The sequence below is a fragment of the Odocoileus virginianus genome, chromosome 11 (assembly GCF_023699985.2).
Source record: "Odocoileus virginianus isolate 20LAN1187 ecotype Illinois chromosome 11, Ovbor_1.2, whole genome shotgun sequence".
In the NCBI taxonomy this organism is placed as follows: Eukaryota; Metazoa; Chordata; class Mammalia; order Artiodactyla; family Cervidae; genus Odocoileus; species Odocoileus virginianus.
Window position 1 is genome coordinate 12,704,034 of NC_069684.1, and position 72,089 is coordinate 12,776,122.

The 72,089-nt window shown below is 36.2% G+C and overlaps 1 protein-coding gene across 1 annotated transcript; it reads left to right on the top strand.

Moving 5' to 3' along the window:
- The first annotated feature begins 40,933 nt into the window (after positions 1–40,933).
- On the top strand, positions 40,934–58,743 carry PDC (phosducin). Its single transcript, XM_020892716.2, has 4 exons — positions 40,934–41,057; positions 54,063–54,148; positions 54,996–55,147; positions 57,780–58,743. The coding sequence occupies exons 2-4, from the start codon at positions 54,088–54,090 to the stop codon at positions 58,302–58,304; spliced, it is 738 nt and encodes a 245-aa protein (XP_020748375.1). The 5' UTR covers positions 40,934–41,057; positions 54,063–54,087; the 3' UTR covers positions 58,305–58,743.
- Positions 58,744–72,089: the final 13,346 nt, after the last annotated feature.

Genomic DNA, 72,089 nt, shown 5'->3' on the forward strand with positions numbered 1-72,089 from the left:
CTAGGCAGTGGGAGAGGAATGGTCTGACCTTTCAAAGTTTCATTGTTAGAGGCAGGGGTTTGAAATTCCCTTCCACATGATTAAATACAGTGGAGGAGAGGTAAATCCTCAAAGAAATCACATTCTACCAGGGAGAAGAATGGATGCTAGTCAACACCACCACCAAAATAAGGAATTGAGAAAAGGATAGAAGAACGTGATTTGCTTTGTTTTGGCCATGCCACACAGCTTGTGGGATCTTAGTTCCCAAACCAGGGATCAAACCCATGGCCCCCGAAATGGAAGCATGGAGTCCTAATCACCAGACCACCAGGGAATTCCCTATAAATTTTAATACCAACAATTCACCATTATAAAATCAAGGCCTTGAGAACAGTAGAACGTTATTAAAGATGATGCTGGTGCAAAGAATAATATGTATCATGCATAATTACACAACAGAAAAATCTTTTCTCTCTTGCAAATAGGACAAAAGGTTTGGCTAACAAAGACAAGATTCTTTGAGGGCAAGGGTTGGGGATTGGGAGAGAAAAATATTTATGCATATATATGTAGCTGTACAGATGTTTGTGTGTGAGTCAATACCGGAGTGTGTGTTTTTATGTGTGTAAGCATATTATGTATATGAGTACTTATGTATATGGGTAGCTATATATATGTGTGTAACTGTAGGTGTAGGTATAGGTATACGTGAAGTAAAACTTTTTGGTCATGATATTAGCAATATTACAAAGAAGAGAAAACCTAGGCCTAATCTTCTTATAAGTCTAGGTGCTGTACTAGGCTTCCCTGGTGGCTCAGTGGTAAAGAATCTGCCTGCATTTGATCTCTGAGTTGGGAAGATTCCCTGGAGAAGGAAACGGCAACCCACTCCAGTATTCTTGCTTGGGAATTCCCGTGGGCAGAGGAGACTGGCAGGCTATCGTCCATGGGGTCACAAAAGAGTTGGACATGACTGAGTGACTAAACAACAAACAGCAACAGGTACCGTACTGACTAGGTATATGTGAGATAAGCATTTCCAGTCAGGATATAAACGAGATTCCAAAGACAAAGGTTACGGCTCATCACCTCATTTCTGTAGATCTAGGTGCCATCCTAAGGTCTCCTCTGGACGTTCAAGACAGTTGCAGAAATGAGAAACATGGAAAGTAGACTGACATCTGAAATAAGTCCATCTCCAATCTTTCACCTTCCCCTTGCCATTTCCTCACTCTCTTTTCTTCCTCTCCTTTCCAGAAGTATGAGAGAAGGGAAAACCTTTCATAGGGCAAATGCTGGTTGCCCAAGAGGAGAAGCTGCTCCTGTTCCAGTTAATTTGCAAGTTTTGCATCTGCTTCCTTGGCCAATGACATCTGGAAACAGATGCCATGGTTCCTCCTGATTATGAAACCTGATGAGATTTACTAGTTTACTTGCTTTATCAGACTTGTGTGTGTGTGTTTGCCACACAGCTTTCAATTTTCCTCAGTTGGGTATATGTCTTTTAAATAAAATGTAATATGTAAATTATTAGATGAATCAACTGGAAAAGAATAATTAATTCTATAAAGCCTAAAGGTTTGAATCTAAGGAATTCTTAAGAATTGTATTACATGTTTCCTCAAAGCACTTATTATCCATGCTTATTACTTTACAAAGATCTTTGCAGCTTTGCCAATATCATTCAGCAACTGAAAGATTAGGTTCTAGGAAGTAAAGGATGGCCCAAGTCCAATTAACTATCCTTGATCTGGATAACTCTATAATGTTTTGGAAACAGTACAAAGAAAAATGCATAATACTAGTATTGAACTACAATGTCCACATTATAAGCCTGATTACTGCCTTAATCACCCCAAGTTCAATCATACTATTAGGAGATATTTGACAAAAATGAATTGGAATTAATACAAGGTATAAAAAACTCAAAAGAGGAAACTTCCCTCTTAATTAACAAGTATTTAGCATCTAATACACACCAACTGGGACTTCCCCAGTGGCTCAGCCAGTAAAGAATCTGCCTGCAATGCAGGAGACACAGGAGATACCTGGGTGGGGAAGGTCCCCTGGGTGGGGAAGGTCCCCTGGAGGAGGAAAATGGCAGCCCACTCCAGTATCCTTGCCTGAAAAATCCCATGAACAGAGGAGCCCAGCAGGCTACAGTCCCAAAGGTCACAAAGAGTCAGACAGAACTGAGCATGCACACACATATGCCAACTAATGCTGGAGAAATGAAATTAATATAAGAGAGAAAAGCTTTAAGGAGTTCAGAATGTTCTCTGGGAAGTGAAAATTCCACATTTAGTAGCATCCCTATGAAGGCTTGGTTCAAGAAGTTCCAACAAAGCTAGACATTCCACCATACTTAACTCATGGCTTTTGAGACTACTTTAAAGACACCTGTGCCAGGAACATGAACACACCTATGAAAGAAACAAGGGAAGCAGCCATCAAAGAAACCTTGTGGACCCCTGCTTGGGGACTGCAAATATTGAGAAAACAACCACCTTGAGTTCAGGGGGGGAGAAAATGAGTGTTCTCGGAACCACTCTGTCCCAACATGTAGGTGTTCCAACCCCAACCTGCTCCTGCAACTTTCCTTCCTGCGGTCATCATAATCCTGGATCCTAGATCACTCAGCTAACACTGCCTCCCCGGAAATCAGTCCTCTTCAGCATAATAGGCTAACAGGACTTGATTGTGTTACTACAGGTTTCCTCTCCCTTTTGATTTCACAAATTCGCATCACAGCATCTGATTCTACTTGAATGAGCATGCATTGTTAGAAATTTGACACTGGAGGCAAAGAAACAGAGATGGCCTGATGCCTTGTCAACAAAACTATACTGCTGTCCCTGAATAAAAAGAACAAAAGAAACTAAAGATTTAATTTTCATCCTTGAGTCTACCTGTAGAGGGTAAAAATACATATACAGACATTCCTTTATATTATATGTAAATATAAGAGAACTCAAGGATAATTAGAGGAATAAGAAATAACACTGTGCAGAATAAAAAGTGTCATGGAAAAGGGGGTAAAAGAATGATGACAATGATGTGAAGTAAATATGAGAAGGCTTCCTGAAGGAAGAGAAGTGCATTCAAGATAAAGGAAATGGGAAGGGCAAGAAAGCATGGGAAAATATTTCATTAAGGTTTAGGCAATCATAATTTCTATAGTTTTAAAAAGCATATAGCAGTTCTAGAATAAAACAAATTCTGGAGAAGGATGTTTATTTATTCTCTTTGATTTAATGGAGAAGGAAAACAGGAATAATACAGCTATAGAAGAGATATTTTTATTTTGAGTAGTAGGTTATGAATTCTAGATTTTAAATGAAATCATCAGTATTGGCACTTACTAAGTCTAAACTCATAAATGTCACTAACCTTATAGCATAGGCACAACCTTAATTTGGAAAAAATTCTTGGATTCTTTTACTCTTCTCCCTTCATTTTTAATAGTACTTTAAAACTGTAAAAAATACTTGTGTTATATGTTTTAGGAAAAAATAGGCGGTTATGTGAGGAGCACAAATTTTGTCTCATTATATGGATGAACACTGTAATGCTTGGAACAGCCCAAAGTAAGGTTGCAAGTCACAGGACTGAATGCATTTCCATGACTGGAAATGCTCCAAAATGAACTAGCCAGACATTTAGAAGAGTCAGACAAATTTTTAAGAGCCTTTCTAACTTTGATTCCATGATTTCCTGGCTCTAGCTGGGAGATTTCCATATGAGCAATCAAATTTATCCATGCAGCGTCTTCAGTAGAGGTAAAAATTTCACTTAATTCTAGCAATGAGCTACATAACTATGCCCTTCCCAAGACCATCACCAGGGATCCATGGCGTTTCCTAGCATTTCACAAAATCTGGCTCTAGAAGCATCTATGTCACCATTGCTGGAATGATTACTAAACTTTTAGATTTCTAGGCTGCACCTCAGACCTACAAAAGAAGAACCTTTATGGGTGAATCCCAGAAATCTACATAATTAACAAGCTTTCCAAGTGACTATACAACACTATAATTTGTGAACCACTGCTCTAATCCTTGACATTCCTGCTGGAAGGGGAGACCAGAGAAGACTATTTGCAGTTATGACTGCAGTTATATAGTCATCTGTTCCTTAAGGAGTGAGTTAAGCTTTCAAACATCTCAAATACTATTTAAGCATTCAACCACCTTTGGAGACTAAACTTACAGCATATAAAATCTTCCATGACCTTTTCCTTACAAGAGACAATTTTCTATTTTTGTGGACATTACAATTACTAACAGTAATCTTTCTCCAAATTCTTTGTCTCACCAAAGAACACTGAGTGAATAAGGCCTCAGTTATCAGCAGTGCCTGGTCAAGATTCGAATCTATTTTAGCCTTTTTCTTTTCTATTTGATATCGGAAAAGAACACAGTATTCAGATTACATTTGCAACTGAAACCACAGAACATGAGTTAAAGGAATCCAAGGGAATTATCTCACTTGTCTCCATTTTACTGTAAACATAATTTGCTATTTGGTTATATTACCAAACCATAAGTGCTTTATCATCTGTTCTATAGATTATAATGGCATTAGCAGAATTGAAGATCCTAGAATCTTACCTACTATTTTTCCATTACTATTTTTAAAACTGTATGCCAAAGATTTAACTATTTTTTTTTACAAGGAATTAGTAGTAAAAAATATGGCTTTGTGGGGCTAATTGAGAGTTAGTCAAATTAATTTAAAAATTGATCATTAAAGCTTTTACAAAATATTTTCAATAATACATAGGATGTCAAATTTCAAGTGTGAAATGCTAATAGTGAGCATATATAACCTTTTTAAGTACATGAAAGTAAAGAAAAATAATAAATAATATTAGTTAAATTTTTGCAAAAGTTTTATACAAATATACCAGGTCCAATTATCATGAACTGGTCTATACATGAATTGGTCAAATACATGGCCTAAATTATCATGAATTCCAAATAAAAGGTTTTGAATTTATACTATGAATCTGTTTTTTGGATATTAATAGTCAAATTATTGTTAGTTTCCTTTCATGCTTCCATTTATCTTCTAAGGACATAGATTTTTTATTAGACTGAGAGGTAAAAATAGAAAATAGATAGAAAATACATTTTTATTCTAAAAGTAATTCCTGTAATATCCCTTAGGTACAAATTAACCTAAAGATAATGTTAACATTTAAAGTTTTACAAAATTTTCCCATGGGAAATATTTGCAAAGATCACTTCAATTTACAAGAATACATTTTACCAAAGTTAGAAACATCTTATAACTTACAAATTATACATTTTAACTGGCTGCTAAAAGCTAAACTTCATGTACTCTAGAAAAGGAGTAGTTTTTGGTTTGAGGCTGTCAGGTTCCTCTGTCCGTGGAACTCTCCAGGCAAGAATACTGGAGTGGGTAGCCATTCTCTTCTCCAGGGGATCTTCCCAACCCAGGGATAGAACCCAGGCCTCCTGCATTACAGGCAGATTCTTTACCATCTGAGCCACCAGCTCAGACAAGATCAGAAAAAAAAACCTCATTTTAGAGGGACCAGTGAAGTAAAATACTCTTTAAAATACATATATTTTATTAGAAATGTGTAAAATAGGTCCTAATAACTAGCTTTCTTTGGTTATATAACATGATTTAACCACTCAGATAATCACAGAACCAAAATGGGGTGGAGACTTATTAAGAAATGCCTACAATATGAATGACAAAATTCACACAAACCATGGAGGCAGAAAGCCCTTGTTCATAACCCTTCTCAGTCACATGACAGCTTATCACTTTGGACAAGTTACATAATCTCTCTGAGTCTTGGCTTTCTCCTTTGTGAATTGAGACAAACAATATCTGCTTTCTAGGGTTTTTAAAATAATAGCTGGGCTGCAGCACTTAGGACCAGAATTATTATATATGAAACTTTTAATATATATTAATAATTATATATGTATATCTGTATATACTTATACATGCACATTTATTCCTGGGTGTGAAAACTCCAGAAAAAAATATAAAGGGATAAACCATAAATTGTTACTAAGTTCTGAGAGACAAAAAATGGATTCTAAATAAATCCATATAATGGAACATTATGGACATTATGGGGTCATTAAACATTATATTTTCAAAAAATAATAAATAAAATAGAGAAATGGTGAAGCTATAATGTTAAGTTGAAAAGCAATATATAAAACCATAGATTGTGTGAAAAAAACATATGCATAGAAAAAATATTATAAGGAAATTCCTCAAAATATCAGTGGTACTCTCTGTTTGGGGCATTACAGACAGTATTACACACGGTTGGAATTCTATCATCATGGTCACTATCTTATGTATTGACTTTTGAAGCCCCGAATTGATCATAATATTCCCCATGTGCTTTAATACAATAGGATGATCACTTACTGTAATCTACACACTCTTTAGACAGACAAAGATACATACATTTATTGTACATTTATCAAGCACATACTCTGTGCCCAGCCCTGGGTACACAAAGATGAGATATAGATTCTTCCTTAAAAAACTTACAAAGAAAAAGAAACATAAAAGTATATCCAACATACAGTATTATTTTAGTAAAGGATGGAGGAAGGTGAACAAAAGAAAAAGTATGGTGAATATTCTGATAAAGAGTATACAAGCTGCTGTGGAGGCACAGATGACAGCAATTGATTTTTTTTCTTTGATTTGGGGTGAATCACCTGAGTTTTGACATATGGGTAAGAATGGCTTTGATGTCACACCTGCTAAGCTAAGACTGGGGCTTCCCTGATGGCTCAGTAGTAAAGAATCCATCTGCTAATGCAGGATATGGGAGTTCGATCCCTGGATCAGGAAGATCCCCTGGAGAAGGAAATGGCTACCTACTCCAGAATTCTTGCCTGGGAAATCCTATGGATGAGGAGCCTGGTGGGCTACAAGTCCATGGGATCGCAGAAAAGCCAGACACAACTTAGCAACTAAACAACAAGTTACGAATGCATGTGATATATCCTTATGGAATTATCCCATTATCAATGGGATACATGAGAGTAGAAATCACAAAAAGGTCTGGAATAGAGATGAGAATTTGAGAGCCGCCAACACACAGGTTGAAACCAGGAAAGCACACCAAGTTGGTAAAAGTGAGTATGAAGAAAGAAGCAAGACTATGACCCACTAACAGACAAAGGACTAGGCCCTCAAAATGATGACTTGGGGTAAAAAGTAAGAGGGGCGCACAAATAAAGCCTGAAATAAATGGTCGAGATGTAAAATAAAAAACAAAACAGAACTGGTGAGAAAGCCCTGGATGGAGTTTTTAAAGAAGGAAGGGGGTCAACAGTAAGTAAGGTGAGCGTGTGCTTAGTCACTCAGTTGGGTCCGACTCTTTGCGACCCCATGTAGCCCACCAGGCTCCTCTGTCCATGGAATTCTCCAGGCAAGAATACTGGAAGTGGGTTGCCATGCCCTTCTTTTGACCCAGGAATCAAACCAGGGTCTCCTGCATTGCAGCTGGATTCTTTACCAGCTGAGCTACCAGAGAAGCCATGCAACTAATTCATGGGATTTAGAAGTGCAGTTGTTTGGAGTGACATTTGCCAAAGCAGTTTCAGTGCATATCTGTGAGTGTGTGCGTGTGTGTACTTGTGTGTGTGAGTGGAAATGTAGAGGCTGGGGGCACTACATTTAAAGATGAACGAGGATAAAGGGCATAACATACTATTCACAACATGAAAACAAATATTTTAAAATCTGACCTCTCCAAATATAAACGCAAGCTAAAAACAAGCTATCCATTTTGCTTACCAATCAACAAAATATTCTAAAAAATAACACTCCATGCTGGCAATGATACACTGAGGGAGCACACAGTGCTGATAGAAATACGGCATAACTCTCACTTTTTCCTATCTGCCTGGCATAACAGATCTTTCCTTCCTTTGCAGCCCCATCGTACACATCCAATAACATTTAGTTGCACTTTATTCTCTTCATGTATAACTCACCCTCTACTTGGCTTATAAAGTATCTGAGCATAGGGACCCAGTTTGACTAATCTCTAGTCTCCTTAGTGTCTAGCTTCCATCCAGGGCCTGACTCATGGTAAGTACTTAAGAGATGCTTGTTAAATGAATTTGTCAAGACTTCCTATTTGTATACATGTTATTCTAGCGAAAACTGACAAAATCTACCCCGTTTGAATATTATAATATGAAGAAACTAAGCATGAAGAAATGATTTCCTTTCTGAAATTCTGATAATAGCTGTGTGATCAGATATAAAGGTGGATATATATATATATTATACATATCATGCATATCCACAAATATTTCAACTGTCCAGACTTTCCTCCTATTTTGTTATTTTTAGTTCTCTCAGGGTATTTTTCTTTTTTTCAAGTCTTTATTTATCACTTCATCATTCTTTGAATATACATTTTAAAAAGCTATCCAAAGCTGCCAAGTCAATTTAAGACAGTCATACCCTCTACTGTTAAGCTGGACATGACTAAAACTATGGCTCAAAGTTTATTGAAACTGGTGAGAGTGGAAAAAGTGTAAATTCAGTTGGTATTTGAAGTGGGAAAGTAAAACATGAGTAGGCTTTAAAGTGTGTTTTTAATGTGCTTCATATTTCCTAAACTGTAATTTTAATGAATCATCAGAAATTATTGTGTCTGTGTGTACTATTCAGGGAACCTCAGGAAAAGCACAGTAATCATTGGGCCGTCAGGAAAGCAGGTATAAAATTTTGTGACACTTCTTTCACGAGACCCAAAGTACCCCCAGTGTCAGCATTATATGGTGTTATTCTTCCAGGACTGAACACATCTGAAGAGTAAACCAAGCCAGCTCCTTCAAAAAAAGTGGACAATTTTCTTCAAATATGCCAAAATTGCAGCATTATTCTTTTGCTTGCTTCTAAAAATATTGAAATGAAGTATTTCACAGTGAAGTATTAGACAATTTCTCTAATTATGCACTTCTACCCTTCATGTGCTAAATAAGTGGTACTCAACCAGGTTAATTTTTGGCAATGTCTGGAGACATTATTTACATTTGTGATAATCAAACCTTTCTGGTGGTGAAAAGGACTGCTACCAGCATCTAGTTGATAAGGGCCAGGGATGTTTTCTAAACATCCTGCAATATACAGGGTGCCTCACCCCAACAAAGAATTATCCATTCCAAAATGTCACAACAGTGCTAAGATTAAAACACCTTGTGCTAAATAACAGAACACATATAACTTTCAGAGAACCGTATCCATCTTTTGAGACTCAGCTAAGCTACCAGTCCCGTCATGAGGCTTTCTCAGATCAACCCGCAATGACACCTTCATAGGTTAGGCTTTCCATCATTTAGGTTTCATTTGATGATAAATCCACCTCAAAGAGTTTTTGAGGAATCAAATGTTCACATTCACTGCTGATACTTCTTACTCTCCTTTTGGTAATTTGCCTGTGTTCAATGACAATAGTACTAGAGCGGTTTATAAACCAAAAGACTCGCTTTCATGTTACTTTCTCTTTCCCAATTGTCTGTTTTGTTTATTTATCTTTACTGTAACACTGGTTTCAGAGATAATAGGTTTTAAACTGGGAAAGAATAACTAATTATCCCATTGTTTTTCTAGCGAAAATGTTTGGGTAATATTTCTAGTAACTCATATTGTTAATGTCTATTATTTGGTGATTCTAATAAGAATAAAAACAAAGAAGAGGGCTATGATTTTTGGCTTCTGATCAATCATGTAATTCTCTTCCAATTTAAAGCTTGAAGATTTGGTGTGTTATTTCAAATACCAGGAATTCACACCCCCTCTGAGCCAGTAGAGGTAGGAATGGGAGACATAAAAAAAAAAAAAAAAAGTTCTGAATTAAAGTTATCAGTTGAATAGAATTCATGAACAATACTCTTAAGAAACATGTGATTTTCTTGAAAAAGAAAGCTATTTTAATAAGTAACTGCCATGCTGCTCCTTCTCCCCCTGAATCTTGAGGGTCCTTTAATATGTTGGTTGTGTACAAACACAGAACCTATAAGTACACATGGAAGTTCGTCAAGGATATAGATTATTATACAAAGTGATAGTAAGACTTATCATAATTATCCTCAATTGACTTACCCATTTTTTTTAAGCTAGTTAGATAGGTAGGTTACTTGGTTGTATGTTTCTAAGAAAAGAAAGGCCAGGATGGAAAGATCTCAATTTTGCTTAAGACTGAAGGGGATGATGATGTGATGATGTCACCAGCAGAAGTCAGTTAGAAGATTTTAGTTTTCAAACTAAACTGAAACCTACCTTCCTGTTATTGCCATATTGCTCTCCTGAAGAAACCCAGACCAATCTATCTTCCACAGAAAGTTCCTTCAGATACTTAAAGACAGCTGCCATATTCATCTCAAGTCTTCTCTTTGAATTCTGCTGCTGCTGCTAAGTCGCTTCAGTCGTGTCCGACTCTGTGCGACCCCATAGACGGCAGCCCACCAGGCTGCCCCGTCCCTGGGATTCTCCAGGCAAGAACACTGGAGTGGGTTGCCATTGCCTTCTCCGCTCTAAGGACTCATTTTTATGCAAATGTCTGTCCTAATGAAAGAGAGAACAAATTCAGGGAGCCAGTGCTCTATGGTTCCGACACCTGAGCGTAACCAAGAAGTTATAGCCTGTCTTTCGAGATTTAAATGCAATCTGACTTGAACTCCAGTCCCCATGTGTTGGAGGGTGCCACCTACAGCTGTCTTCAGGGATTCTTAGGTGGGGGGCGGGGGGGGGGGGGCGGAATTGAAGATTCATTATTTTCCTGGTTACCCCTGGCTCAGAGCTTGTGTTTTCAGTGAGTTATTCAGTTTTCCTTGATTACAACATTTTGTGGATGTTCTCTTTCTCCTCTGTCTTTAGCACTAGTTCTAAAATTAAATAGAAGACATTCTTGTTCTTAAAAGTCCTTTCACCCTCCTGTTTGATTCTCTGCCCTTTTAAGTACTCTCCCACAGATTCCACCTATTCTTTTGGCTTCAGCATTGCCACATGACATTTTTTAGCCTTGAATTTCAACCTATATTATTACCTCCTATGGAACAGGGTTGGTTTCAGCACATTTGCATTAATACTGGTACCTTTATCACACTCTTTAGTTTGGCTCAAAAGCATATTAGTGCATTCAGGTGTTCCTTTCCTTGTCTGCCCAATCTTACTTTAAATTAGAGCTTATGTATAACCTGATGGCTTCATTCGAAAAGGCTGGTTCTCTTTCACCACATATGTGGCTTCTGCTTTCAGTCTTTGTCTGATGGAAACCCTCATACCACTGCTGGATTCAGCTTTGAAAGCTAGGGCATTCAAGGTCCACCCCTATTCTAAACTTCTGACCAGATCCTGCTGGTTTAAGTCCCACCTTTTTCAGGACAGCATCTTATCAGCTTGCTTTTCCAAGAAGCCAATGAAACACTTCCCAGTACCAAACCAGTGTTTTCTTATTATTAATAATTTTCTTCCAAGAAAACACATACTCCTGCTTCCATGCTGGGTTCGTACTTTCCCCTGCTGTGTGTTTACTAGCACCACCACAACAAAGAACCATGAAATGGGTGACTAAACAACAGAGAAGTATTTTCTCGTAATTCTAGAGGTTAGAGTCTTCTTTTCTTATAAGGATAGCAGTCTTGTTGAATTAAGGCCCACCCTAAAGACCTCGCTTTAACTTTACCTCTTTAAAATTCCCATCTCCAAATACAGTCACACCTCTGAAGTTCAGGGGATTAGGACTTTAACATATGAATTTAAGTGGGACACAGTTCAGTCCATAACAGCCACCTAAGCTTTCTTCTTCCTCCTTCTCCTTTCCAAATCCAAACCAATATTTAAGGCCACATTCAAATCCCACTTTTAGTTCTTTACTACCTAATCACTCTAACTCAAATTTCCTTTTGCTCTGAGCTCATTCACTCTGACACTTGTACTTCTAGGGTACCTTCACCTTCTGACACTTCACCTTCTAGGGTACCTGTCTTCTGTCTCCAAAAAGTTTAAGCTCATTTAAGCTCTCTAAGTTCTTGGTAAGTACTTACTGAATTTGGATTTGGGACTCAACAAGAATGAGTTTCCTCAATTTGAATTGTCTTCTTTTTTTCCCCCCACAACTTTTCAAGGTCTTATTTACTGTGCTATTGCTTTCATGGTAACAGATAAGTTCCTAAGTAGGAAAGAGTCACTGCTCTGTTACTGATTAAAAAATAATGGTTCAAGACTTTGACAAAAAGAAAAATTTTCCTTCCATATAAGCATATGTGAGATCTCTTCCCTAATTGACACTAAACCTTAAACTTCTTCCTTTTAATATTTTCCTTCTCCTCTTAAACAGCTTCTTCAAACATATTTTCCCAGGATCATTATCATCAAATATCATAAAATACAGTGTAAGCAGCTCACTCAAATTCTTTCTTGTGCTCTGATACTTAGTTGAGATCTTTTAACTTGAAAAGATCAGCATTTACCTTAAGAATATAATCCAAACTAACATTTAGAGTGCACTTATATGTACTCTAATGTGTATTAAAATTGGTCATTTAATCCTTTATAAAACTATGAATGCACACTATGATTCCCCCTATTTTGTACTTGAGGAAATTAGGCATAGAAATGTTAAATATCAAAAACTTGCCCAAAATATCCTGGTAGATTAAGACAAAGTACTTTGACACTAGTGCTAAATGACTTAACTACTATGTAAAATTCCATTCACAAACAGGAAAGACATCATTCATTCTCCCGCATCCCCACTCCACTTTAACCCTAAATTTAAAATTCATAGTTACAAATAATTTTCTAATGCAAAGCATAGATTCTTTAGATAAAGATTTTCAATTATAGAAAAATAACTGTTCTCACTAATATTTTCACTTTGTATTTCAGTCAGTTGAATAGTGTATGAAAGTGAAAGTCGCTCAGTCCTGTTCAACTCTTTGCGACCCCACGGACTAACTGTACAGCCCATGGAATTCTCCAGGCCAGAACACTGAAGTGGGTAGCCTTTCCCATCTCCAGGGGATCTTCCCAACCCAGGGATCAAACCCAGGTCTCTCACATTGTAGACTGATTCTTTACCAGCTGAAACAGTGTGTGTGTATGTGTATGTGTATGTGTGTGTATATATATATATACATAGGTGTATACATAATTGACCTCATCTTCATGCTCTTGGGCGGTATGGTTTGCTTTGTAATAGTTCCCTGACAGCCGGCCCGCACATATGTGATTATGCTGCCCTCACGTGACAGACATTGTGAACTGCAAGAAGGGTGAAATTTTTTTTTTTTTTTTTTTTTTTTAAGCTGAGACTATGAAGCTCAACTCAGAGGAGCTACCCCTCAACTGTTCACTGACCACTTTCAAACCCACTTTTACCTGTGACTTCGTAAAGCCAATGTAGTTTTCATGAGTGGCAGAAGAAAACAAGTGGGAGACTATTCAAATAACGCAGATATTTACAGTACTGTGTGCATACAGGTTTCATAAGCATTTTCAATTCGATAATAGGAAATATCAGACATACCCTCCCTGGGAATGCAATATGCTAATAGAGAAAGTATATATATATATATAATATTGAAAATTATATTTTTAAAAACTGGGAAATTTTTGAAGTTTCTCCCGGGAGGTGTGTATAATTTACTTATTTGACTGTACATCCTGAAAAGACTTGCCATTTTTAAATCTTTCCAATATTAATCTTGGAAACATGAAATTTAAAACCTTAAATACTCTATCCATATTTATAAGTATGGAAATAGCCTGTGCTATTAACTAAAACAGCAGAGACTTTGCCCTGTAACAAAACTCAAGGCAGATCTGAAAAAGATCCTCTTTACTCCTTGATAAACAGTCTGTTGGCTTGCAAAGGCAGTGGCTAGAATTTCCCTTTGGTCATAATTTCACATGATAGTCTCATTGAGTGTGGAGTTAAAAACCGGAAACAGAGCACCAAAATTCCACCCCGGATGATGCAGGCTGACCAAAGGCCTCCGAATTCTGCCCTCGAAGTGGCCGGCCCTTAGCAAAGGATTCCTGCCACTAATACATTTTTTCCTTCTTACAATATGATGTTTCTGGGAGTTTCTCTGGTAGCTTCATTTTGAAACATCAAAATACAGCATTATCTGGAGAAATATGACACTGTAAATCACAAACTCTTTAGACTAGACTAATCCAGCAGAATACTTCCTGTCAAGGGGAAGCAGTAAGTAAGGAGCGGAGGAGAAGTGCAGGGAACGCTGCGTGCCCAGAGGCGGGGGCATGGCGCAGGGCAGACAGCGCGGCGAGAGCGGCCAGTGAGCGCTCTGCAAGCGGGCACAAGGCGAGATGGGTTACAGCCGAGAAGCCAGGCGTGGCAGGGGAAGCGAGCCGAGGCCGAACGCGACACTCCGGGCAACGGGGGGGTTTCACGTGGGACTTGGCTTTGGTGACCAAAGCGAAAATATAGAGAGTATCCGCGAAGGAGGGAAATTTTCATCGGAGTTTACCAATTAATTGAGGCAAATAAAGGGTAGTATAAGACTGAATTTATTTTAAAGACTTTTAAGATTGACAGCTTTACTACAAATAAATTCTCACCTTTTTTTTTTTTTTTTTTTTTTGAGATAAAACGTTCCGCACCTGAAGATATTGAAATGCTAACTTCTCTGCTAAATAGCGGACAGGTTGTTTCACCTCTTCTCAGCCAGAATTAGGAAAGGCCCTTATTGTGTTGCTAAATATTTTATTCACTTTATGTTTCTAAAAAACTAAATAAATGTAAAAGGGTGGGGCAGGGGGAAGAAGAAAGGAAATATTAACTAAAGTAACATACTGCCAAATAAGGAATATCTACTCTTTTAAACTCTAACTCAAACCCTCCCAAACTGTGAAAAATGAGCGCTACAGAGTGAGACATTTAAGTGATAATGTTATTTTTTTCCCCTGTATATCTGATAAAGCAGTTATCAGTTGGTCCTTTTCTGGTGACATCCTTTTTCAGGTTATACGCTTATTTGCATCATACTAGATCTTTCCAAGGAAATGTTGATACCAATCAATATTGATACCAATCTCCTCCTCACCCAGTGAACCTTGCGTTTCTCTCAGTGATTATGATACATACATACATATGACTTTAACAGACAAAGACAACATTCTGAGATCCCTTCTGCCTAAATTCTTCTCTTTCATGACCCTTCTTCGTGACTCTTCCAGGAGAGACCCCAAGAAGCAGTAGTAATACAAACTTAAACAAGGGGAAATAGCACCAGATTCCTTGAACAACTAGCAGCTGAACTAGGAGAAAGACGACAGCCACGAGCAGGCTGTGCCGCTCCTTCCAATAAGGGGCAGTTGCTATGTCCTAGGCAGGGTTCTCTTTTAGTCTCTGCCATTTTCCCCATTTAAAAGACATTATACTTTAGGTAAAGAATCAATTTTTTTAATCTACAATCCCAAAGGATGATATTCAAAACATTTGTCTTAAAAAAAGGAAAGGCAGAACAGATTCTGGATGGAAACAGGTATTTGGCTGCCTCATTGGTTCCTGCACCTCCTGCTCAACCAGTTCCGTATTTCATTTGTGTTAGCTTTCAATGTTGATAAGACGCAGTTGCCCTGATAAAATGCATCAGTGTTGAAAATAAAGCCAGAATAAGTGTTGTTTAAAATTACAGCCAAAACCTACCATAACTCAGTTAAGCTTAACATAGTCACGCAGCTACATGAAAAGACAAAAAGAAAACAAGAACGGAAGAAATCAAACAAGAATCAACAACCCTCACCAGGAGGAAGGATGGGCTGAAGAGATAGTTAAGGAGTTTGGGAAGGTCATGGATAACCAACAAGGACCGACATGGAACCCTGCTCAATGTTATGTGGTAGCCTGGATGGGAAGGGAGTTTGGGGGAGAATGGATACATGTATATGTATGGCTGAGTCCCTTCACTATTCACCTGAAACTATCACAACATTGTTTGTTCATCGGCTTTACCCCAATACAAAACAAAAAGTTTTTTTTAAAAAAAGGAATCAACAACCTTAACGCCATCAACATGATGAATTAACACACAGATTTCTTTCTAAGGTGTGGATCACATTTTAATAGCACATTTACTATACTGAAAGATACATCAAGAATTTTTAAGGTGAAAAGTGAGAATATTTATAGTTTACTTATTGGAGACTACACAGGGATGAATAGTAAGTATCAGAGGTAGAAATATGACTAGAGAAAGTAGAGATGTGTAATAGGAATAAAAAGGCCCATCTGGAGTCAAGTTTAAGTCCAAGCCCTGGTTCCAACTCTTACTGGCTCTGGGATCTTGAGCAAGTTACTCAACCTCTCTCAGTCTGTTTCCTCACCTATTAAATGTAACAACTTTGCCTCCGCTTGAGTAATTGTGAAGATCAAAATGAAACCATGTCAGTGAAAATGTTTTATAAATTATTAAAATTTATTCCATGTAATAATAATGTAATATCTTAGTATGGTGACATACATAACTATACTTATTGCAGTGATCATTTTGAAATGTATAGAAATATCAAATCACTATGTTGGTAACATGTGTGCACAGTCACTCAGTCATGTCTGATTCTGTGATCCCATGAACTGTAACCCACCAGGGTCTTCTGTCCATGGGATTTTCCAGACAAGAATGCTGGAGTGGGTTGCCATTTCCTTCTTCAACTATGTTGGTAACACAGTTGGGTTAATTATACTTCAAAAATAAACAAACTCAAGAAAAACGAGATTGGATTTATAGTACAGGTGGGGAGTGGAGGGGTAGATTGGATGAAGGTGATCAAAAGGTACAGACTTCCAGTTATAAGATAAATACTAGGAATATAATGCACAATATGATTAATATAATTAACACTACTGAATGTTGTATATGAAAGCTGTTACAAGAGTAAATCCTAAGAGTTCACATCACAAAATTATTTTTCTTTTCCTTTATTTTTTATCTATCTGAGATGATGGATGCTCACCAAACTTACTGTGGCAATAATTTCATGATGTATGTAAGTCAGATCATTATGCTGTACAACTTAAACTTATACAGTGCTGTATGTCAATTATATCTCAATAAAACTGGAAGAAAAAAGTGATTCAATGTTACCTATTGAATCACTAGTAAGCATTAGAATAATAATAATACTAGTAATAGCCTGAATCCTAAAACAGGTTCATATTTCCTCCAAGAAAAGTCATTTTCTTCACGAACTATGCCTTAAGATCTTAGAAATGTGACAAGAATGCAAAAGGTTGACAAACTGGACTTAAAAAAAAAACACTCTGGATTTAGGGACTACCTCTGGATTTAAAAAGGTGGTAGGCTAGACAATCTCTCATCACCGAAACTGCACCTTTGTAGCTCACACTTGAAAATGAATGTTATTTATAGATAAAGCTGTCAGTTAATTCTCACAAGAGGATTACCAGACTGCCAATCAAGCAAAAGCCCCAGCAGGTGGGGTTTATGTGAGTTAATAAAACAGGTTCTGTCAAAGCACTTGTAGAAGTGTATTCCAGAATCACTGACCCTCCCACACCCTATTCTTAATCCAAAAAATTATATCCTCGAGGTATATTCTATATACCTTTCCAAATGTATTTTCCACATTTCTAATCAAAGAGTCTTCTAAACAATAAGATTAAAAGCTCTTAGCAAGGCATTTAACAATCTGGGCTATACCTGTCTTTCAGTCTTATTTCTAAATTTATGTCTCCACAAACTCCATTCTCCAATCACATCTCACACCATAACAGCTACTATTCCTTGAGTACTGTACTCAATAATAGTTCAGGGCTTTTACTCATGCTATTCCCTGCATCAGGAAAGCTCTTTTCTCCCTTCTCCAAATAGTAATATAATTTTATTTTTCAAAACCCAGTTCAAGTGTTGTTTTCTCTGTCTCCTCTCATTTGAGCTATACCCCAACACTCAGAATTTATCACTATCTCCTACAACCTTATAAAGCCCTTGCTTGTATTTTTTTTAAAGTACTTCTTTAATACATAGATGCTGCTTTCTCACTAAATTATAAATCCAAATACTGTACAGCATATTATTTTTAGCTTAGCATTTCCTATGGTCTCTAGCTGTGTGTGTATGTTTTATCTATCATTAACTCACTGAATATTTATCAAAAATAATGACCACCATTAGATGAGTGCTTATTATGTGCCAGGTTCTATCACCAACGTCTTTTTTTTTCTTTTCTTTGTATTTCCCATCCGGATCCCGCCTCCCACCTCCCTCTCTACCCGATCCTTCTGGGTCTTCCCAGTGCACCAGGCCCGAGCACTTGTCTCATGCATCCAACCTGGGCTGGTACCACCAACATCTTACACTCACTATATTAATTGAGTCACCTAACCCTTGAAATAAATCTTTGAAGTAGTTAATATTAGCCCCATTCAATAAGTGAATAACTGCTCCCCAAAGGTAAGCCATCAATTCTAAAAGAAATCAACCAAGAATATTCATTGGAAGGACTGTGGCTGAAGCTGAAGCTCCAATACTTTGGCCACCTGATGCGAAGACCCAACTCACTGGAAAAGACCCTGACGCTGGGAAAGACTGAAGGCAACAATGAAGGGACAGCAGAGGATGAGATGGTTAGATAGCATCACTAATTCAACGGACACGCATTTGAGCAAATTCCAGGAGAGAGTGGAGGACAGAGGAGCCTGGCATCACGAACAGTCAGACACGACTCAGCAACTGAACAACAAAGTTAAGCAGTTTATCCAAGGTGAACACTAGTTTAGAGTCAGGACTGGAACCAAGGTCTTTCATAATTCATAGCTTGTGTCCACAACCAATTCAATGCACAGCTTTTAATTATAGCTCTAAATGCTTAACTATGAAATAACTATAGTAGATAAAAGGCTACCATCGGAATACTAACTAAAAAGTATCAAGAACACTGGTGCCTAGAAGCACCATAGATTTAAACTCTTTCTTTAAAGAATAATATTGCCTACCTCATTAAGACTATTTTGAAGACTAAATGACAAAAAGAACGTAAAATGCTTATCACAGTACCTGGAACACAGTAAAAGTTCAAACAAGCTTGTATTGTTTCAGTTGTGAATAGTTAATGGAAATGACATTCATACTTCCTAAATCATAAAATCCTAGGGCAAGTAGATATGCTTTAAATTTATAGTGGCCGGAATGTCAGATAAAAGGAAATGTCTTAAATTAAAACATAAATTTATAAAGCATTTCCCAGTATACAGGAAATGCAAATGTATTAACTAACATTTGGAAAAAGTTATGAAAGATGTTCTCAAAGATAAGACCACAAAGAGATTTACTAAGCTTTTGAGGCTGATGGCATCCTCCACATCCTGACATTCCTTTCCCCCTTTGCTGGGAACAGAGTACTGACTACTGACTGGAGTCTGTGGAGTCTGGACCCTGAAGTTTACTCAGCAACAATAATCGTACCAAAGGCTATTCATTGAGCAATCACGGGGTTCATGTGTATCAATACTTTTACTTTTTGCAAAACACTGTTGAAGTGGGTGCTGCTATATATTGTTACTGCTGTTGCTGTTATTATTACTCAAATGAGGAAATTCAGGGTGTGAGGAATCTAAGCATTTTGCCTAAAATTACACTAGAGTAAGCGACACAGCCAGGATGTAAGCATGTGTCCTGTCTGCCTCTGAAGCCCAACCTCTTAATCACTCTATTTTCACTCAATCTGTAATCTACCGTTGCTTTGCATTTTTTCTTTTATAAAGGGAAGTTTTTAGTGTGATTCATGACATTATAAATACTAGCTTCTTTTAGCAGACTCATTCAAGCAAAACACTCATTGTCTAGGCAATCCAACTTCTTTTAATTTAACACAAAGAGCAGACATAAACAAATTATAATTTATGTAGTCTGAATTCCAACACCATAAAACCAGAAGGCACAATGTATCTCTATCTATCCACAGAGTCTTTTCCTAGAATGGTCTGAAACCAGCAATGACATCACTGGGGGCAGACTAACTTCATACCATATGACTGTATGGTGATGTATTCTGGGTATGTTTTTATCTTGCTTTTTAAAATCGTCATATGGGTAATATATCAAGCAAGGTATTTTTAAAACTGCAGCTTTTCCCAAGTCAGTAATGTTGCCCAGTGTTTATATCTATATATTTGCATTGTTATTTTCATGGTGATTTTTGTTTCCAACTTGATACCTACCACTGTTTTCTTTAAGTCTGGACTCTCACTTTAAAAAATGCCCTTTGAATATACTGATTCACTTGAAAATTACTTCCCCTATAGGAGAATTTACATTTTGAATGTTTATATTGGTCCTGCTCACTAAAACAAAAATGTGTACAATGAAGGGGAAGCACTCAGGCTCTACCATAACTATCTCTGAACTCTCCTTTCTCCACCACATAAAGAACCAGAAAGATAAACACAGCATTCAGAGGGTTTAATTTAATATGACGGTGGTTGGGGGACCTCGCATCTGATGACAATAATTATAGACTTCTCACGCCAAATTCACTATTTTGAAGTTCAGACAAGCTTTCATTTAAACCTAACTTTCAACTATTCATAAAGTTTGAAGTTATTTTCATCGTTTTGTCAGACATCTCAAATGTTGCTTCTCAGTGATTATCCTGAAACTCCACAAATACCCACTAAAAGATATTTTTTCCTTAAATATTTTGAAGTGTTATGCTTTTGTGCCACTACCCTCTCATCATTTCCAGCTTTGTATTTCTGATTCTTTGACCAGACCTAGAGTCATTAAGATCTAAAGCTACAAAGTTATTCCGAAGGGAATTAAGATCCTGGGAAAATTATGTTGCATGCTCTTTTCACATATTCTGTCCTAAAATATTTTTTTTGGATGAAATATTTAAATCAAAATTTAAATGGCAACACAGTCCTGAGGGGCATATATGGAAGGGAAGAGGGGCAGTGCTCTTGTTGAAAACAGCACACATGGAAATAAAATAATTCCTGCCACATCAGTAAAAAAAAAAAAAAAAAAAAAAGGATGTGGCTGTCATCAATGATTTTGGCCAACCTGATGGTGAACCTTGAGGGAACTCAGAATGGAAAGAAGGAATGCCTGCCATCTAGTCATCAGAGTGTAGTTACCCACAGTGGTGCAGTCAGAGGAAACTCAGGATGAGAAAACAGGATACTGGTCCCAGATAGCGAAGATGAATATCAAAGGAATGATTTCAGTGAGCCCAGAATCTTGCATCTCCCCCTACATAGAAAAGCACTAAATTCCTTAACTTGAGATATCTAGTTTTCTTTTGTTAACAGTAACCTTTTGTTCCAACTACCTGGTGCTATTGCAGAAACTCCTATATATTAGGGCTTCCCCTCTTCCTCTTCAGAAGAGTTTTCTCAGTGTTATCTGAGAAGTTGTTTCCTGGCCTTGAAGTCCTAAGAATGTCCTCCAAATGAAACATAACTCTCAACTTTTAGGTCATGCATTTTTTTCAGTCAACACATTACATTCTGGTTGTATGTATAGGAGCTCTCCACCATTTTTTTTTTAATCAGTTAGGGAAATACAAATTCATCTTAACCAAACATCTATAAAAATTTGTGCATATCCATTTATTTTGCTGTTGTTATTAAAATTGAAATCTTAAATCACTGTCTTGATCAGTCGAAAAATGACAAAGCATTTCCTTCTGCTACCTATGCAGCACTGATTATTGTTTATTCTGTCCTGCAATGAAACCTAGTGCCATCAATTCATAAAAAGTTCTCAAGGTACATTTAACAATCAGAAGTGGAAATGGTACTTTTCTAAATACATCAGTGGTAGAATGAATAATGACCCCCAAAGATATCCAGGTTCTAAACCCTGTAACCTGTGAATGTTACCTTGTGTGGCAAAAAGAATTTTGCAGACATGATTAAGAATTCTGAGATGGAGAGATTTTCCTAAATTATCCAGGCAGGCCTTATGTACAGTTGCAAGTATCCTTTTAAGAGAAAGGTAGAGGAAGACTTGACTACAGAAAGGAAGAAGGCCATGTGATTACTGCAGCAGAGATTGGAGTGATGAGGCCAGAATGAACATCCGCAGCCTCTAGAAACTGGAAGAGGCAAAGAATGTGCTCTTCCCTGGCCTTCTGAAGAAACCAACTCTGCTGACACCTTGATTTTAGCCCCATAAGTCTCATTTCATACTTCTGGTCTCCACATCCGTAAGAGAACAAATTTTGATTAGTTTACCTCAGGAAGTTTGAAGTAATCTATTACAGCAGCAATAGGAAACAAAACAACATTCCACAGACATGACAGTATTTTATGAACAGAAAAATTACGGCTAAATATGTTCAAGTTAAATCACTAACCTTTCAAAACTAATATTCTCAAAGATAAGAAATAAATCAACGGAACTTGGGGTTTCTGGTCCAGTTTGTAAGAAGCTTGAAGGTTGCCACTCTGTCCCAACAAGTAAAGATCTGAACAAACTAAAATATCAACAACTCTTCTTAGATCTGTCAGAGAAGCGAGGTCTCAGACAAACCATTTTCCCCTACCCTGGAGAAACAGGCAGAAAGAATCACAACTTATCAGAGCAGAAACCCAACAGCAGAAACCTTCAGAACTAGTAGCAGGGTAGAAAAATCTGAACTGCAATAGATAAGCTGCTGAAGGCTCAATGTAGACATAAAGAAGAAAATGGCAGCCTACTCCAGCACTCCTGCCTGGGAAATCCCATGGACAGAGGAGTCCGGAGGGCTACAGTCCAAGGGGCTGCAAAGAGTCTGACACGACTTAGCAGGCTAAACAACAATAACAATGTAGGCAAGTCTGAGAGTTAAAAACTTTAGGCCATTGGATCACTGAACCAGGGAAATTATTCTCTTATCAAACAGTGATTCATCAAGGTACCTTCAAAACCCACATCATTCTCTGTCTACAAATTCTCAATTATTGTATCATGAATTTTGAATCACTGCGTTGAAAGACCCACCCTAAAAGAAAAAAAAGAAAGAAAACTTTGGGGAGTTTTACCTCTGGAGCTCAACCAAGTTCTCACAGTAAATATCAAAGAAAAATCTCCTTGGGCTTTTGACAAGGAAAGGGAAAAACTAACTATTTGGGGATATGCAGAACATTTTGTTCTTTTAACGAGGGCTGTGCTCATGTGTACATCATGAGAAACACTGGGCTGGAAGAAGCACAAGCTGGAATCAAGATTGCAGGGAGAAATATCAATAACCTCAGATATGCAGATGTCACCACCCTTATGGCAGAGAGTGAAGAGGAACTAAAAAGCCTCTTGATGAAAGTGAAAGAGGAGAGTGAAAAAGTTGGCTTAAAGCTTAACATTCAGAAAACTAAGATCATGGCATCTGGTCCCATCACCTCATGGAAAATAGATGGGGAGACAGTGGAAACAGTGTCAGACTTTATTTTTTGGGCTCCAAAATCACTGCAGATGGTGACTGCAGCCATGAAATTAAAAGACGCTTACTCCTTGGAAGGAAATTTATGACCAACCTAGATAGCATATTAAAAAGCAGAGACATTGCCAACCATGGTCCGCCTGGTCAAAGTTATGGTTTTTCCACTACTCATGTATGGATGTGAGAGTTGGACTATAAAGAAAGCTTAGTGCCAAAGAATTGATGCTTTTGAACTGAGGTGTTGGAGAAGACTCTTGAGAGTCCCTGAAACTGCAAGGAGATAAAACCAGTCAATCCTAAAGGAAATCAGTCCTGAATATTCATTGGAAGGACTGATGCTGAAGCTGAAACTTCAATACTTTGGCCACTTGATGCAAAGAACTGACTCATTTGAAAAGACCCTGATGCTGGGAAAGATTGAAGGCAGGAGGAGAAGGGGACATCAGAGGATGAGATGGTTGGATGGCATCACCGACTAGATGGACATGAGTCTGAGCAAGCTCCAGGAGTTGGTGATGGACAGGGAAACAGGGTGTGCTACAGTCCATGGGGTCGCCAAGAGTCAGACACAACTAAGTGATTGGAATGAACTGGACTGAACTGACCCCCCGTAGCTTTCCATGAGAAACAAGGAAAGTATTCAATTCCAGCCCCTCCAGTCATCTGCCCCACCTAAAATGTGGGAGGGGAGGACTGAGAAGAACCTGTGAAGTTCACAGTTCAGACACAGGCTCACTAAAAGGCTAATACCCTATCATAGGACTATAGAACACTTCTGCTTCCCCATTCCTTATCAGCACATTATTATAGGCCTATTTCTGGGAGTTCCTTTCACCCAGTACATCGTGTCTGGCTTTCAGCAAAAAATTATAAGTAATAATAAAGGGCAAAAAACACAGTTTAAAGAGAGCAAGCATCGGAACCAGATTCAAAACGTAAATTTTAAACAACTGTGATTATTACACTAAAGCCTCTAATAAAAAAGCAGATAATTTGCAAGAATGAATGGATAGATGACTACAAGTCCTATCTTGTGTATTATCAAATATATATAATGCTTACTATGTACCAGGCAGTGCCCTAATTGTTCATAAAGATTAATTCATTTAATATTCAAAACAATTCTATGAATGAATACAATCACTATCCCCATTTTACAGATGGGAACACAGAGGCACAGCGATATTAAGTAGCTTGTCCAAGGATACACAGATGGTCGGGGACACTGCCACTATACCATGTTGTTTGGGGAATTTAAAAAAGCAGGTGAAAAGCTGGAACCAGACTTCTCATCCCATTTCTGTCACTTTTGATTAGCCCTTATGCAATTTTCTTGCCTTGCTGGATCCAGTTTCTTCAACTATAAAAGGATGAAGTCAGATCAGTGTTCCCCAAAGTGTGCTATAGCTATCAGATAATATATGGGTGGAGACTTTTTTTCATAGCTATATATTTATTTTCATATATATCAGAAAAAATATTTGTGGTAAATAAAACATTAAATAATATATATATATGAAAAAAGAATAAATGGATAGTGTCTGTAGAGAGAGGGAAGTCCTAAGAAAGAATCAAAAAGATATGCTAGAGATCAAAAACACTGTAACAGAAATGAACAATGCCTTTGATAGTCTCATTAGTAGACTTGACATGCTGAGAAAAGAATCTGAGGATATTCAACATCCTCAAGATATTGAGACTATGTCAAAAGAAACTTTCAAAACTGAAAAGCAAAGAGAAAAAAGAGTGAGAGAGAAAGCAGAAAAGACAAAACAGAACAGATTAATCCCAAACACTGGGACAAATGCAGGATAAGTGCCCCAAAAGCTACCCCAGGTCATATCGTATAGAAACTGTACAAAATCAAAGCTGAAGTAAAAATCCTGAAAGAAGCCAGAGGAGAAAGAATTTACATATGAAGGAGCAAAGGTAAGATTTATATCTAACTTCTCAAAAACCATGCAAACAAGAAGTGGAGTGAAGTATTTAAATTGTTGAGAGAAGAAATGAAGCCAAAACACTCAATAAAATTAAAACAATAACTACTCTATAACAGATATAAAGGTAAATATATTTTTAAATAAAACTATATGAATGAAATCAAATATAAACAAAATATGAGAAAAGAATTCTTAAGAATCATGAACCATTTATATTTCAATCTTTAAGACCATTTCTTGAATTAGACATCACAAAATTCTAAGCACCTGTGCTTAAATGGCAACTACAGGTGCTAAACTGGCAACTATAACTCAAAGGGTAATAATAAGAGATGCTCATGGTGGAAAAGAGTCTACACCTTCACAGAAAAGGTAGTTCCCTTAAATAGTACAATGCATAAATCTAAGAGGAAATAGCAATGCCTAAGGTTTATTGTTGAGAAACCTGTATGCAGGTCAGGAAGCAACAGTTAGAACTGGACATGGAACAGCAGACTGGTTCCAAATTGGGAAAGGAGTACGTCAAGGCTGTATATTGTCACCCTGCTTATTTAACTTATATGCAGAGTACATCATGAGAAATGCTGGGCTGGAAGAAGCACAAGCTGGAATCAAGATTGCAGGGAGAAATATCAATAACCTCAGATATGCAGATGACATCACCCTTATGGCAGAAAGTGAAGATGAGCTAAAAAGCCTCTTGATGAAGGTGAAAGAGGAGAGTGAAAAAGTTGGCTTAAAGCTCAACATTCAGAAAACTAAGATCATGGCATCTGGTCCCATCACCTCATGGAAAATAGATGGGGAGACAGTGGAAACCGTGTCAGACTTTATTTTTGGGGGCTCCAAAATCACTGCAGATGGTGATTGCAACCATGAAATTAAAAGACGCTTACTCCTTGGAAGGAAAGTTATGACCAACCTAGATGGTATATTCAAAAGCAGAGACATTACTTTGCCAACAAAGGTCCATCTAGTCAAGGCTATGGTTTTTCCCGTGGTCATGTATAGATCTGAGAGTTGGACTGTGAAGAAAGCTGAGCACTGAAAAATTGATGCTTTTGAACTGTGGTATTGGAGAAGACTCTAGAGAGTCCCTTGGACTGCAAGGAGATCCAACCAGTCCATCCTAAAGGAGATCAGTCCTGGGTGTTCATTGGAAGGACATGCTGAAGCTGAAACTCCAATACTTTGGCCACCTCATGCGAAGAGTTGACTCATTGAAAAAGACCCTGATATTGGGAGGGGTTGGGGGGCAGGAGGAGAAGGGGACGACAGAGGATGAGATGGCTGGATGGCATCACCGACTCGATGGGCATGAGTTTGAGTAAACTCCGGGAGTTGGTGATGGACAGGGAGGCCTGGCGTGCTGCGATTCATGGGGTTGCATAGTCGGACACGACTGAGCGACTGAACTGAACTGAAGGTTTATTGCCCACTCACCAAATGTAAATGCGTTTACATGGATTTACTCCGTTAAGTGGATTAACACAACTATGGTAATGTGACTAAGGCCACACAAGAGGTGAACCAAGGCAGCGTTGCTCCAGAGTCTACACCCCTGAGCACTAGGCTATCCTCAGTGACTTCTAAAAAGGAATTGCATTGTTTTCCTTCCTAAGATATGTAAACTCTAGCCTTGTAAGAGAAGGAAATGGCAACCCACTCCAGTATTCTTGCCTAGAGAATCCCATGGACAGAGGAGCCTGGTGGGCTGCCGTCTATGGGGTTGCACAGAGTCGGACACGACTGAAGCAACTTAGCAGCAGCAGCAGCAGCAGCCTTGTAAGTTGGCTATTTGTTGAGGTACCAGTTCAAAGAATTATCATTATTTAGGCTCACAGAAGACAAAATTATTATTTGAAACACCTCTAATCCAAATTTATTATGATTTTTCCAAATAAAGGTAATTTTATTTGAAACTCTTTAAAAATTATTTTTAACTTCTAGCATCTCCTGAAGTTAAATTCTGCCAACTAGAAGCTGGCACTTGCCATGGGCACTTGCTATCTGTCTCTTCAAGGATTAAAACATGCGCTATTGCAGCTGCTGACCTGTAACACCCCCTGAAAGGAGTTCAGGGTGGAGAGTGGAAACTAGGCACTCTGTGCTCAGGGGAAAACTGGCGGGATAGGTCTTCAGATATTTTCAAGAGCCAATTTTATGAGCTCAATTCTTGTATGTACTACTATCTAGAAAAGCACTAAAATCCTTCATGGTGACAACTGCTCCTCATGACTAGTAGAAATCTTCACCTGAATAGCAGAAACCTTCTGGAAAACTATGTGCTTGATTGCACATATTCTGCCTTCACCAAAATCACATATATACTGACCTTCCCACCTGCCACTTTGGAGCAGTTTCTCAGAGCTATCTGAGGTGCTGTTTCCTGGGCTGCAGTTCTCATTTCGCCCCCAATAAAACTTAACTTGCAACTCTCATGTTGTACATTTTTTCCCTGGGTTTTGAACATTAATTAATTATTGGCATGAGGTGATGTCCCAGGCTTACTCTGTGGGTTTCTCTGATCCAGCTTTTATTTCTTTCCCAAGGAGCCCTGGTTCCTTTTAGTCACCATGTTATTTAGAAACCTAGATTTGCATAGTCCTCACAGATACAGGAGTGTTGATTCCATGCCCTCAGTACACAGAGCTAGAAAATATATATGTGTGTACTTGTATATACACATGCACACTACTAGGTAGGTAGAAAGATGAAAGAGAGATAGACAGATTATAAATAGATGATAGATAATTTAATATAACAGAGCTAGAAAATGTATATATGTGTGTTTGTATATATACAAGCACACTGCTAGGTAGGTAGAAAGATGAAAGAGAGATAGACAGATTATAGATAGATGATAGATAATTTAATATAACAGAGCTAGAAAATGTATATATGTGTGTATATATACAAGCACACTGCTAGGTAGGTAGAAAGGTAGAAAAATAGATGGATTATAGATAGATGATACATAATTTAATAGACAGATAGACAGATATACAACAAGCCATGGATTCATACCGATACCTCAAATCCCAATCCAAAATCACTTCCCCCACTACATAGTTGTACTCCTGTCAACAGTTGTGAGAAGTCAGACTTCTTTTATTCTGTTAGTATAACATAGTAACAAATTGATAACCAACAACACTGCAAAATAACAATCTTACTGAATAGAGTTCAATATTTGTGTCCAGTTCTTCTGGCATTTATTCTAAGGTTAAGTTTTCAAAATACTGTATCAAAAAGTTACTTGGCCTCGTTGCCACTCACCTTCAATATGGTTCAATTTTTTCATCTGAAACAACTTAATTTCACCTTTTTTCTGTTTGTATTTCATTTTAGATTCCCCTCATTCTTATTGGTTTTACTTTTCTTTGTGGTTTTCATTTGAGTATGTAAAATATTAGTGTGATTATGAGAGTCAAAACTGTATGAAAATTTATACTTGGAGAGGTGTCACTCTCATACCCAATCCTTCTTTCCTGCTCAGTCCAGTAGATATCCAACTTTATTGGCTTCTTGGCTTTTCCTTCTTGTGTTTCTTTTTTGGAAAAATAAATAGATGCATGTCTATTTATATCTCCTTTCTTACACAAAAGATAGCATATTATGGATTGTTTATAATTTTTATTCTGCTTCTCTAAGTAATATATCCTGAAAATCACTCCATATCAACCTCAGAGATCTTTCTGTTTTAAACTTCCAAAGTACTTCATGGTATGGATGTACTGTTTATTTAAACAATCTCCTACAAATGAACACTTATTTTGTTTCCAATATTGTGCAATGAATAATGTTGAATAATTTTGTTCATATTAATTTTCTTATAGCTGGAGGTAAATTTTCAGAATAAATGCCTAGAAATGGAATTACTAAGTCAAAAGGTAAGAGCATATGACGTTTTATTAGGTATTATCAAATATCCCTCTGTAACTTTTGTACCAGTTTACATTCCAGGGCTTCCCTGGTGGCTAAGATGGTAGAGAATCCACCTGCAATGTGGGAGACCTAGGTTCGATCCCTGGGTTGGGAAGATGCCCTGGAGAAAGGTGTGTCAGCCCATTCCAATATTCTTGCCTGGAGAATCCCCATGGACAGAGGAGCTATCGGGCTACAGTCCATAGTGTTGCAAAGAGCCAGACGTGACTGAGCGACTAAGCAGAGCACAACGTATAAAAGAGCTTGCACTCACATCTTGCCAACAAAAAAAAATGTTGCCGAGCTTTAAAACTTTTCCTTATCTGTTAAGTGAGAAATGGTATCTTAGTGGAATTTTAATTTTTCATATTTATTATTTCTCATATTATGCATAAAGTTGAACGTATTTTCTTATGCTTGAGTGCATATGTGCTAAGTCGCTTCAGTCATGTCCGACTCTTTGTAACCCTATGGACTGCAGCCCGCTAGGCTCCTCTGACCATGGGACCCTCCAGGCAAGAATTCTGGAATGGGTTTCCATGCCCCCCTCCAGGGGATCTTCCCAACCGAGGAACTGAACCCACATCTCCCGTGTCTCCTGCATTGCAGGTGGATTTGTAACCCACTAGTCATCTGGGAATCCCATTTCTTACGCTTAAGAGCCATTTATGTATGTATATATTTTATACATAATATACTTATGTGTTGTAAATATAAAATCTATGGCATTAGGATAATGGTTACTCTTGGAAAAGGAAAAGTGGAGGGAGACTGGTAGTTAAATGTGAAAATTTACTGAGCTTATGGTATGTGGACCTTTTGAATATATTTCAGTAGAAGATATTTTTTAGAGTGAGTACCTTATATATGCCTTTCAAATTAGAGGAAACAATTATAAGGGATTAGATGTGCAAACATGCTCAGTCGTGTCTGACTCTGCAACCCCATGGACTGTAGCCTGCCAGCTCCTCTTGTCCATAAAGTTTTCTAGGCAAGAATACTGGAGTGGGTTGCCATTTCCTATTGCAGGGTATCTTCCCGACCCTGGGATCAAACCCATGTCTCCTGCATCTCCTGCCTTGGCAGGTAGATTCTTTACCACTAAGACTACCTGGGAATACAAGGGTTTAAAGAAAGTATAATCAACTTAAAGATTTGGAAATAAGTGAAAAGGGTAAAAATAAAGTCATGAAAATGTTATTTAAAAGCAGAATGCATGGAAAGCACAAAATAAGATCAGCATTAAATATATCAATAATCACAACAGCTGTACATGGACTAAACTCTCTAATTAAAAAAGAGACATTAGTAGACTGGATATAAGACAGTATACACCTATATGCTACTTAAAAGAGTCAAGCATGAAACAAAGATATTAAAAGTAAAAATATAAAAAAGACGTTGTAGAGGAAAACTACCAACAGGCATTAAGACAGAAATGTGAAAGTGAAAGTGTTAGTCACGCAGTTGTGTCTGACTCTTTGTGACCCCGTGAACTATAGCTCACCAGGCTCCTCCATCTGTGGGATTTTTTTCAGGAAAAATATTAGAGTGGGTTGCCATTTCCTTCTCCAGGGGATCTTCCTGACCCAAGGATTGAACCCGGGTCTTCTGCATTGCAGGCAGACTTTTCACCATCTGAGCCACTGGGAAAGCCCAAGACAGAAAAGAATTCTTATATATATAGATGGTAAATATATATGATTAACAATAATTAGATGGGAAGCTTTAACAATTTAAAATCTATCTACACCTAAAAATTAAAGCCTCAGAATAATATTGACAAAACTGTAAAGACAAGGTGTTACCTTCCTAATAATAACTGTGATAGTAACAGATCAAACTAACAAAAGTAATAAGTATATGAGAAATATGAATAACTAGCAAACAAGAAAACTTGATCTCATGGTCATATAGAGAATGTAGCACACAGCATTTATGGAAAACAGTTCTTTCAAGGACAGGAAAAAGTTTACTAGGTCATAAGTGAAGTCTTGGTCTCAATACATTCCAAATTCTGTCATATAAACCACATCCTCTGACCAAAAGCAACACTTCAAAAAGAGTTAACTTTTTAGAAGTCCCCTATGTTTGAACATGAAAATTATTGATTTACTGATACCATAAAGCTATAATCTCTCAGTAAAAATTGCAATATGGTCCAAGGGGTTAAGCAGGGGACATCATTAGAAGAACTGAGGTATAGATTCAGATGATTAGACTGACAGCCTAATATTATATCAAACTGATAAAATAAAGGAAAAATATTTAAAATTAGAACCCCTCTGGCAAGAGATTTTGGAAATAAAATTCATTTCGAAATGTTTTGGCTAAAATAATGCAGAAAATATACATTCTATATAGTCTGGGCAGGAACAAGGCAAGAGACAGTCATTGGGTTTCTGCTTTAACATCTCTGTTGACCAGCTAAACAAACTTTCTATTTCACTAATACTTGGGATGAAGGGATATAAAAATTGCCTCTGTCAAATATTAGAATAGTGATTCTTAAATTTGGAAGGATATTAGAAATATCAGAGAAATTTTTTTTTAAATGTAGGACTGACCCAGAACTCACTGCCTTATAATCACCAGGGGCCAGAAATGTGTATTTCCAAAGTCTCCAAGGGCAATTTTGATGTATGACCATGACTCAGGACCACCAAAAAGACATTTTAGAAAAATTTTACAAAGTATTATTTAAAATGTTATATGAGATAAAAGAAACATTTTCCAGTCGCCATTAAAAATGTTGTTCAGTCACTCAGTAGTGTCTGGCTCATAGTGGCTGCACCATTCAACATTCCCACCAACAGGATACAAGGATTCCAGTTTCTCTACATGCTCAATTACACTTGTTATTTTTTTTTTTTAATAATAGCCATCCTAATAAGTGCCTGTGATATCTCATCATGATTTTTATTTGTATTTCCTTGATGCTTGGTGATGTTGAACATCTTAGCACACACCTATTGGCCATTTGTATGTCTTCTTTAGAGAAATGTCTACTGATGTCATTTACCCATTTTAAAATCCAGTCATTTGCTTTTTCCTATTGAGTTGAAAGAATTCCTTATATGTTTTCTATACCAACCCCTTATCAGATACATGGATTACAATTATTTTTCCCCATTCTACAGGTTGTATTTTAGTTCTGTTGTTTCCTTTATAATACAGAAATGTTTTAATTTTATATAGCCCTACTTGTCTATTTTTGCTTTTGCTGTCTGTTTTTGATGTTAGAGCCCTGAAATCACTGCCAAGATCAATGTCATGAAACTTTTCCCTTATGTTTCAGGTCTAAAATTTAAGTCTTTAATCAAATTTGTGTTGATTTTTGTGTACGGTATAAGGATCTAATATCATTCTTTTGCATGTAGATATTCATGATTTGTTGAAGATATTATCTTTTCTCTATTTTGTATTCATGGAACCCTTGTTGAAGTTCAGTTGAGCATATTTGCATGAGTTTATTTGTTGGCTTTCCATTCCTTTTCCATTGGTTTATATGTCTGTCTTTTGCCAGCACCATATGCTTTAATTACTATAACTTTTTAATATATTTTTAGATCAAAAGTGTGATATCTTCAGCTTTATTCTTTCTCAAGATTGTTTTGGCTACTTGATGTCCTCTGTGGTTACATAATTTTAGGATTGTTTTATTTCTATTAAAAAAAAAGTCATTGGGATTTTGATAGAGATTAGTTTGAATCTATAGATCACTTTGGGTAGGATGGAAATTTTAATAATATTAATTCTTCTAATCCATGAACACAAGATGTCTTTCTGTTTATTTGTGTCTTCTTTAATTTCCTCCATCAATGTTTTATAGTTTTCAGTGTACAGTATAAGTCTTTTATCTCCTTAGTTAAATTTATTCCTCAGTATTTATTCTTTTTGATGTTATTGTATTATTTTCTTACTTTCCTTTTTAAATAGTCTTGTTAGTGGATAGGCATGCAACTGGTTTTGTATGTTGTCTTAGTTCATTGGGGGTGCTGTAACAAAATACCATGTAAAGGCATTAATCTCATTCATGAGAACTCCACCCTCTTGGCCTAATCATCTCTTAAAAGCCCTACTCCCTTTTAGTATCATCTTGAAGGTGAGAAATTCAACATATAAATTTTGGAGGGACATAAAACACCCAGTATGCTGCATATATCCATATTGCATCCTAAAACTTTACTAATAACTTAATGCAACTTTACATTAATTTATTAGCTTAAATAGTTGCTTAGTGAAACCCTTAGGATTATCTACATATAAGATCATGTCAACTGCAAACAGAAGTAATTTTACTTCTTCCTTTTCAATTTAGATGCCTTTATTCCTCTCTATTCGGAAAAGGCAATCGCACCCCACTCCAGTACTCTTGCCTGGAAAATCCCGTGGACGGAGGAACCTGGTAGGCTGCAGTCCAAGGGGTCGCAAAGAGTTAGACACGACTGAGTGACTTAGCAGCAGCAGCAGCATTTCTCTTTATTGCCCATTTGCTCTGACTAGAGTTTCCAATACTATTTGGAACAGACAGGGCAAGAATGGACATTCTTGCTTTCTTCCTGATCTGATAGGAATAGCTTTTAGTTTCTCACTATTTTGCATGATACTAGCAGCGGATTTTCATATATGGCCTTATGTTGAGCTAGCCTTATATTTCTAGTTTGGTGAGAGCTTTTATCATGAAAGGGTGTTGGATTTTGTAAAATGCTTTTTCAGCATCTATTGAGATTATCGTGTGATTTTATTTTTTACTATGTTAATGTGGTGTTTCACGTAATTCATTTTCATATGTTGAACTATCTTTGAATTCCATGGATAAATTCCAATTGATTATGGTATGATCCTTTGAATGTAAGGTTGAATTCAGTTTGTTAATATTTTGTTAAGAGTTTATTGCATCTATGTTCACAGGGATATTGGCTTATATTTTCTTGTAGTCTCTTTATTTGACACTATTATTAGGGTAATGCTGGCCTCATAAAGGGGAAGGCAATGGCAACCCACTCCAGTACTCTTGCCTGAAAAATGCCATGGACGGAGGAGCCTGGTAGGCTGCAGTCCATGGGGTCGCTAAGAGTCAGACACAACTGAGCAACTTCACTTTCCCTTTTCCCTTTCATGCACTGGAGAAGGAAATGGCAACTCACTCCAGTGTTCTTGCCTGGAGAATCCCAGGGATGGGGGAGCCTGGTGGGCTGCCGCCTATGGGGTTGCACAGAGTCGGACACGACTGAAGTGACTTAGCAGCAGCAGCAGGCCTCATAAATTGAGTTTGGAAGTGTTTCCTCCTCCTCAATTCCTCAGAAGAGATTGAGAAGGATGGTGTTAACTTTTCATTAAATGCTTGGCAGAATTCACCAATAAAGTCATCTGGCTTTACTTTTTGGGAGATTATTGTTTACTGATTCACTCTCCTAAGAGTTACAGTTTATATTTTCTATTTCTTCATGATTTAGTCTTTGCAGAGTGTATGTTTTTAGTAATTTATCTATTTCATTCAAACTATACAATCTGTTGGTATATAATAGCTCATAGTAATCTCATATAAACATTTTTATTTTTATAATATCAATTGTAATGTCTCTGTTTTGATTTCTGATTTTATCTCAGTATTCTCTAGGTTTTTTGTTATAATTTTATGTTTAAAAAATAACTGTTTTGTTAAATTCTTCTATTCTTCATTTTGTTCACTTCTGCTTTAGTTTTTAGTATTTCCTCCCTTCTGCTAACTTTGTTCTTTTTCCAGTGTTTGAGGTATAAAATCAGGTTTTTTGTTTGAGGTTTTTCTTCCTTTTTAAATGTAGGCATTTATCACTATAAACTTCCCAATTAATGTTTCTTTTACTGCATCTCATAATTTTTGGCATATTTTCTTTTTAACTTGTTTTGAGATATTTTCTAATTTATTTTTGAAATGTATTTTTGAAATATTTTTGAAATATATATATTTTCTAAAATATTTTTGATTACTTCCTTGACCCACTGGTTATTCAAGAGTGTGTTGTTTAATTTCCACATCTCAGTGAATTTTTCAGCTTTTCTTCTGCTTTTGATTTCTAGTTTCATTCCACTATGGTCAGAAAATATACTTCGTATGATTTCAATCTTCCTAATTTTTTAAAGATTTGACTTGAGATCTAACATGTTCCATGTGTGTTTGAGAAGGATGCATATTTTGCTGTTGTTGGAGAGAATGTTCTTATATGCCTATTATTGGTCAATTTAACCTATCATGTTGTTCAAGTTGGCTGTTTCTTTATTGATTTTCCATCTAAATGGTCTATCCATTATTAAAAATGGAGTATTGAAGTCTTCTACCATTATTTTGAAAACCAAAAGAGAAGGGGGAGGCAGAGGATGAGACAGTTAGATAGCATCACCAACTCAGTGGACATGAATTTGAGCAAACTTCAGGAAATAGTGAAGGACAGGAAAGCTTGGCATGCTGCAGTCCATGGGGTCACAAAGAGTTGGACATGACTTAGTGACTGAACAACAACAACCATTATTTTATTGCTATGTATTTCTCTCTTCTGTTCTGTCAATGTTTACTTTATATACTTCCATGCCTTAATGTTGGGTGCATATATATTTATAATTGTTATCTTTCTGCAAGCTGACTCTTTTATGATTATATAACATCTTTCTTAATCTTTTGTGACAGTTTTTTACTTAAAGTCCATTTTATATAAGTATAGTCACCCCAGTTATCTTGAGGTTACTATTTGCAGGGAATATCTTATTTTTATACTTTCACTTTCACCTATGTATGCCCATAAATCTAAAGTCAGTGAGTCTCTTATAAACAAAATATAGTTGAATATCTTTATTATCCATTCACCTACTCGATGTCTTTTGATTGGGGAATTCAGTCCATTTACATTTAAAGTAATTATTCATCAGGAAGGACTTAGTTTTGCCATTTTGTTAATTATTTTCTGCTGCCTTACAATTCTTTCATCCATGTTTTCTTCTCTGGCTTGTTTGTGTTTTATAATTCTTTGTTAATAATAAGTTTTGATACCTTTTTCTTTTTCTCTTGTATGTATTCTATAGGTGTGTTTGGTTACTCTGAGCCTACAACAAGAGTATAGCCACAGGATTGGAAAAGCATTTTTTTCTGGAGATTTCACAATCAAATCAATGAAAATTTAAACAGTTTTAAAAAGTAGAAAAAAAATACAATCAGTTGTAAAGTATAATTTCTCGAAAGTTTTCAAGAATATAGCCGAAAGAGAAGTAGGGGTAAAGATTAATGGGAATTCAAAGAAAATTCAAAATAATTGGGAACAATCTGTAAATAATGATAGCATATTTAAATGGGACTTTAAAAGTTGTGACACTAAATTATATCTAATCCTCACAAAAATATGTGAAAGCAACTATTCCTTTTACTGAGAAGGTTATTTGAGAGAGGTTTACCAGCTAATTAATGGTCACAAAACCAAGAAATGACAATCGGCATTCTAACTTTAATTCCAAGTCCACTGCTCCTCCACTGTATCATACGTAATCTGTTTCTATAAACTGTTATATGGAATATAGGTAATAAGTTAAATTTAAAATTTCAATAGAAGCAAATAAACATATCTTGGCATTTTCTACCAACATTTGGTGTAACAGAACTCAGGAAAAAAATAATATAAAACATGTTTATAAACGTAAGTTATTTTGAAGGTGCAGAAGAGCATTCCACATGTCCCCCCAGAAAGAAAGCATTTGGGAATCTATATGCCTGAAAAGGCAACTATCTTATGGAATAAGCAAAAAAGCAGCCGAAATGTAATGGTGATATTCTCATGTACAGCACAGATAAAGTGAGAGACTAGAATGTTCCATATAGAGATAATAAAACTAACATAGTATAGTTATGGAGCATCTATTTCTTAGTTGCTTCCTTCAGTGCAAACGAAAATGTCTTGACTACTTTTGTTGACAATAATTTTCAGAAGATAGTGGATGAAACTAAGTGAATTGCTACCCCAGAGTTAATTCTGGCCAGTAAAGAAAAACTAGTAAGCAACAAGGAAGTATTGGGAACCTTCAAAAGGAAATAACTAGGGGACTTCAGGACTTACCAAGGAAAAGAAAGGAAAGGCTGAGTGCAAGAGAATACATATTGCAGATATATAAAAAAGAGTAAGACATTATTCAATGGCCCAGGACTCTAAAAGAAAAATAATCTGGAGGTGACAAAATAAAATTCTGACAATAACCCTCTCCACTGACTACAAGGAAAGGTGAAACATAAAGTGGGTAATTGGGCAACATCACGGGGAGTATTCAAGTGAATTCAGATTTGTTAAAGGGTATCTTTGGAAAGAAAACATGCAATTAAGTATGATAAAATAATCTTAGAAATATTACAGTCCAAAATAGACTGTTTCACAAAAAATGCTGAGAACAGTCTCTAGGTCTATCCACATCTCTTTAAATGGTACTATTCTCTCCCTTTCTACGGTTGAGTATTGTTCCATTTAGGGGCTTCCCAGATGGATCAGTGGTAAAGAATCTGCCTGAAATGCAGGAGATGTGTGCAGAAGATGCAAAAGTGATCCCTGTGTCAGGAAGATCCCCTGGAGAAGGAAATGGTAACCCACTCCAGTATTCTTGCCTGGAAGATCCCATGGACAGAGGCTACAGTTCATGGGGTTGCAAAAGAGTTGGACACAACTTAGTGACTAAACAACAACAACAATATTGTTGTTGGGCTCCCCTGGTGGCTGAGGGTATAGACGAACCTATCTGCAAAGCAGAAATAGCGACACAGACATAGACAACAAACATATGAATACTGGGGACTGGGAGAGGGGGGTGTGGGTGGGATGAATTGGGAGATTGGGACTGATATATAAATGCTACTATGTATAAAACAGATAACTAATAAGAACAGACTGTATAGTACACAGAACTCTATTCAGTGGTCTGCTGTGACCTAAACAAGAAGGAAATGCGAAAAAGAGGGGATATATGTACATGTGCAACTGATTTACTTTGCTGCACAGCCGAAACTAATGCAATATTGGAAAGCAATTATGTTGCTGTCCAGTCGCTCAGTCGTGTCCCACTCTTTGCAACCCCTGAACTAAGCATGCCAGGGCTCCCTGTCCCTCACCATCACCCAAAGTTCATGTCCATTGCATCAGTGATGCCATCCAGCCATCTCATCTTCTAATGCCCTCTTCTCCTTCTGTCCTCAGTCTTTCCCAGCATCAAGGACTTTTCCAATGAGTCAGCTGTTTGCATCAGATGACCAAAATACTGAAGCTTAAGCTTCAACATCAGTCCTTCCAACAAGTATTCAGGGTTTATTTCCCTTAAGATTGGCTGGTTTGATCTCCTTGCAGTCCAAAGGACTTTCAGGAGTCTTCTCCAGCACCACAGTTCAAAGGCATCAATCCTTTGGTGCTCTGCTTTCTTTACAGTCCAACTCTCACAACCGTACGTGACCACTGGGAAGACCAGTCTTGACTATATGGACCTTTGTTGGCAGAGTAACGTTTCTGCTTTTCAATACATCATTTAGGTTTGTCATAGCTTTCTTGTCAAGAAGCAATTGTCTTCTGATTTCATGACTGATGATTTCATCATCAGCAGTGATTTTAGAGCCCAAGAAAAGGCAAGTGATTTTAGAGCCCAAGAAGCAATTATACTCCAGTTTAAAAAAATGCTAAAAACAACAGGAGACTTAGAATTACATTCAGAGCTAAACAATGAAGGAAGATGTAGGTTTTCTCTTCAGTAGAAAATTGCAAGAGAGAACTATGAAATTCTTACTTTTCTTTCATCTCCTCAATCAAGGAGAATAAATTTTAAATAAGAAAGAGAACACATATTGGAAAGGGAAATGAAATACTAAACAGAAGAGATTACAGCACTATTTCATTCTAGTAAGTCACTTCAGCATTTTAGTCTAGCTTGCAACATTTTCTCCCAGCTGTAAATTTTATTTTGCTATTTCAAGAGTGAGAGAGATGTTTCTGAGCTCAAAATAAGCAAGGATTTATTTTAGTAAAAATGATGTCACTCACCTATGGCCTTTATAACCAAAAGTGCCCCAGCCCTATCTGAAGAGGTAACCCTTTTTAGATCATATATCTTTGCCTTCTGGCTAAAACTGATTAAACCAAGGGTGTGAACTTTGCCAAATTATGCCAGTCCATTGGCTGAAGTGACCTGAAGCAAAATGGTTTGAGCTAAACCTTATAACATATGAATTTAGATTTTTTCATTTGAATTGCCATTAATATTATACATTAATATTTGTCCTCTTCCAAATTACAAGTTTCCAGTTTTAAGCATAGAGTAAGTTAAATTTCCTACTTTGTCAAAGTTAGGTGTGAAATTTGGCCATGAGAATGAAAGGTGTTAGAAAAAAGATGGCAAATTAAACACATCTATCTACTTTCCCTACATGTTTTTTAAAACAGGAAAAGAATTTTTTAATGGTAAAAACTAGCAACAATGAGGAAAAATACAAAGGAGAAAACAATAAAACTGAAGTTCAGAAATCAAATACACCCATAAATGACTCTGCCAACCTAAAAAATATTATTAAAAGCCTGTACAAGAAAAAGATCAAAGATAAAAAGAAAAAGACAAAAATGAACTCGATGTATACCACAGAGTATCTCTTACAGACTCCTGATTTTGTGGTTATTATACCATGGCATTGTGATTATACTTTTACTCGCTTAGCTCCTTTGCTGGACTAAGTCCCATGATATAGGGAATAGGGCCTAATTTTCTTTGTATCTTCAGTGTCTAGGTACTGCTTGCTTGATACAAAATAGGTGCTCAACACATGCTTATGGAACTAAACATATTCATTTTCATTTTATTGTAATAAATAAAAACTCATGTACTTGCTGTCTCTCACTCATTTGGTGTATCATAAACTATAGATAAGCTGACTACTCTTAGATCATAGAATATCCATTCTATGGGGTAGCCTTGAACCAACAGGCTCACTGTAAAAGTCTAATATCCAAAGACTGCAGTAACATTTTAGAAAGCATCCCCTAGCAAAGAGGGGGCTAGTCAGTGAACTGTTTATGAATTAGAGTTCATTGTTTTGAATGGCACATGGAAGAAAAGTGAAATGACTACTATAAAGAAACAAATAAGAACAAGGAAAGATGTGATAAAGCTGATGGAAGATACAAGGCAAAAGTCATAAACATTACTAAAAACTGTATTCAAACTTTTCTATGATTTTTTTTTCACCAAAACAAAAGAATAAGAACTAGCAGCTGTTTTAAAGACGTAAGACATTTCAGGGCACTAAAAAGGGACAAGAAATGGCTGTTTGACCATTTTAAGAGGAAAAGATGGACTATGCCAAAAGAAGTTGTTGAGAAGGACTGTTATTACTGTTGGATCAAAAAAAAAATTTGATCAGAAAAACTGGTTTTTTCTTTCAGAAAATGACATGTGAATTTCTGAGAACTATTAACAGCCTATGATAAAAAGAAATAATCTTCCTCTCAAATAATGTAACGTTGGTGACCAAAGGCTGTACTTGTCACAGGACTCGAAGCTCTACTTTTTTCAGTTTATTTTTTTCTCACTGTTAATGAATAGGTTTTGTTAATTCTCTTATCTCAATCCTATTACTTGTTCAGAGCTATTTCTGTAAGGGTCATCAATATCCAGGGATCTTAAATCTGAGCTTAAACCTGTTCCACTTCAAGAGGAGTTTAGCAGACAGTAATTCTTATCCACTGAACACAACCAAGGACACCAGGCACAGAAAACTAAACTGTGAGTCTGCAGCTAGTCTTCTTGATAATATAATTTTAAAAATTTTACCTTAGGGGGGAAATAATGATTTCACTGTTTATATATTGAGTTCTTTAAAAATATTTCTAAGTAACAGTAAGTAATATTTATCCACTATGAAGATAATTAAATACTGTGTGTGAATGTGTGCTCAGTCATGTCTGACTCTGTGATCCTATGGACTGTAACAGCCCACCAGTTTCCTCTGTCCGCGGGATTCCCCAGGCAAGAATACCAGAGTGGGTGGCCATCTCCTCCTCTAAGCGGTCTTCCCTACCCAGGGATCTAAACTGCTTCTCCTGCGTCTCCAGCATTGGTGGGCAAATTCTTTACCACTAAGCCACCTGGGAAGACCCTAAGTACTGTATATCTTTCCCTTTTAAAGTGATTTGCACAAGTCATCCTCATTAAGTTCAGAGTAAACACACAATTTTGAATATGATACTCTAGAAAGTTAAAACCATGAGTAGAGGATTTAACTTTGAAATTTATAATTCTGCAGTCCTTCCTTTGAGTGAAGGGTGAACTGAAGGAAAGAAGTGATGATTCCTTACACTTTGTGAAGTTGACTCCCAAACTGTGAAAGGGAGTATTAGCATTCAGCACTAAAGCTCTCTCAGATCTCTGAACCAAATACTTAACCAATTGTGTGTTCCTGGGTTTTCTTATTGATATTATATTTTTTTGTTGTTGTTTTAATCTTTAAGGATAATAATGTCTGTTTCAGAAGGTTACTTCAAGAATTTAATGAGATATTTTAAAAAACATAAAGGGGTTTGTTGAGATTTATTAAATCAGGTAAAATTTTCCTTTCAATTGTTTTTTGGGTTTTTTGTTTTTTTTTTTTTTGTATTTTGTTCCTGTGGAGGTGGTTATTATTACCAATAAAACTCACAGCTTACATCATGAAAATGAATGTAGTGAGGTTTTCCCATTCTTTTTCCATGGAATACTTTTATTAACTGCAAAGATACACATTTATATATATATATTTAAGTTTTAAATATATATTTAAATATACACTATATATATCCATTATATATATATTTAATATATATATATTTGACCATTGTTTACGCTACTTAGAATTACCTAATGTTAAAGCTAGAAAAAATTTTAAACATTACCTGATTCACCACAGTAATTTTTTGCCTAAATATTATGTTTATAAACTGGATTTAATGTTGCATAGGCTGTTGTCAAATATGTGTGTTAGTCACTCAGTCATGTCTGACTCCTTGCAACCTCATGGGGTGCGGTCCACCAGGCTTTCTTGTCCATGGAATTCTGCAGGAAAGAACACTGGAGTGGATTGCCATTTCCTTCTCTGCTGTCAAATATATAAGTATATCTAAACCATCTGTGATGTCTATAATGGAATTCAAATAGTATGTCCTGGTATAGCGCTTTTACAAGATACAAGATATATCTGCTCTGAATTTCCCATAGGATTTTGACATTTCTATTTTTTTTTTCAGAACAAATAAGAAAATATCTATATGTAGTAAGAGAAAACCTGGATAAGTTACTGTCTTCTTCATTTATTAGGAACAATAATTCAGTTACAATTTGAAAACTCCTATTTTCCAAGAATATTTTTTATTGGTGATATTAGTTGAGAAATAGATTGCTATTTGTTATACCTTCCTGAGATACGAATTGTTCAAAGCCTCCCTACATCTTCCACTTGCCCTGTCTCATCTGTTGAAAAATCAAAACTATTTAAGAAAGGTAGAAGCTGAGAAAACATTCTATCTGCTCTGCAGTGTCTTACATTAAAGTTCCTATTACAGTTCTTCTATCAATTTATCATAAACATTATCATAAATGACAGAGGAAAAAAGTAATAAAGTAAGGGATGTTTTCAATAGTGTCAATACTTGAGTTTCATATGTAAGGGAAAGGAAGAGTGTTTGCTTAGTTAGAGCCAATCATTTGCTCAGCATTATTTGTTACAGCCATTTTGAGGATGGTGTGTCCCATATTCCACTCATCTTTCTGGGGATTTATTTTTAAAGAAAAGTCTCCTTATGATGTGAATATAAAAGTTGACCTCCCCCCAAATTAACAACTAAACAGACTAGAAGTGGGAACAGAAATCCTGAGAGCTGTTATTGTCTTTGCAAAGTCCTACTCCGCTAGACAACTGAAATTCAGAAAATAAATGAATCACTGTGACATAAATGCTGAAATTTAAAGAGAAAATCACTTATGAGTTAAAAAAATTAGAAGTAGAGGAGTAATTCATTGGAAAACAAGTGTGTCACATTGAAATTAAAATCACTTCCCATTTTCCACTTATGTATGCATCTTTAGAAAATCTCTTTACTATAGTTTTCAAGGCAATTTCATGTACATTTTATTAGCCCATATTTCATGACCTCAAATTAACTTCCTTTTCAGGTTTCACGTTCTTAAATGCCTTGTGGCAACAAGACCTTGCTAGAAGTAAGTCAAAGTATATGGTAAAGGATCTTAGGCAGTAATGAAATAAGAGAATAAAACAGCTTTGAGATAAATATACAATATGTGTGTGGCTATGTACATACACACACAACACACATACATATGCACATGTATTTGGGTGAGGGAGCTAATTAGACATAAGAAGTGCATATACATATTGATTACAAAATAAAATTTATATTAGTATGACTGTATTGGAAGGACTGATGCTGAGGCTGAAATTCCAATATGGCCACCTGATGCAAAGAACTGACTCATATGAAAAGACCCTGATGCCAGGAAAGACTGAAGGTAGGAGGAAACGGGGATGAAAGAGGATGAAATGGTTGGATGGCATCACCGACTCAATGGACACGAGTTTGAGTAAACCCCAGGAGTTGGTGATGGACAGGGAGGCCTGGCATGCAACAGTCCATGGGATTGCAAAGAGTCGGACACAACTGAGCGACTGAACTGAACTGAACTGAATTTTAAATATTTGGGTTTAGTACCTAAAACTTTTAATAAATTGCTAATTATCACTTTGAAAAGTGAAAAAAGAAAGAAGGCATTAGTCACTCAGTCATGTCTGACTCTTTGTGACCCCATGGACTGTAGCCCTACCAGGCTCCTCTCTCCATGGAATTCTCCAGGCAAGAATATTGGAGTGGGTAGCCACTTTCCAAGGGACCTTCCTGACCCAGGGATCAAACCCAAGTCTCCAATACTGCAGGCAAATTCTTTACCATCTGAGCCACCTGCAAAGCCCACTCAATACCTATAAAGTTCCTACTACTCCCCCTCCAATACTATACATTTTATATCATTTAATCTTTACACAGTTGTTTGAGGTAGACACTATTTGATCGCTCCAGTCTTACAGTTAAGAGAAAACAAAAGGACAGAGAATCTGGTGATTTGACCCACATCACAGAGCCAGTAACAGGCAGAGCTAGATTTGAACCTCAGAGTTTATGTGCTGTTAATCATTATGCTATACCGTCACTTGGAAGCATTGCAATGCATGGTTCTTGCCCACAAGAAGCTAATTCTTCACTGGGTAGAAGATATATATAAATAAACCAATTAGGGAGTAATTCAAGAAATTAACTGATGTGAGGCATAAAATCCCTTCTATATTAATATTAAAGCAAGACCACTTAATTCTTATTAAAAGTCTCTAATTCATAGTCAGTACATAAAATAGTGGAGTCGGGTAGAGGAAGAGGAAATTGTGGCTTGGGTGAAATCATCAGTTACTTTTGTGATCTGAGAGATAATGATGTCTTCACAAGTCCAGTAATAACTTCCATGATCTGATATGGTGCTGTCAGGCCTATCTGATGTGAAATTCCTACCACTAATCACTTTTTAAAAAAAAAAGAAAGAAAAAGCAGAACTGTTTTCTACAGGAGCCCATATGTCATTGGTAAGACAGTTGCGGCAGGGGTTAAAACATCTGACATTAATATACTGGCACTGGTGAGAACATTAGCCTGGCTTAGTTGATCAGATTAGCTCACAGTCACCTTGGAAAACACAGGAAGACAAAGATATAAGAAGACGTATGGTTAAAGGTAGGAAAATGTAGAACATGAAGTCCTGCATGGATGTATCATCCTTATGGAGTACAGACCAAGACACAGAATCTAGAATTCTATCAAAAGTGAAGGTGAAGCAGAATATCTATAGACTTTCCTCACCAAGACGTTTTGCTTGGTTTTATCCACCTAATGGCACAGTATGTTCTAAGTATGCCTTAAAGATAGATAATTTGGTACATCGCACTTCATATAAGTTAAAGAATTATTTTAATCAAGCACTTCAGTACTTTATTCCCAGTCAGTTATTTATATCTCATGGCTAGTCAAGTTCAGACATAATAATGCCATTTTTAGTACAGCACCTTCTCTGAAACAGCTTCTTATTCAATGTGTTTTCCAAAGGGAACATATGCATTCATGTATAAGAGAGGGGGAAGGTTATTTGTTTTAAATTGTATAATAACAACAAAAAATTATTTCAAAAATTTCACATTGAAGATTCTTTAATACTCTGCGATTTTTACATTTTTGATGTTCATGGAAAGATGCTATGTATGTCACAACAAGACCATTTTTATCTTTGGTTGTTGGTTCTCTTTTATTTTGTACTTAGAGAAACCAGTGTCAGAATACAGCATCTAAAACCTTAAACTACAATTGAAAAGAAGAGAAGGAATGAAAACACATTTACCTGAGCCTCAGCCCTAGTAAATAACAGAACATTTCTACGGAGGCTTCCCCCTGCTCTGGCATTTGGGCCTTTTACTTCTCAACAGCAAACAATACTCATTGAAATGCTTAAAACAATTTTTCCCTCTGTATGGAAAATACTGATAAACAGTGTATTCTTAAATGTACCATAGTTACTTAATCTGACCTAGACCAAGGTGAACCCATACTTTCTGAACAAAGTCTATGTATCACTCTTTTGATCTATTTTTTAACACAATAGATTGTACTGTATTATATTGTAGTTTGTATTGTAGTTAGCATGTGGACTGCAGCCCACCAGGCTCCTCTGTCCATGGAATTCTCCAGGCAAGAATACTGGAGTGAGTGGCCATTTCCTTCTCCAGAGGATCTTCCCAACCCAGGGATCAAATCGGCATCCCCTGCACTGGCAGCAGATTCTTTACCACTGAGCCACCTTTACCGTTCTTAACCAGCTAGACCCAATGGGTAGTTAGCATAGAACATCAGTAATTTTCCACAGACATCAGAACAATGCCAAGACTGGCCAAGAAAATAACTGGCACTTGTATTATTTGATATGTAGGAGTTTCCTGGCCTATATATTTAAATGACCTTCTGTGGCATCCCAGGTATGTGGGTTCAGTGCAGAGAAAGAACTAATAAACAATCTAAAAAATGGGCAACATAATCCTAACTATGCCTCATTTCCCTATTTGCCATTCTTAAAGGATAGCTGGGGAAATCTGAGAAATGCTGAGGCCCAAAACCAAAGCTTTATAAACTAAGGGAAAGACAGGCCATATAGAAGTATAGAAATAGTGGCCAGAATCTATATAATTTAAATAATGCTTTACAATTAAGAATCAGGTGCTATGGACTCAACTGTATCCCCCCAAATTCATATGTTGATGACCTAATCCCAAATGTGATGGCATTTTGAGATAAGTAATTAATAAGGAAATAATTGATGGTTTAACGAGGTTATGAGGGTAGGGCCTTGATCCATAGGATTAGTGTCCTGACAATATGGGACGTCAGAACTCTAGCTCTCTGTATCATTTAATAACAGGAAGGTGACTTTCTGCAAACCAGTAAGAGAGGATTCACCAGAAATTAATCCTGCCAGATCTTAATCTGAGACTTCTAGGCTACAGAAATGTAAGAAAATAAATATCTGTTGTTTAAGCCTCAAAGTCCATCACATTTTGTTATAGCAGCCCTAGCAAACTAAGTCACCATTAAACTAGGTTTATACGTGATTTTTGACAAGTAGAAAAGTGGAAAGTAGAAGTGGAAGTGACAAGTAGAAAAGTTTTAAAGACTAAAGTGTTAGCTTGAAAACATATGCCACACATTGAGAAGATTCTATATAAAAGTTATATAAAAGTTGAGCTACATAAAAACAGGCTTAATTTTTTAATTTGCTCTTAAAGATTGCTGAAGTCATAGAACTGTTTCTTCAGTTACATTTAAAAAGGCTTCCCTGGTGTCCAGATGGTAAAGAATCTGCCTGCAATGCAGAAGACCTGAGTTCAAGCCTGGATTGGGAAGATCCCCTGAAGAAGGGAATGGTAACCCACTCTAGGATTCTTGCCTGGAGAATTCCATGAGCAGAGGAACTTGGCAGGCTACAGTCCACGGGGTCGCAAAGAGTTGGACACGACTGAGCGACTAACACTTTCACATTGAAAAATGCAAATGTCATTGTTTGGAATGTAGAATTAATTATCTTAAAATGATTGAGATGAGTCTTTGAGTGAAGTATCTCACTTTGCTACACAAAGATCAGTGTAACATTTCCATAATTTTGCTATACAAGGGAGAGTAGTTCTATAAAGAGCATTTTGCAGTTGTATTTTGATACAAAATTGATACATATTGCCTATTACACTGGCTTTTATCAGTGATCCAGAGGCATAGGATTGATGATAAATTCTCAGGCAATATGTATGACTGTCAAGAACCAACAGCAAGCAAAGCCATTTTGTCTTTTGCATTAACTTTCCAGAGTCATTATCAGTCATTTAGAATTTATTCAGAAAACTTGAAATAAACAGACTCTTATATTACATTTAGTATAAATGAATGAGGTTTAATCCAAAGCATAGAAATATATAATTCATATAAATACTATCTCAAGAAATATATAATTCAAATATACACTATCTCAAGAAATATATTATTAGAATAAGTATTATCTCAAAGAATAAGGACACAGTTATTTCTCATATTCTCATCTTGGTTTTAATGCTTATACAAAAATTAGGTGGATTTGTTTCATTAATTCATTCACTCATTAAGCATGCTATTGAATAGTGAAAAAAACAAGGATTTTAGAAATTTGGAAGTCAGACAAACCTGGATTTGAAATTGAGTTCTATCTACTCCACACCACCCTTGTGAGCTTTGGCAAGTCATTGAATCTCTCAGAGCCTGAGAATTCACATCTGAAAAATGAGGAAAAGATTTTGTGAACATTTAAAATAGTGTGTATATAAAGTGGACATACCACTTAGATTCTTTCTAAATTGCTGCCATCATTTATGGACTTTTTTTTTTACAACATGTGAAACAATTATCAGAAGTAAGACAGTGACAAGTAAAGACTAGTCTCTGTCCTGGAAAAACTTACAGTAATGAAGCATATAAAATAAGTTCTAGAAATTGTTATGGATACTAGGACAGAAATCAGGTTAAGGTTCAGTGATGAGATGATCCCACTATTTGAAAACTCACCAGTAAATTACAACAGTTAGTATTGAAAGCAAAGCTCTTCTTCAGGAACACTGACAGTCTATAGTCAGTTCGAAACTAGACATTTTGATTAGATGAAATCAACATGTATAAAATGACTAATGAATGTCATCACAGTCTCATGTGAACAGGAATAATGATAACAATGAAATATGCTAGGGGTGGATTTGGCGTTTTTAGAGAGATTTTAAAAGCAAATATTTAAGACTTTCACCCACTTCCTTTTTATTCCAGGTCACTATTATGTGCAAAACAGGAGCTAAGAGAAAATTTTTTTTTCATTTATTTTTATTTTTTATATTTTTATAATATTTTATAATATAATGAACTATTTTATAATATTTCATTTATTTTTATTGGTTGGAGGCTAATTACTTTACAATATTGTAGTGGGTTTTGTCATACATTGACATGAATCAGCTATGGATTTACATGTATTCCCCATCCCGATCCTCCCTCCCACCTCCCTCTCTACCCAGCCCCTCTGGGTCTTCCCAATGCACCAGGCCCGAGCACTTGTCTCATGCATCCAACCTGGGCTGGTGATCTGTTTCACTATAGATAATATACATGTTTCAAAGCTGTTCTCTCGAAACATCCCACCCTTGCCTTCTCCCACAGAGTCCAAAAGTCTGTTCTGTACATCTGTGTCTCTTTTTCTGTTTTGCATATAGGATTATTGTTACCATCTTTCTAAATTCCATATATATGCGTTAGTATACTGTAATGGTCTTTATCTTTCTGGCTTACTTCACTCTGTATAATGGGCTCCAGTTTCATCCACCTCATTAGAACTGATTCAAATGCATTCTTTTTAATGGCTGAGTAATATTCCATGGTGTATATGTACCACAGCTTCCTTATCCATTCGTCTGCTGATGGGCATCTAGGTTGCTTCCATGTCCTGGCTATTATAAACAGTGCTGCGATGAACATTGGGGTGCACGTGAAAAATTGTTTTAAATTGTCACATTTTATTTCTTAGTAACTACTAAACCATAGATGGGGGGTGTTAAGAGTTTTGAAGACATAGTTTGAAAACTCTTATCCCATATAAGCTATTATTTTAACATACTATTAAATCCTAAACTAAAAGAAAAATAAAACCTAACTTGGTAGGATTATACTTTTAAATTCTATTTCTCACCAATATTTATTTTCACTTTTAAGAGTTTTGTAGTACTCATTTGAGTGGTAGTCTGTCAAAGGTCATCCAAAAACAATTTTTACTTAACACAGATTTTATTAATTGAAACAGTATCATAACTGTCTGAAATAAAAAAGAACACTAACAGATTTTTATAATATATCATATGGAAAATAGAGTAATTCTTGAACCACAGTAAATCTTAGGGAAGGTGGCAGATTTCTTGTCTTCTTGCTTGATTTTATCACCAATTTCCAATCACATCTGTTATTCCCAATGACATCTATAAGTCACCATGTAATATTGTATTGTTTACAGTAATAGCATGATTGTATTTACAATATTATTGTGTTTACAATAACACAAAGTCTTGTAATAATCTTATTATTATTTTAAAGCCTTTTAACTTTACATGGATTTTTTAGGAACTAATAATACCATTGAAAATTAAATATTAACCATATTTTTAAATGACTATTATACATAGAAATATATAGAAATATTTTTATTTTATTTTATAGATTTACATAGCACTTACTATGTGCAAGCATCTAAGCACCTTCCAAATACCAACTGGATTAATTTTAGGATACAAAAGCAAATTTTGAAGAAGATAAACTATTTGAGATAATCAGAAAACCTCGGAGTTAGTTGATGAAGGGGATATTAACAGGTGTATAGCTCAAACTTACCAATAACTAATAGGCTTGTGTCTTCCTCTACAGTGTCTTCAAGCAGTGCAAGCAAATACGCCTCTTCCAATTTTTTTCCAATGTCTGTCTCTGTTGTAAATTTTATCAGTCTGTGTACTCTAACTCAAATGGGGGCACCAGGTAAGGAATGGACTCTATCTTTTACTACACAGGCAACTTGGCTTACTTAAGTTTTAGAACTTGTGAATGCCATACTAGATGAGTTTTGTTCTTCGCGTAACTCAGAGTCCAGAGAAAAGGCTGGTCCATGGTCTATTCTTTTCTTCTTAGCTGCGGCGGGTCTCAGCTGCAGCTCACAGGCTTCTCTTTAATTGTGGCAGCCAGCTCAGTACTTGAGGTGTGCAGGTGTGTGGGCTTAGCTGTCCTGCAGCACGTGGGATCTTAGTTCCCCAGGATCAAACCCAGATCTCGCACTTTGCAAGGAGCATTCTTAACTACTGGACCACCAGGGAAGTCCCCCACAGTCTACTCTTAACATAGACTAATACAATCAATGGATCATGTTTCCCCCAAGTAACTGGATTATCTTTTCAGTAAAAGAATTCCTTGAAATCGGTGAAAGTCTTTCTGAAAACTAAAATTTCTTTTTTCTCCACTAGATTGCCAACTAGGTTGGCAAGAAGCAGGTTAAGAAGCAGGATGCTTCTTTCTCTTCACCATGTGAAGTAAAATTTCACATAGGTTTTCTTAAACTTATGTACATTTATTGTAAATAGTAGCTATCCCAAATTACCAATTTACTTTTACAAAATAAAAGAGACTAGGGGGGACCGGGATGGGGAATACATGTAAATCCATGGCTAATTCATTTCAATGTATGACAAAAACCACTGCAATGATGTAAAGTAATTAGCCTCCAACTAATAAAAATAAATGGAAAAAAAAATAAAAGAGACTAGCCCTTTCACTGTCATTCATTTGAAATACCAATTTTAAAAAAAAGGAGAAACTAGCTTGAAACTAGCTTTCTGAGGACTAAATAGCTATTGAAATTATCAAACAGTTTCCATTACTTTGTTCTTCTGAAGAAAATTTATATTAATTTTTCTTAGATGCAAAAATTATTAAGTAATCCCAGTAAGTGATTAAGCGGATTCTTCTGTCTAACAACATTTACTTATTTCTGTTTTCTCTTATTTTCACTTTCTTTTATTCTTTTTCACAACTAAAGCTATTCAAATTTAAAATTATCTATTTTATTTATTTATTTATTATTATTGGAGGCTAATTACTTTACAACATTGTGGTAGTTTTTGCCGTACGTTGACATGAATCAGCCACAGGGGTACATGTGTCTCCCCATCCTGAACCCCCCTCCAACTCCCTCCCCATCTCATGCCCCTGGGTTTTCCCAGTACACTGGTTTTGAGTGCCCTGTTTCATGCATTGAACTTGGATTGGTCATTTATTTCACATATGGTAATATACATGTTTCAATGCTATTCTCTCAAATCACCCCACCCTTGCCTTCTCCCACAGAGTCCAAAAGTCTTTTCTTTACATCTGTGTCTCTTTTGCTGTCTTGCATACAGGGTCGTCATTACCATCTTTCTAAATTTCATATATATATATATATATATATACATTAATATACTGTATTGGTGTTTTTCTTTCTGACTTACTTCATTCTGTATAACAGGCTCCAGTTTCATCCACCTCATTAGAACTGACTCAAACGCATTTTTTTTTTTATAGCTGAGTAATATTCTATTGTGTACCACAACTTTCTTATCCATTTGTCTTCATGGAAACAACATCAAGGTTGCTTCCTTTCCTAGCTATTGTAAACAGCGCTGCGATGAACATTGGGGTACATGTGTCTTTTTCAATTCCGGTTTCCTCAGTGTGTATGCCCAGCAGTGGGATTGCTGGGTCATATGGCAGTTCTATTTCCAGTTTTTTAAGGAATCTCCACACTGTTCTCCATAGTGGCTGTACTAGTTTGCATTACCACCAACAGTGTAAGGGGGTTCCCTTTTCTCTGCACCATCTCCAGCATTTGTTTGTAGACTTTTTGATGGCAGCCATTCTGATGGGTGTGAGATGGTGCCTCATTGTGATTTTGATTTGTATTTCTCTGATAATGAGTGATGTTGAGCATCTTTTCATGTGTTTGTTAGCCATCTGTATGTCTTCTTTGGAGACATGTCTGTTTAGTTCTTTGGCCCATGTTTTGATTGGGTCATTTATTTTTCTGGTATTGAGCTGCATGAGCTGCTTGTATATTTTGGAGATTAATTCTTTGTCAATTGTATATTTATAGTCACATATATATTGTGGAATAGGTTGGCATCCCCTTGACAGTTTTTTCTTAAAAGTCTTCTCCTGTTCAGACTGGCAGTCAAACTGGCAAAGACCTTTGACCTCCAGTGATTCTGAGTAGGAATTGTAATGAGGGAAACAATAAAATTAAGATACCAGTGCAAATGTTAGGGGCAGAAGTCCCAGCAAAAAAAGGAATTGAGACAAAGAGCTCTGGTTTACCATTCTGTGCCTTGGGGAAACACCAAACAGACCAAGCTCACTGTATATCAACAAAAAATTAAGAGGGATCAACACATAAGCTGGATGATAGCACTGCTTAAAACTGACTTTAAAAGAAAAAGACAAAGGGGAAAGAGTAGAAGAGGGAGAAAGAGTAAAAAGAGAGTATATCCCCCTGTTAGTTTACCCTCCCCTGACTTGAAAATTTCAAGAAAATCACAACTATAGAGACCTTCTTAGGGAATGTGATAGTATGTTTATGAGAGTTTTCCAAATAATGGAAAGATAAATAGGCAAATAAGTTGGATTTGAATGTGAACTAAGAGTAAATAAGTTCTACACAAGGGCATCAAAAGAATAAAACTCCACAAGCTTTCAGTGGATTTTGTGACAATTTATTTTAGCTTCTCAAAATTCTATAGGCATAGTTACTGGTTGCTTCCATTTGTTTGGTGGGTGACATCACCAAAACGTGCTTTATGGTATGGAGAGCAGTTATGGTATAAGGCTTCAAATTACACTGTTCCTTAAGATCATAAATCTTTAATGCCAATTTAGAAGCTGGATTTGTCAAACCATGCTGAGAAAAAATGATAGTTATCTTAACTTCCATTTAAAAGTTAATGCTTTAAGACTCAGCTCTAAAATCAAATGTAGGTTCAAATCCTTGCTCTACCACTTACTATGTGATCTTAAGCTAGTAGAACTTAAACTCCCTGTCCTTTAGCTTCCTCGCTTGTAAAATGGTGTTAACAATGTCCCTGCTACATATGGTTGTGTGAGAATTAAGTGACTTTTGACACATAAAATGATTGATACAATGCCAGGCACATACAAGTGTTCAGAGTAAGTATGTAATTTTTATTAATTAAAACATTATTACTATATAAAGTGATTATAATTTTATGAAATTTGGTAACAGCAATAAAAAAGAAAATCAGTAATAAATAATACTCACTACGTACATAGACCTAAACTGAAGACTTTTTAAGTAAAGACAAACTATAAATTATGTAAAATTCTTAGGTCAAAATATCTTTAATGACCCAAATATTAAATTAATGTCCTTTGACGAGGTAGGCAGAATGCTAAACACTATATCACTTAGTGACAACCCTTAACTTACATGGAACCTGGCACAGAATATATATACATCTATTTCTCCTAGAATTCATCTGTCATCATTACTTCTGTGTTCATCCTATAGATCATATCAAAACTAAATCTCTAAAATGGAAGAAGCAAAAAGCCAAAGTTTGGAGGAAGACTTTGAAGGACAGGCCTCACACACAGGTAAGCAAAGTCAGAAGAAAAAATCAGTTGTAAAATTAAAATTAAATTTGGAGATCTCTTATCATTACTCAGTATGAAACTTAAGTAATACCTTTGAATGGGTTGATGGAATCATCTAAAAAATATTTGACTGTATAAATTAATGTGAAATCAAATACTTTTGAAACAATTTTAATTAGATATCAAAGAAAGAGAAAAACACTGATTATTGAGAATTTCTTGCTGTCTATCATAAAACCTCTCTATCTACACTACAATTAAGTGACTTTTCTTCTCTCCTAATTTCCCCCACTGTGGGCTTTCTTTGCAATTGTAAATAATAGAAGACCAAAAGAAAAATAAATAGAGTTTTTAATTTTAATTCTTTTAATCTAAAAAAATACACTAATTTTTAAAAATCTTAAATAAAATTTATTTCAATATTCTTACAGAATAACTAAGACTTCACTTTATCCAAAGCCTGTTTTCTCGATCTGTTAAATTGTGTGTGGCTGTCTATATACCACTAGCAAGAGTTTAAAAGTCAAATAGCATGGTTTAAATTTTTAAATTCAAGTTTCTTTTAACTCTATTGAATATTATTTAAGTAATACTCCCTTCTCTGTTTAATAATAATATAGAATTTTTAGATTTAGTCAGGAGTTTGAATGAATTCATATGAATACTAAACAAAAATCCATGAAAACTAATTTCATAATGACAGTGACCTTCTAAGTATGACACAAAACCAAGAAATCATAAAGGAAGATTGATAAATTTAGCTATGTAAATGAGGAAAAGAAGGAAGGAAGAGAGAAAGGGAAAAAACATGGAAAAGGGAGACAATTTGCTTTAAATTTTATTTCAGGACCCAAAGGAGTAATAAATGATTGGAGAAAGTTTAAATTGGAGAGTGAAGATAATGATTCAGTTGCACCTAGCAAGAAGGAGATTCTCAGACAAATGTCTTCTCCTCAGAGTAGAGATGACAAAGACTCAAAAGAAAGATTCAGCAGAAAGGTAAGATAAGAAAAAAATCCATTACTCATTATTAATAATCTACGATATGTTTTTATTAAAGTATTGTTTGTATTAGCAAAAAAAAGAGGAATGCAATAAATGCCTTTGCCTAAAAGTTAGCATAGGCAACTGTTAAAAGAATGAGTTACAAATACATGACCTGACCTGGAGATAGTTCCACAATATGAGAAAGCAAGATACAGAAAGTTATGTGATACCATTTTCTAGAGCAATAGAAAACAAACACTGTATTTGTATTTATGCTGAAATGATTATATGAGCATATATGTAATATATGCTGAACAAACACAATATTGGTTAAGTGGAAGGGTGGGGTTTATTGACAGTTCTCAGCTTCCTCCTTCCAAGAAGGAGGTGTCAGGGAATGTTTGACGGGAGGATTCCTACGTGCGGTCTCTCATGAGACCCTCTTCAAGCGGAACAGCACGCTGCTCCCAGGGACAGAGGTCATTGTGTGAGGCACTCTTGGGTCTCCTTTAGTAAACATTCTCTTTATGACAGAACTGTTTAGTCTTGCTCCCCTTTCTTGAGATATGGATTGTCTCCTGACCTCGTGACTAACATTACCCCTTGCTCCCCTGGTAACGGTTGCTGTACGTTTGGTTTTCTGATCTCTATCATTCCCGAAAGAAGTTTCTTGTGCCACAACCTAAATATACTCATAGAAAAATCATTAAAGCACCTTTGTTCCATTAGAGCTTAGGTCCCCATGTCTTTTTTTGTCTTTTTTGTTTCTCTCTCTCTCTCTTTTTCTGGCTGATTCTCTGGAGCGTGGAGACCCGTCGTGCTCACTTTCCTGCCCAGGCTTCTAAGACCCTCTCAAGAAGGCACTTTGGGCCTTCACCCCCTCGAGAGGGCACCTGGTGCCTTCGTGAGCGATGCAAGTCCTGTGTCAAGGGCTTTATCAGTCCTCTGCGTAAACCAGGGAATATCAGCCTCTTTCTCTCTTTTACTTTCTTATCGTTGACTCCGTACCACCAGGTTCCGGTCCACTAAAGGACCCCAAAAAGGAGGAAGAAGGTAAACAGAATAAGCTGCAATATATCCATGATTTATTTTTAAAAAAGAGCATTTTAAAAAATTCTCTTATTATATAATGTGTATGTAAATTGGTATTTGTGGTTCAGTCTGTTTAACAAAGAACTATGATAGCAACTTATAAATTATACAAAACATTTAACAATGATTAGGGTTAAAATAAATTAATTTGGAAAGATAACCTTAAAGCAGAAAAAATAATATGATAAGAAGAATGAGATTAAAAAAAGAGAGAGAATGAGGACATTAGAAAAACAAATATAGGAGGAAGAAACAAGAGAACAACAAAAGCACCAGATATTTCTACTTAATCCTGATATCTTCTATAAAAAACCTACCTCATAGGTTTATTGTGAAGATTAAGAAAATAATCTATATAAATTATCTAAGACATAGTAAATTTTCCATAAATTTGGGAGTCATCCAACTTCCATTGTTCTGGGCTGCTCCACATCAATTAATCACACTATATCCCATCAACACTCCTTTATATCATATGTGTACGCATGTGTGTGTGAAGGGAGAGGGTGTTTAACATTCTGTTGCCTAAATCATAATGACATTGCAATTAAGAAAGGCTCTGCAGGTAATTTTATATTCCAGCTGCAGTGAAAAGTAGCTGTCTTACAAACTGAAGTTAGGTCTTTTCTCACTTTAGCCTAATCCAGTGCATACGAATCACCTGGAGAGCTTGTTTAAACATGGCTCACTCAGCCTCACCCTTCCAGATTCTGATTCAGTAGATCTGGGGTGGCGTCCCCAGATTTGCATTTCCCAGAACTTTTCAGCTGGCGGTGATGCTGCTAGTCTTCTGGCTAATCTGGTGAACTCCAAATATTTGTAAAATCTGTCTTGCTTAAATGCCATCCTACAGATTCCAGAAAAATCAGTAAGTGATTAGACAAAATCTTTTAAACAACTTTTGTTGAGGGGGCAATAATGTCCAAAGGCACTTTTGGGGGACACATTTAAACGGGTATGCAGGCACTTGTGTGCACGTGTATTTACAGTTTTATGAAAGCCACTCTAAAGTAGACCTTGTTGGGTTTTTTTTCACCCAATCTGGGACATTCCATGACCATCTCACAGCTCAACTATATTCAGCAATACTAATGTATGCACTGAATCACGAAATAATTACTGAACCTCTGTTATGGGCCAGACACAAAACAGATATTAGAGAGTGATGGATGACACACCAAACATTCCTGCCCCCATAGAACACAAAATTTAGGAAAACTAATATTAGACAAATAAACATACACAATAATATCAAGTATTATTTATTGCTATGAAGAAAAATAATAAAGCAAAAGGAGTAGAAAGTGTGAGGCAGGGACACATTTAAGTAGAATAATCAAAGAAGGTGACATTTGATCAAATGAGGTGGCAGAAAAGGCCACCTCAGGAGATAGTGAAAGCGAGTCACTCAGTCGCGTCCGACTCTGCGACCCCACGGAGTATAGAGGAGATCGCAAATGCAAACTCTTTAAGTTGAGAATGGGTTTGTTATGTATAAGGAATACAAATTTCTGACTGACTGATCTCTCTCATTTCTTTCATCTATTTCCAGATGAGCGTTCAAGAATATGAACTAATCCACAAAGACAAAGAAGATGAAAATTGCCTTCGTAAATACCGCAGACAGTGTATGCAGGATATGCACCAGAAGCTGAGTTTTGGGCCTAGATATGGGTTTGTGTATGAGCTGGAATCTGGGGAGCAATTCCTGGAAACCATTGAAAAGGAACAGAAAATCACCACTATCGTTGTTCACATTTATGAAGATGGTGTTAAGGGCTGTGATGCTCTAAACAGTAGCTTAACATGCCTTGCAGCTGAATACCCTATGGTCAAGTTTTGTAAAATAAAGGCTTCTAATACAGGCGCTGGGGACCGCTTTTCCTCAGACGTACTCCCTACACTGCTTGTCTACAAAGGTGGGGAACTCCTAAGCAACTTCATTAGTGTTACTGAACAGCTTGCCGAAGAATTTTTTACTGGGGATGTGGAGTCTTTCCTAAATGAATATGGGTTATTACCTGAAAAGGAGATGCATGTCCTAGAGCAGAGCAACATGGAAGAAGATATGGAATAAAGATTCACTATGTCAATGTTTCATATTTCGTATTTCTCCTTTAAGCATTGAATATTGATTTTGGTAGTATTCACATTCTTTTAGGGAATACCAAACACAGCCCTGGCTTTTCTAATTTGGGGAAGAAAACCTCCAGACTGACACTAAAATTACATGATTCGGTTCAGTCACTCAGTCATGTCCAACTCTTTGCGACCCCAATTATATGATTAACATTTCTTAATAATTTGTTATTCAAGTTGATATAACACTTTACCCCAAAACATTGTAGTCTTCAGCAAAATGTTAGTAGACAAAGAGGATATGAAAAATACTGTGAAAGTTTTCAAAAATCCCTTTCAAGTTATATGTTGGCTTTTTTATTCCATGCTTTTCCTTATTGTTATTACTAGGTTTTTCAAATTATGTTGTTAATTATAAATTTGCTTGTGTAATAAGAATAAAGTCTCATAAGGAAATAAGTCTCTATTTGAAGTCTGTTCTCTCTCAAATATTATGTTATCAAGGCCCTAAAACATTATATAACCCAAAATACAAATAAATTTTCATTTGGTAAGATATTTTATATTCCAAATAAACTAATACATAAGAAACTTAGAAACACTGTGGCACATTAAAATTATTTTTTAAAAGGATTTACTTAAAAATACAGTTTCAGTTTCAGAAAATAAGAAAAAAAGCGAGTAGAAACAAGGTCTTTTTTTTAGACAAAAGAATAATATTTAGCGGTAACAATAATTACAACTATCATTTATTGATTGTCTTTTAAGGGCCAATATTTTATATATGTAATTTCTAATACTTAACCACAATTCTGCAAGTAAATATTACTCCCATTTCATAAATGATGAAATTGAAATTCAGAGAAGTAGAAGTTCTACTTCTATTTCCCTGGAAAACACTTGGAAAACTCTCCTGCTACACAAACATATGGAAATACAAAATAAAATATAATCTGAAAAATGTTTTTAAATGCATGAATGAGATAAAGAGCAAGATAAAAGAAACTTCTAGGTATCTGAATCAGAGCAAAAAATAACCATGAGTGAGAGCCAAAATATGTCCTATTGTTGAAGGCATGGTGCTTGGTAAGTAACCAAAAATGTGCTCTCAGTGACAAGTGTGCTTAAAACATGTTGGCACATTTTCCACTGATGAGACAATGTTGAAGCCAGACATATGTCAAAAGTCTAGTCTCCACTCTCCTAGATGACTATTTTATGGCTTCTCTTTTCTTAAACCTTTTTAACCCCAGTCCAAACACTCTACTTGCCCGTATTTCATTGAGAAAACAGAAATTATCAGATGAGCCCTGCTTCACCTTTCCATCACCAATCTAAAATGTGCACCTGCGTGTAAACACTGTTTCCATTGATGTGAACATGGAAGAAGTTTATGCAGCCATCTAAGGTCAATGGAGAAAAGTATACTGTGGATCCGATGCTCACCTGCACAGTAATTTTACTCCTGAAATTATTTCCCTTCTACGTACATCATCTATTTCTCACTTTCTCTATGTTGTATTCTTCATATTGGCTTGTAAATGAGTTTTTAAACTGTCTGCTATTTAAAATATGCCCCTTAAAATTTCCAGCTATACTTCACTTCTCTGCTTCCCTTTAAAATCATGTCTCCTGAAAGAAGGGTCTAAAGTCATTGTCTTTATTCCTCATTTCCAATTTTTTTCATCCAACTCTAATCAGGTCTTTGTCCCAAGCACCCTAATTACAGTTGTAGTCAAATTGTCAAACTTAAGCTTATTTCTTATAAGTCTTGTTGTAATAGGGAAGAATAAATCTGACTCCATATTGGATCTGTCTCTTCTATGTTAACCTTTGTGTTATACTGCTTTTGCTATAAGTTGATCACTAAAAGAATACAACCTGAAATATACAGGATAGCCCATTCTCAAGGTTCTGACCATTAAACTTGTTAACACTTTCCATTTGTATAGAGATTAAAAAGTTGCACATCTGAGAATAACATTCGTCTTGTTGGAGGTTTATAGGAACACTGTGACCAGGATTACATGGACAGATGCAAGAACAAAGGATTTCAGCACCAAAAAGTTCGCAAAAATCAGCCACAATCCCTTTCCTTCTAGTATAAAAGATACTTGAATCATAACTCAGATAAGATGATTCTTTGGGACACAGTCCACCATCTTCTCAGTGTGCTGGTTTTCTGAATAAAGAATTCCTTGCCTCAACAACTCCTCTCTTAATTTACTGGCCTGATGTGCAGCAAGCAGTATAAGCTTAGACTCAGTAACATTATTCCTTATTTTATTCTATCTCCGATAAGCATGTGTCAGCGCTGACCACCTCTCCTAAGTCACTTCTAGCTTCTTTGAAAATACAGTCTATTCCTATCCTACTGACTATCCCTTCTAAATCTCCTTCTCTAACTTCTCTAGACATTCATCCTAGGTAGCTCTCTCCCATCTATAGTCTTAAATACTATTTATATTCAGACTGCTTTCAAAATCCCATTTCCAGCTCTACATCTCTTCTGGACTCCAAAATCTCATTTCTCAATTAGAGGAAAGAGGAAAAAAGGAAAAGAAGAATGGTTAAGAAAAAGAAGGTCTGCAATTACCTTAGATAATGGTGATACAAACGTGGGTGAACCAGAATTCCTAACTATGACTAGCTTACAATGACCAGCCCTAGCATATAGTTGCTACAATAAGTAGTTTCTGCTTATGAATCCAAAATTCCATCTTTTATTCCTCTTTATAATTTGGGAAAGGCATTTTAAATACCCTGTGGCCTATTTCTAACTTAATGAATGCTAGACATAACAAAAAGATAAAAAGTGCTGGGAGGGAGACTGAAGGGTAATTATATATAAAGTGAGGAGCTTTTAAAAAACAGTTCCACATGTTTTCTATTATCAAGTAACTGCTAATGAATTTATTAATCTCTTACAGGGTTCTCTGTCAGGGAATTATTGGACTTAAAAACCATAGCAAAAATAGGATCTTTATATGTATATTTATAATTTAAAAACTCCTTAGTAAAACAGCTCTTTTAGGTTGATATTAATTCCATGGACTAGAAGTAAATATTTAAAAAGATGATTGCAAGGCAGTGAGGCAGAATAGTCAAACATGTATCTCAAAAGAAAACAATATTTTAAGAGTAAAGTATAAGTTATTTTCAATCATCAGTCATTAACTGCAGTGTAGTGTAGCTTCGTAGGGCAGAGGGAGAAACGCATCACTTAATGGTGAAAGAAGACTCTCATCTATGGAAAAAAGGAAAAATGAGTGCTTTGAAAAAATTCCTGTTCAGTGAAAGCTTTGCTCTTTTAAGAAATAACCCACCGTGCATTAATTTAAAATAGAGAGCTAGCAAGCTTAAGCAGGACTAGACCCTGGAATGTATTTAACCCATAACTGCCAAAACAAAAGTAACTAGGTGGCACCTATGTAAAGGCAGTAGTGATGATAGCAACCATTCTCCAAATAAGCACTCAGTGACTAACAGATGCCAGAGTGAAGCTTTGATGAGTGCATCAGGAACAGTCAGACAAAAGGCAGGATTTGACTAGAATATTTGAAGCCCGCTGTGGCAGAAATCCTGGACTACAAACTCCCCTCATGTAAACACTTAATCTGCTATGATATTTGGCAGGAGGAGAGAAAGAGAAACATTTTTGTCTCAGCAAAAGAATAAAGTTTCTAATGTAAAGATTTCAAATGTCATAACACGTCCCAAATCAAACCACCCAAATAAGAACTGGAATAGACTTGAAAGAAAAGCCAAGAGCGTTAGTTGGAAAATAGGAAAATCTGTAGGGAATAGCAGAATTATCTTGGAAAGTGAGAAGCTTATTCACTAGTTTACAAAATTTATTGATAAGCTGCAATGTGCCATGCAGTGTCCTTGACCTTAGGGAGATCAAGGTAAAGAGATATTTAAACAAGCAGTAGATGAACAATGTACCCACATTTGTATATAAACCTATGTCTGTATTAGTAGTGGCAGTTAGTATTCTGAGCACTGGTGCCAGACTTTCTAGGTTTGAATCTACTCACTAATTTTGTGACCTTAAGCAAGTTAGTTAACTTCTTTATACCTGTTTCTTCATCTATAAAATAAGGAAAATAACAGCACATTTTGGAAAAAAATAAGTAAATTATGTTGACTACTTAGAGTAGCACCTGTCACCCAATGTTAGTTATTATTGTGATAATTATATATTGTTATATATAATTATATATGAAGTAAAATGGTAATATGGTACATAAATATAAGATCTCAAGATATGCTTACATAAATAGAAGCTGATTTATGAAGAAGTTGGAATGTTATTATTTACCCAAACATACCACTCATTCCTCTATATAAGACCTTATTTTTTAAATCTATATATTTGAACTGAAAGAGAAAGATTATAAAAAGCTGTCATTTCAAATTGACAATTTGAAATTGTCATTTCAAATAGATACCACAATAAAATAGATTAAATTAGTTTTGAAAATAGAAGTACCAAATAAACATTAGCATACAAATAAGAAAGAAATCTACACAATATTGGTGATGCTAGTGTTAAAGTACCCGTCTGCCAATGCAGGATTCATAAGAGATGTGGGTTCAATCCCTGAGTTCAATCCCTGGGTCGGGAAGATCCTCTGGAGGAGGGCATGGCAACCCACTGCAGTATTCTTGCCTGGAGAATTTAATGGACAGAGGAGCCTTGTGGGCTACAGTCCATAGGGTTGCAAAGAGTGGACACAACTGAAGTGACTTAGCACTCATGCACACACTGAATCTATTGCAGAATATAATTATGATCATATATCCAGCTGCTCAAATAAATCTAGTAAGCTATTATCTTACAATAAAAATTTGATCTGTTTTTCTTTGCTCTTTTTCCAAATATCCAACAAATATTTGAGTGTCTAATATGTACAAGGAATTATGTTAGATAATAAAGGTGTGGTGATTAAAATGGGAAACATATAGTCATTTGTTCTTCTCAAGATACTTGCAATTAGGAGCACACATTTCTGAAATTTAAAAGATGGGGATATATTTTTATTTATCACATTCCAAGGCCTTCCCTTCTGGAACCCAAGCTGATACTGAATTTCAGTGAAGAAATTGTCATTCACTCAGACTCCTCTGATTAGCTAATACACTGCTGTATCTACTTATAGTTCCTCCTCTTACTGTCACTACTAACTTCCTTTTTGAATCTTCAATTTCAATAAATCATTCTCTGATGATAGCCATCTACCCCTTCAATGCTCTCAATCCTCTATTCCCAACACATATTATTTAGGACCTCCAATTTATCAACCTCATCTTTTTAACAGCATCTCCATGTTCATGGTTTCTATCCTTCCCATGTGGCCTAGACACTTGGCAGATGACATCAACCACCTTCCTGCTGGCCCACTCCGTATTTTATCCTTTTATTCTTCCAAAGCACTTCTCTTTTAAGTCCCCAAGGTTCTGAACATTTCAACTAGAGTCCATAGCTTGTCCAGTAAACAATTCCCTCTTCCATTTCTCACAACCAACATTTCAAACCTTTCTCATTCTCCCTCAGTCCTCCCCTTAGAAATCCTTCCTCCTCTGAACAAATGAGCTTGATTTCAACATTGCAGAAGAAATTGAGCCTCCTCAGCAAGAATTTCCCTAATTATTTACCTCATATATATTAACCCACTATTTGCCATTTCATTGTTCTCAAAGATGTATCTCTTTACAAGGCTAATCCTGACATCTGTGATTTTAATCAGATTATATGATTCAAATTTCACAACTTTTTTGCTTAAATTATATAATTTTTCTTCTCCTTCTAATTAACTTCTTATTCACAACCTAAAGTCAAGTATGTATCTCTGATTAAAATTTTTTCTCTAGGTCTTCAGAATTCTCACTAGCTGTGATGTTCTCTAACATTTTCCTTCTCTTCATTGCCATATTCTTGAAAAAAAAAATCCATGTCTTTATTAATCTTTTCTTTCTTTCTTTCCATTTACTTCTCCACCTCTCTTTCTCAACCACTCCACTAAAAGTGATTCTGACAATGACCTCTGTGTCAGGAAGGTTTCTAACAAGGAACACCACAACAGAAATATATGACTGAAGGAAGTTTAATGAAGAGACTATACACACACACACATACACACACACACACACACACACACACACACACACACATATATATACACATATGTACTATATGTATATATACAAGGATGTGAGCAAGAAATTAACAAGAAATGGTATAGCACCACAGGGCCAGCAACAGATGAAAATGACTACTACCCCTCAAGCCTTAAGGAAATCAGTGAAACATAGCAATAGTATAAGAAAGTGCTGCCCAACAGCTTTAGCTGTTGGGAGAGAACACTGCCCCTGCCAATCTATGACCCAGGAGGGAGAGATACATCAAAATAAAATAACCAGGGCTCTCTTCTGTTCTCCTATCTTTGCTTCATGCCGCCCATTGTCCAAACTTAACCAGAGGCCACAGGGCAGGAGAATCTTATTTCAATGTGTGTTAAGTCAACTTTCCCTGGGCACAAAGCAGGTTGGAGAAGGATAGAAAGTGGTTCTTAAGAGGCAAATGAGGGAATATGCAACACAACCATCTAACCACTAAACCCATTAGACTCTATAATCCTCATCTTGAAACAAATATAAAGGCAAAAACACCACGTTAAGTCATGATTACTAAAGAATTCACGTGAAGGCAATACTAGCCATGTTATCCAACAGCAGCTTTGGGGACTCCAAATAACATAGCTAACATTTTTATAATGTGTTATACTATCAAAAGATTTCACATATACTATCTTATTTGATTCTCACAATTCCTCTATAAGATAAGCAGAACAATGGTTTTAATATGTCTTGTTCAAGGATGGAGACATTTTTTTCCAGCTTTACTGAGGTATAATTGACAGAGCTATAAGACATATAAAGTATACAACAACATGATTTGATACACACATACATCGTGAGAGGATCCCCTCCATCACCAATCAAGTTAACCAACATAGAGGATGGAGAAATTGAAGTGTTTGTGCTCAGTTGACTTGCTCAGCTTTATATAGCTAAGAAGAGGTAGAATTTGAACTTAATGCCTAGCACCGATACTTTTCAGATTACATCATACTCTTTATCTAGCTGTCACCAACATGAAGAACACATTAACAACCAAATTTGGGATTCTCGGAGATTAGAATATCTGTTTTAACACATTTCAAGTCCATATCTCAATTCTACAGAAAACAAAACAGAAGTTACCTGGAATCCAGACAAAGCTTCAGTATATGTCACAACTCCAACAACAAATGCAGTGGCCATGGCCCTGGGGAGAGAGAACAAAGTTAAGTATACAGTAATCTCAGTTTTCAATTATAGGTTTTCCTTATGTGGGCAATAGCATTTAAGGAAAACATTGCATTTTTATCTTTACTTGAGGTTCTCAGTTATAACAAGCATCAAAGTCCTTTTATCTTTCATGGCTCTTTTATTTTTCCATAATATATAAGACAATGCTGCTTCTTGATCACTCAGTCATGTCTGACTCTACAACCCCATGGACCTCAGCATGCCAGGCTTCCCTGTCCTTCACTAATTCTGGGAGCTTGCTCAAACTCATGACCGTTGAGTCAGTGATGCCATCCAACCATCTCATCCTCTGTCGTCCCCCTCTCCTCCTGCCTTTGATCTTTTCCAGCATCAGGGTCTTTTCCAATGAGTCGACTCTTCACATCAGGTGGCCAAAGTTTTGTAGCTTCTAAAAATTAGTTTCCATAAAACCAGGTATTTCACCCTAAGCTATTTTACTTCTCAGAGTGTCCATCCCCACTCCCAGTCCCTGAGCACATACTACCTTAATTTAAATATGTTATCTCAAAAATAGTAATTTGTTTTTAAATGCTGATATTTATTTATTGACAACACATAATTAACTTTAATATACTGTTTCTGTTCTAACAAATTAATGTACTTTCAACAGGCAACAATAATTACACTTGAAATTCAACTCATTAGGCTACTTGAATTATGAGACTTACATAATAAATTACGTAAGTGCCAAGAAGTTTAGAAGAATAAGACCATAGCTTTACACTATATTTACTTTTTATTAAAATTACAGATGATACTTTTCCCATCATTTTTCCTACCTTGAGTATTTAAGGAGAAAAAGGACTTACAAATTTTTTTGTTGTAGTTTTTGTTTTAGTGGGGGAATGGAAAGGAATTTTAAACTTGTTTTGACTTTTCCTGAGGTGAGTAGCAGTGAAATACTACCCATTTGAAATAAGAATTATTTTACTACTCTTCTCAGTTCCACAGTGAAAATTTAAAGTAGAAACAGTTTCAAACATAACTATAGTAACAAAAATATAAATGATTTAAACCCATTAGTTAAAGCATATACATACTAAATTGCTTCAGTTGTGTCCAACTCTCTGCGACCCTAGGGACAGCCGTCCACCAGGTTCTTCTGTCAGTGGGATTAGACTTTAAAAATCAAGATACTTTCTGTTCAAAAGAGATACATTTAAAATATAAGGACACAGAAAAGTTGGAAGTAAAATGATGGGAAAGATAACAAGAAAATAATTTTAAAGCATGAATCACTAAATTAATATCAGACAAAATAAGCTTAAAGAGAAAAGCATTATTAGATATAGAAATGGTCATTACATAATGATAATATGGTACATTTTAACAGGAAGATCTATCAATATTAAGCTTACAAATACCTAATAAAATGCTATAAAATATACACAGTACAAATTAATAAAATACAGGTGAAGGTCCCTGGCAGTCCAGGGTTTTAAGACTCCACACTTTCATTGCAGAGGACACAGATTCAATCCATCATCAGGGAACTAAGATCCTGCATGCTGCAGCCAAAAAAACCTTTTTAAATAAAAAAAAAATTAAAAATAATTTTTAAAATAAAATACAGGAAGAAAGTGATTAATCCACCACCAGATATTTCAGCTCAGTTCTTTTGATCTTTAATACATCAAATAAAAAATTATTATCAATGTAGCTATTAACCACATAATTAAGAAGTTTGATCTAAGGGACATATAAAACATTGCAATGAATAATTAGTGAACTAATAATTTCCCCCTATCTAGCACACAAAGGATATTTTCAAAGGTTAATAAGCTATGTCACTATAAAGCAGATCAAACTTTAGGACACTGAGATTAAATCAGCTATGATTCTTAATCTTGCATTATCACAGTCGACATCCAAAGTGAAAGCTTTCCCAGTCTCTTCCCACTCACTACTGCTTGCCCATTCCCAACCTGCTGTTTGCATAATATGCTGCTATACCATTATCACCATTCACTTCCATTTCCTCTAAAAGCAGTATGCTTCCCTTTATTTTCAACCTTTTCTCCAAGCATTCCTTCCACATCTTCGCCATGAGTGGAACCTAGTTTTCAAAGAAGATCCTCTTTCTCTTTATTGCTTTCAAGTGGTAATTGTCTATTCTTTCAAAATCCAAATAGCATTGACACTCTCCTTCACTCTAGATCATTGTTCCCACTTGCTTCTGTAAAAATTATGTGCTTTTCAAAAGACTCATTTTGTTTGCATCACTTTTCCTTCTCCCTTGAAACTGTCAACTAGTGACATTCCAATTATTCTCCTTCATTTAGCAAAAATATCATACTCAACTCACACAGCCTTCTCTTATGCTTCAAGTTCTGTTATCACGTTGAGTATTATCATTATTCCAGCAGATCATCCTTCCATAATCCTAACTCTGTTCCTTGACTGCCTCATTTCTTTATCTCCAGTAACCTAGTTTACCTCGGTCATGCACTTCATTTACTATCATCTATGAGTTTCTTCTCAAATCACTATTCCAAGCATTCTTGCTTATGATCACAATCATATCTCTGTATTTACTCTTCAACTACCAAAATTTTGAGTTTTTTATTTTTTTCTCGATCTTCAGTGCATTGATACAATTCACCAGAACATTCTCTTTCTTTCTGTATTGCATTGTTTCTCCCCCTTTCTCTCTCTTCATTTTTTAACTCAGTTTAGATTTATGTTCATTATTTAAATAATATCCTTTAAACAACTCTATCGGCAATGTCTTAAATTTCTTAGCCTTTGCTTTCAGCTTATCTGTTGAACAAGACCCTCAAACCCTGCCATTTACTTTTTCTATTCTTAAATCTGAGAAGTCAGACTACTTGGAGGGGGAATCATAGAAGTTCATTTATTTATTATTATTAACCTCAAATGGGGTTTACCAGTATCTGGTAATCCTACTATGTTTGTTTGATTGAGTTGATCTCCCATTCTTTCCAACAAGCCTATGAAATCTTATTCATGCTCATCTTTCTTCACTCATAGTAGATGACCTTGCCAACTTCATAAAGATCTGAAGGCATCAGATGAAATTAACTTTCCACTACTGAATCTACAAGCCCACATATACCTGCACCAATTTTCTCCTCTCTCTGAGCTATTATATTAGAATAGATGTTCCTTCTCCCAAAGCCAGTAGCTGCCTATGCTTTAGAGAATTTCCCCTCCCTCCTTCTCAGGAATCATACCTTCATGTTTTCTTCTGTATAGTTATCCCTCTTGCTTCTGCATATTCAATCACTCTCTTTCATCAGTATCTTTCCCCTTAACATATATATGCTCTACCAACTACTATGTTTAGTAAGTTATTGATACTTTCCTGAACCTCAGCTTCTGAATTGTTTTAAAAAAGTAGGATGGGAACTTCCCTTGTAGTCCAGTAGTTAAGAATTCACCTTGCAATTCAGGGGAAGAGAGTTTGAAACTACTGAAATCCACGTGTGCTGCCACTACTATAGCCCTGTGCTACAACTAGAGTCCATGAGCCACTGTGAAAAATCCCACATGCCACAACTAAGACCCAACACAGCCAAATAAATATTTTTAAATATGATAAAAATGAAATAATAAAGGAAGAAAATGGTAAAAATGAAAATACTCTGTAAACGGTGGTTGGTGGCTTAGTCGCTAAGTCATGTCCGACTTTTCGCAACCCTATGGATTATAGCCCATCAGCCTCCCCTGTCCATGAGATTTCCCAGGCAAGAATAATAGAGTGGGTTGCCATTTCCTCCTCTGTTGTAAACTGTAAAGCAATATATGAGAGAGTTTAATGTTGTTAGAATTTGTTTCAATCTAAAGATCAAAGCAATTAAGTGACTTCCTGAGGTTTTGTTGTTTCCTAACTGAAAGATCTAGGGATACAACTCTACTCTCTGTCATCATTAGGTATTATTTCATTTATAATTAAAATCTAGAAAATTATTATCAGTAGCACTAATAATACTAGTAGTATTCAAGAAAATACTAGTAGTATTTCAAGAAAAGTAGTACTTTTCTTGAAAGCATAGAAATCTTTCTTAGAAATATTTTTAAATGACATAATTTTTGTGTAGATGTAGATATTGCAGTCAGCAACTTAGCTTACTGACATTCAGAATTTTAATCATGGGCAGGCATCTGGCATATCTGCAACTAAATTGGATTTGACTAAAATAGAATCTGAGCTGATTAAAGTAACTTCATCCCCATTATCAAGTTTCTCTTTACAGTTCTGTAAACATAAGATCCCCTTAACTAAACAAATTGAGTGAAAAAATCATTTCCTAAAAAGAATATGTATTTATATTCATACACACACACACACACACACACACACACAAGTATAACAGAAGCACTTTGCTATACATCTAAAACGACATTGGAAATCAGCTATTGTTGTTGTTCAGTCACTAAGGTTTCTAGTGGCCAAAACCTAAACATGTATCTTTAACTTTAAAACTGAGAAGGAAATGGAGGCTGTAGAATCTTCAGGAAACACTGGTGGCTAGTGGAAATTGTCATTAAATGGCAACCCTCATCGTGAAAGGCAGCACTTTCACTTGCAATAATGTGAAATGTAGAATAAACTTGTGAAAATTGCAAAGGAGAAGAAGTAACCTAATAAACTTGTAGATCTTGCCGAGGAGATTTACAGGTGGAATACTGAAAATGCCAACTGATTTCTTGTAACTGGCCATGACCAAATATGAGAAGAGAGAGATGAACTAAATAAGAAACTGTTCAGTTTTGGAGAAAAGTTTATAAAAAATAGAAAGGGCCCAGAACACTTGTTCAGATAGCAAGTTTCTCAAGAAGGAAATGCCCTGTGGGCAAAGATCAAAGCCAGGGAATTGCTAGTGAAACATGGAGCTATAATAATCTTTAAGACTTTGGAAATATTTAAGCCAGTAATTCATAGATCTCCTAGCCAAACAAAAAGACTTCTAAGAATCGTATGAGCAGACTGTAGTCCTCTAAGCTAGACAATGGGTATCTAAGATTTTCAAGGGTATTGTCCTTCAGTGCCCTGACTCTCGGCTCAGAGGACAGAGAGATGTCCATCTTGAAGAGATTTGTGGGCATGCCTTTTATCCAATGGAATGGATAATTTGCTTCACATTAAATAAAAGATATTTTTAAAGGAATTATATCGGTTTAGTCTTAAAGGGAGAGACAGTTCAAAATAAAGAGGCTTCTGAGCCTTAAACCTTCACGAATAGGGAGCAAGTTGAGAAAGCTTCTCAACTTCAAACATTTGCTATGTCTCATGAAAAAGGACTCAGAATAGAGGCACAATATTGAAAATCACTCTCAGGGAGAAGAATTAGGTCCTAATTGACACACATTCTCTGCTCACAGAATGTGATGAATTAGACATATGCCCAACTGAAGTTCAGAATTACTATGGAGCATTCACTGCATTGTACCTCCACTTCCCTTCTTTTTGAACAAGAGTGTCAACTGCCTGTCTTTGCATTATATGCTGGATGAGAGGGGGCAGAAAAGTTGGTTCTTTAGTTCCTGCATCTTTAGTTCGAGAGAAACTGCAGCAATGGTTGCTCATGTATACCTGAAACTGATTTAGAAGACAAAATTATGAGCCTTGAGCCTGAATCTTATGGAATAGGACTTTAAGGTGTTTGAGGAAGTGGTGAATGCATTTTCCACATGTCAGGAACATGAACTGCTATAGCCAGGGGTATATTATGGTAACTAATTTCCAAAGATGGCTGCCATCAAGCCTTTTTCTTCTTGCATATACATAACCATTGAGAGGTAAAATTTCTTCTTCCTCTTCCCCTTTAATCCAGGCTTGTCCTATAGATTAGTTTTCTGAACAATATAATATAGAGAAATACAATGCAGAGAAAGTGATGTTCTGAGACTTCCAAGCCAAGACCTCAAGAGAACCTACAGCTTCTACTTTTCTTGGAACTCTCACTTCGGATGCTACTGCTTGGATTCCAGCCATCAGGATAGGAAGAAGTCCAGCCATCAGGATAGGAAGAAGTCCAGCCATCAGGATAGGAAGAAGTCCAGCCATTAGGATAGGAAGAAGTCCAGCCACCATGACAGAAGAACTACAGCTGCATGGAGAACTGAGGTGGGAGAGTTGAGTACCTAGCAAACAGCCAGCATCAATAGCCAATCATGTGAGTAAATTATTTTGGATGTTTCAAGCCTGATCAGCCTCCTAGAAAATCGTGTGTGTGTGTGTGTGTGTGTGTGTGTGCGCGTGCACATGCCCAGTTGTGTCTGACTCTCTGTGACACCATGGACTGTCGCCTGCCAGGCTGCTCTGTCCATGGGATTTTCCAAGCCAAAATACTGGAGCAGGCTGCCATTTCCTACTCCAGAGGATCTTCCCGGCTCAGGGTTTAACCCCACGTCTCTTGCATCTTCTGCACTGGCAGGCAGA

What these genes read in the sequence shown, in the direction of transcription:
- PDC (XM_020892716.2), top strand. Translation starts at nt 54,088, where the DNA reads ATGGAAGAAGCAAAAAGCCAAAGTTTGGAGGAAGACTTTGAAGGACAG. An exon ending in AGGACAGGCCTCACACACAG is followed by an intron (nt 54,149 to 54,995) that starts GTAAGCAAAGTC and finishes ATTTTATTTCAG; the next exon opens with GACCCAAAGGAGTAATAAAT. An exon ending in AAGAAAGATTCAGCAGAAAG is followed by an intron (nt 55,148 to 57,779) that starts GTAAGATAAGAA and finishes ATCTATTTCCAG; the next exon opens with ATGAGCGTTCAAGAATATGA.